Here is a 72,089-nt window from a genome sequence, read left to right as displayed (position 1 = left end):
GTGGATTGCCATTTCCTTCTCCAGGGGATTTTCCCAACCCAGGGATTGAACCCGGGTCTCCCTCATTGTAGACAGATGCTTTACCATCTGAGCCACCAGGGAAGTCCTAAACAGTACTAAACAGTACTAAAGTAACAGGAAGTACTAAACAGTAGCTGCATCAAATTTAATGAAGCAATGATACACTATGGCTGCTTCCTTTTTTAATTTTTGCTAAACAGCAATGTTAAATAATGTAATGTACATCCCTGAGATAGAAGTTTTTTCCATATTTTATTTCTTTAGGATCTACAGCTCCAGGAATGAGAATATTGAAGCTAAGGATATGAACATTTTTGTGGCTCCAAATACATATTCCTAAATTACATTGCTAAAGAGTTGTGCCAATGCCTAGTGCTACCAGTAATGCATAAGAAAGCTGTGATCATAAAATACTTATCTACATTAAATGTTATCACTTGCAACTTTTTTTTTTGCTAATTTAACAGGTGGCATGCTCCTCACTTTTATTAATTTGCTTTTTTTTAATTACTATTACTGTTTCTATATTTTACTGTATCTTTGTTTACTAGTTGTACTTGCTGCTCAGTTTCTGACTTTATACTGAATCAGTGGCCAGTCCCTAAAACTGCTGCTGAAATTGACTCTTGGAGGAATCTCACCGAAAACAATTGAGCATCATGGTGATAAGACAGTAATTTCAAAGGAAAGAGGCTAATGAATTTCAAGTCAAGGGTTTATGGTCTTAACATCTACTTTTCTGGGAAGTTTATTATTTAACTCTATTGGATTACAAGATATATCCACCTCTCCCCTAGTACCCTTCTTGCCCCTTGTTTCACCACTTAAACGAATTTTTGCAAAACTAAATTCAGTCTGAATGACTGCAGTAGCCAATCATGTTACTTTCTGTTCTTTATTGGCAATATGATAATCCAGCATCCATCCCAGGAGATACTGGCCTTGACAGACTGATTCTGAGATATATATGGGTCTATTATGGCATAGACCATATTATTATCATCATCATCAATCATCTTCTTCTCTCTTTCCTTATTTCACAGGTTATTTGAAGAAGAATCTTCATTGACCCACCAGAATCCAGGGCAGTGAAGGGGTTCTTATTATATCAGAGATTCTCAAAAATTAGAAGAATCACCTATGACAGATTACTAAAATCACGACCCTTGCACTTCATTGTTGGAAATTCAGATTCAATAGATTTGAGGTGACCCCAGGAATCTACACTTTTTTTAATGATTGAGAAGGAGAGGAGTCTAATGACCAAAAAACACTGGCATAAATCCTTGAGATAGGAAGTAAATTTATATTGAAAATATTCAATATAGATGCAGAAAAGAGGCTAGCAGTGGGGAGATTGGGGAGCATAGTCCATTAAGAGCTCCCTCTGGGCCCGTTCTCCAAAAGTGTCAATGTGGAGGAAACTGCAAATAAGGCCAGAATTGGGTGGAGAAGGTTGTCAAAGTACACCCAGAGCAACTTTCAAAATTGCAGGATTGTTTAAGATTTCTTCTAGGTTATATTCATGAAATGTCAGTGGTGGACAAAGATACCAGCTAACCACACTGTAGAGGTGCAGAAGCAAAGAAACAGCCAAATCTGGTGTCTTTTCCAACAGCACAGCAACTAGCAAATACATTTGGGGCGGGGCGGGGGGGCGCGGGGACCTGTCTCCTGCTCCTGGCCCAAGGCTGCCATCTTGTGGCCATCTAAGGAATGGCGATGCAAGCTCATAGATTTTAAGAAGTTTTGTTTTAGGGGAGGATGTGAATACATTGGTCCCCTGGAAGAAGCCTTTACATTTTCTTCTCACGTCTTCTGTAAAATTTTAGCTTGGATAAAATCTACTTTGAATAATTCTGAAAGTAGAAAAAAACCTACTCAGATAAGCAGAGAAATTTAGAATAGAAAAGATTTTAGAAATCACCTTATGAAGAAATAGCCTTGCTTTTTGTAAAACTAGTTCACCAAAATGCCAACACCTTGATGTGTCTATCACTCTGCAAAAATTGCTGAAGACCACATTATACATTTTTCACACAGTAACTGTGCATCGTGAAATTCCTCTTTATCCTGAAATGAAATCACTTCTAAGGAAAGATTTCATTTGATACTCATTGCAGAAACCAACCTCCTGTGTTTGAAGTGCTCTCCCTGGCTCGTTTTTCTTTAGGGCTTCAACTATACATGCATATCTACAGTTCTGATGTCTTCCCTTGAGCAAAGGAAAAATCCTTGTTTCCAAACCCTTGTTAAACACCTCCAGTACCGTGTCACTTTCTTGTTTCCTCTCTGAAACTACTTGTAAGGCTTTACTCTCATCATTGAAAAGCACAAAACATCAAGCACACATATATACAAAAATCTACCCTGAGCAAGCACTTCACTTGTCCTCAGCACAGCTTTGGGCACTGTACCAAACGCACAAATAGTGTCAGAGCTCAGTGAGGAAGCCACCGCGGGGAGGGGGACTCTCAGAGACTGACTGCCAAATAGAAAATGGAAGAGCAGTCCCTGGCAGCTCTCACAGTAAAGAGTTAAACAGTTACATGCACACAGGTTTCTTTTCTTCTAGCTCTCTGAAAGAAAATTTTTACCATAGATTTGTACAGGATTATCATAAATACAGTGTTATTGTAACAGACTACTTTTTGTTGATCCGCTGTGTGTGACGTCAGGGGCTCAACAAGATCTGGTGGTGAACAAGACAGTCCCTGCTTCAAGGAGCTCCCAGTCTTATGGCAGCCATACGCAATAACCAAGAACAAGCAAGTGACTGATACGCGCTACAGCAGGTGCAGATTGGTTCAGATGCTGTTCAGTGCAGGGCAAGCAAGGGAAGCTTCCTGGTATAACCCAACTCCCTCACTTTACTGAGGAGAAAAATATTCAGTTGACCAAAAAGTTCATTCATATTTTTCCATCACATTTTATGAAAACCCAAACAAATTCTTTGGCCAACTCACTAAATCATCTGTATATAATGGTTTGCCCAATGTTTCTGAGTTAGTAAATGGCAGCTCCAAGACCAAAAGCCACGTCCGTGATTCCCAAGAAGGAACTAACAATGGCCCAGAAGCTTGGCTTGTTCAGGAAATTCAACGCTGTCTCATAAGGCTGTGTTGATTGGTAAGGCAGCATATGCATTTGTCTAGATTTCTAATCCCACCTTCCTTCCCTCCACCTCAACCTCTCCCTCTTGTTTAGAATGACAGTTCTCTGTCATTCTCCTTATTCAGAAGATCGTTCCCAAGATGAACATATACTGAAGATGTTTAGATTATGTTGTGGTAGAAAAAAGAAGCAAAGACAAAAAAGAAGAGTTTAAGTTAAAGATTTACTCTTTTGACTTTTTAGTATGGAATGCATTCGCTTCCCAGAGATGCCAAAACAAAGAACCAGAGAGTAGATAACTTGAGCCAACAAAAACATTTATTGTCCCGTGGTCCTGGAGGCCAGAAATCAAGGTGTTATTAGGATCATGCTCCCTCTGATGAGTCATCAGATGAGAATCCTTCCTTGCCTCTGTCTAGTCTGGGGATAGCCGTCAATCCTTGGTGTTTCTTGGTTTGCAGTTGTACCACTCTGGTCTCTGCCTCTGCCAGTCACATGGCATTTCCCCTAAGTGTCTCCATCCAAATTCCCCTTTTCCTTTTTTTTCCAAGCTTTACTGAATATAACTGAGGTATAACACTGTGAAAGTTTAAAGTGTACAAAGAGTTGACTGGATACATTTATACACTGCAAAATGATTACCATCATTTTGCATTAGCTTATGGCAGAAAGTAAAGAGGAACTCAAAAGCCTCTTGATGAAAGTGAAAGTGGGGAGGAGTGAAAAAGTTGGCTTTAAAGCTCAACATTCAGAAAACGAAGATCATGGCATCCGGTCCCATCACTTCATGGGAAATAGATGGGGAAACAGTGGAAACAGTGTCAGACTTTATTTTGGGGGGCTCCAAAATCACTGCAGATGGTGACTGCAGCCATGAAATTAAAAAACGCTTACTGCTTGGAAGGAAAGTTATGACCAACCTAGATAGCATATTCAAAAGCAGAGACATTACTTTGCCAACAAAGGTTCATCTAGTCAAGGCTATGGTTTTTCCTGTGGTCATGTATGGATGTGAGAGTTGGACTGTGAAGAAGGCTGAGCGCCGAAGAATTGATGCTTTTGAACTGTGGTGTTGGAGAAGACTCTTGAGAGTCCCTTGGACTGCAAGGAGGTCCAACCAGTCCATTCTGAAGGAGATCAGCCCTGGGATTTCTTTGGAAGGAATGATGCTCAAGCTGAAACTCCAGTTATCTCATTGGAAGAGTTGACTCATTGGAAAAGACTCTGATGCTGGGAGGGATTGGGGGCAGGAGGAGAAGGGGACAACAGAGGATGAGATGGCTGGATGGCATCACTGACTCTATGGACGTGAGTCTGGGTGAACTCCGGGAGTTGGTGATGGACAGGGAGGCCTGGCATGCTGCGATTCATGGGGTCGCAAAGAGTTGGACACGACTGAGCGACTGAACTGAACTGAACTGAACTGATACCTCCACCAACTCACACAACTGCCAGTTCTACTCTCCAATTCTACATTAGAGAGTAGATCCAATGTAGGATCTACTCTCATATACTTTCAAGTATATAATACAGTATTATTAACTATAATCACCATACTATACTTGGATCCTCAGAACTGAATTCATCTTTTTTAATATTAATTTTTATTTATTTATTTGGCTGCACCAGGTCTTAGTCGAGGTACACACAGGACCTTCGATCTTTGTTGTGGCATGTGGGACCTTTTAGCTGCAGCATATGGGATCTAGTTCTCTGACTAGGGATTGAACCCAGGCCTTCAGCATAGGAAGTGCAGAGTCTTAGCCAGAGGACCACCACGGAAGCCACTAAACCACCAGGGAAGCAAAACATTTTTTTAATTTTGACTTAAAGTTAATTAAAATGAAATAATATTTCATTGAAATGCAGTTCATCAGTCACACTAGCTATATTTCAAGTGCATAAGAGCCATGCGTGGCTAGTAATCAAAATTTATGAATCACATAAAGTCCAGATGTCTAGATTTTTAAACAAAAATGAAACAATTATCCTAGCCTAGGCTTAGCCTCTTCCACGGCAACATTGGCTGAATCTGAATATGCTTTTCTCAAGTTACCACAGTCCCCAGCACTCCCAACTGGAGTCCTGCCACGGACCTGGAGTATCACTGGCCACTTACCATTGCACTTGTGCTGTTGATTCTCTTATAATTGGCCTGCTTCATTCATTTATGTCACTTGCTTGACTTTTAGAGTCTGTCACCCTTGTCCCAGGTAATCTGCTTCATCTAGATGCTCTGTGGCTACAAAAAATAATAATAATTACATAACAATAATTATTCTAGAGCATCACTGTCCAATAGAACATTCTGAGATGATGGAAATGTTCTATAATCTGCAGTGTCCAATACTGTAATACTGTAACCACTGGCCACATGTGGCTCTTGTACACTTGAAATATGGCTAGTGTGACTGAAGAATTGCATTTCTAATGTTATTTCATTTTAATTAATTTCATTTTAATGGCCAGTGACTACTGTATTAGAGATGCGGTTCTAGGGCAGAGCTGCTTGAGATTTAACTTGCATAGAAATACCCAGGGGAGGGAGGGGGCATCTGGGAGCAAGAAACCTCTGGCGGTCCAGTGGTTAGGACTCTGAGCTCCCACTGCTGAGGGCATAGGTTCAATTTCTGGTCAGGGAACGAAGATCCCACAAGTTGCTTGGTGTGGCCAAAAAAACAAACAAACAAACCTGGAGATCTTGTTAAAACACAGATGATAATTTAGCAGCTCCAGAGTGAAGCCCAAGATTCTGACTATCTATCTAATAAGTTCATAAATGATGCTAATGATTCTGGGGTTTGGTCCACACTTTGGGAAGGAAGATTTTAGAACGGTGCTCCTCAAACTTTAGCATGCACCTGGAGATTCCAGAAAGATTCCAAAACATATTCCTAGGCCCTGCCGCTCATAGTTTCTGACTGAGTAGGTTTGGGGTGAGGTCCAATAGTTTGCATTGGTAACAAGCAACTGGGTGATGCTGGACTACCAAAGGAATGGGATGGTGTTGGCAAAATATCTTTTTAGTCACTTTCTGATTTTCTTCCCCAGTCATTACTATTAATAGTTAATATCTGTGTTTGATATTTATTATCCCATTTTACTGATGAGGAAACTGAGGCACAGGGAGGGTAATGAACTTACCTAAGCTTACTGTGAAGGTAACTGCTCTCTCCAGAATGACCTTCTTAACCACACCTTTCTCACCATGGATGATGCCACCATGGATGTTGCCCCGTGTACTGTCCCTGCCTTGATGTAAAGACTTCATAATTCCTTGAATTTAAACTAGAAGATAAGCATCAAAAGCAGAACAGTCTACTTTGGATTCCCAATTTTCCTGCTTTCCTACCCATCTCATTTTAAGAAAGGAAATGAGTTCAGAGAAGTAAAGGACTTGCCTGAGGCCACACAACTAATCACTTCCCTTTAAGTATGATCTGATAAATAACCTTCATGCAGGCTTTTTTTCTTTCCTTTCCTTCTGTTTTTTCTGCAAAAAGCTTTACAGTTTCCATATGGTCCAAGGCTTGGGAGAGAGCTCCAGAGTGCTTAAAAAGCTACTTAGTGGCTGCAGAGAGGGGCTTCAGGCAGAAGCGCTGTCACCAGAGGGGCTCCTCAAAGGCTGCTGGGCTTCGGAGGCTACTAGTCATGCTGCAGGTGAGCCTTTGGAAGAGATACTCGCCCTGCCCCGCCTGGGAACCAGCCAGCCTGTGAAGGTTGGTCAGGTAGCTGCCCATTTTCTTGATGAGTTTCACCTTCTTGTCTAGGAAGCCGGTCGCCAGGAAGTCACAGAGGTGGGAGTCTGCGCGGACAGACAATCAGAATGGCGGCTTCCACACAGTCCTGGGTTTTACCCAACTCCAGCAAGTGGCTACTGCCGCTGGTTTTGCATTTTCAAGAGAGGTTGACGCTCGTGCTTCTCCTGAGCCAATTTCCATAAAATAGTGTTCCAAGTTCTCAGAGCCGTATCCTTCATGGTAGAAATACAAGCCCAGAGAGAGAGAGGTGTAGGAGGCCCGCAGATCCCTGTTGACCAGGCGGCTGAAGACAACGCCATCTCAGTGGGATAATTCTGAGGTATCTGGGAGCTCACGGTTGATCGGTAATAAAGAGTTAAGCTAAAAAACAAACAAAAAATGGTGTTAGCATGTCCTGGCGGCTGAGGATAGCCAAATAACTGATTCCAAAGCTTGCGACTGGAAAATAGGTTGGAGGGGGTCGAGGCTTGAAGGGGTGTCCCTTGATCTGTTCTGTCCAAACACTGTTGAAGCAAGAGCCATAGACCTCTGAACCCACGGCTCCCCCTGCCGGTCCCTCACCCACTCCTCTCCCGCTGGCAGAGGAAAGGCATTGGGGGTGAGGCCAAGGTGAAAGAGGAGAAGGACGGTCTTGGGAGAGCCAGTTCTGTGCTCCCAGTCAGGCGAGGGCAAGTCTCAGCAGCTGAGGAATTGTTTAAAAGGAGCCTAGAGAGAACAAGCCTCCGGAACAGGCCCCCAGGAGGCCCGTCTTCCCGCCAGCAGGTACTCAACGCGCGGCAGCGGCAGCAGGGGGCGCTCCAAGCAGCCTCCTCGGCTGGAGGTGAAAACCAGAGAGAACCCTGGCGAAGGCAATTGCCTTCGACGGTGACTGCCTCTCAAAGACCTGTTGGGAGCCCAAATGAAGTGCTTCTGGGGCCAGGGGAACCCCAAAAAATGACCAGTGACACGGAAGGGAGGACTCTAATCTCCTGTATGCAGGTAGAGCCATCAAGATGTTAATCATTTCATCTGTAACCTATTTAAGCTATGTGGCCCTCAACACGTGGCACTTTAGTATTACCTGGAGCTGTGAAAACCCAGCGCCCTTGGGATAGACATAGAGGCCAGTTAAGTCAGAGCCTCTGGGTTTGAGACCCAGACATCGAGGGGTGCATATTCCCAAGGCAGATTGCAAGACTGACAAAAATGATTTCACACACACACAAAAAATAATAATTAAATTTAAAAATCTGTTTTCCATTCTATTGTAGTTTTTAGGATATAAAAAAAGTTACAAATTCCTCCAGAAAATGGAATTCATTGTGAGATTTAAACACGATACATGAGAAAATGCCTTGGAAACTGGTAAAGATAAGAGTTATTATTATTGTTGTTATTAGAACCTCCCCTGATAGTCTAGTGGCTGGAAAGTATTTAAATACTTTAATATACTCTGAAAACAAGTCACCATTGTCTTCAGAGATGGGATGCTATCAAGAATGGCACTGAACTCGAATGTAAAAAAATAATTGAGGTGTTTGAGGCTGTGCATATAGATAGATATATTAATACATACTTAATTGTAATCTCTCCTTTTCTATCTCTGCCCTTTTACTTAAATGAACAGTCAGAAAGAAAGAGTTATTAGAAAAAATGACGGAGAAGGAACATTCTCCTCTGCCTTTCCTGTCCTCACTAATCTTTGACTTCCTCTTCTGGACTACACATTCCATATGTTTCCACACTCTCCTGGCCCCCACCAGAGCCCTGGACAGGCCAACTCTGAACCTGGTCCTGAGCCAAGAGTTTATGTTCTATAAAGGGGAGATTCTTAATTCCAGCCTCAGGGAGAAAAAACTGGATCAGAGAATTCAAGTCATTTGCCCTAAATCTCACGATAGGTTAGAACCAGAGAAAGATCTAATTCTCCTTCAACCTAACCTAGATTCCACTGTGAAAACATTTACTCTTGGCTGCTAATTAATACAAAAGTCATCAAAGCAGAAACATTGGAAGACATGAGAGCCGAGGTGGGAGGAGAAAGGGTGAGAATGACCTGCCTGATACAAAATGTTCTCCACCATGAGGGTAAGACGACAGAGGGAGCTGAGAATAATACTAAACACACAGCCACACTGATTCGTATCACAAAACCTCAAATTGAAGGGAATTGAAGCCTTTCTTGTGAGACATTTCATCATTTTCTCAGTAATTGCATCAGTTTTATAATTTCTTCCATCACTGAGTCCCCAGTAGCCCTGGCATCTCCTCGTCTGTGATATGGAGGTGGTAGGTAATGGTGTTTGCCTTCAGGAAATTAAAGACCCCTCTCAATAGCTGCATTAGTCATCCACACTTGCTGCTATGATTGATCTTGTAACCACAATCAGATCTGGACACGGAAAGGATATGAAAATTCATAAGCGGGAAAGCAACCTTATCTTCCCCTGATCTGGCTCTCTCTTTAGGAGAAATATCTGCAAAGTTTTTTTTTCGGGTTTCTAATTTGCTCATCAAAGGGCTTGTTTTTGACAGGCTGGTATATGTCCATGGGCGACTAGGAACTATTGGGGATCATAGGAAATTGTGAATTCTGCCCAAGTTTTCGAGATTTGCTCTGTTGAGTTGCCCTTTACTTAAAAGAGCAAAAATGTTTTAGAATTGTATTTCAACATTTCAGGACACCCAGAAGCCATAACACTGAAAAGAATATCCTGAGCTCATCCTGTCTCTGTGGAAGATACTAGAAGAAAAGTACACTCTGATTTTATTTTTGCTTTATATCTTGGGCAATCCCTGGTACGGTAGGGGGTCAGAGACAGCTGGTAAATTGTTCTATAAGCTTCAAACTGAGGTACTCAACAAAGTCTATCCTAGAGTGGAAAAGACTAAACACAAGAATCCCAATGAACATGAACTATTTTCTGGGTTTTACAGTTCAATGGCCCTAAGATCTGCAACTTACCAAATTGCATCTGTTGTTTGCTGAACTATATGGTAATCTAATTATGTGTGTGTGAAAATCACTAAATCATGTCTTTGCAACCCCATAGACTGTAGCCTACCAGGCTTCTCTGTCCATGGAATTCTCCAGGCCAGAATACTGGAGTGGGTAGCTGTTCCTTCTGTTCTCCAGGGGACCTTCCCAGACCAGGGTCTCCCACATTGCTGGTGGATTTTTTACCATCTGAGCCACCAGGGAAACCCAATCTAATTCTAAATGTACATATACAGTCTTTGATCCATTCCAATAAGAAGTATTTATCTTACAGTATATTTCACATACAAGAAACTGTATGTAAAGCTATTCACTATATTGCTCTTTGTGTTTCAAGGGAAAACTGAAATAACCTGGAAAGGCTCAAGTAGAGCAAATTAAATTATGGTTCACAAAATGAAAACCATGTAGCAGATTAAGAAAAAAAAAAAGGGTAGAATTTACATACTAAACATGGAAAAATCTCCAAGACATAGAAACTGAATAAATGAAAGGTATGACACAGGATGGAGAAGGCAATGGCACCCCACTCCAGTACTCTTGCCTGGAAAATCCCATGGACGGAGGAGCCTGGTAGGCTGCAGTCCATGGGGTCACTAGGAGTTGGACACGACTGAGCGACTTCACTTTTTTTCACTTTTCACTTTCATGCATTGGAGAAGGAAATGGCAACCCACTCCAGTGTTCTTGCCTGGAGAATCCCAGGAACAGGGAAGCCTAGTGGGCTGCCGTCTATGGGGTCGCACAGAGTGGGACACGACTGAAGCGACTTAGCAGCAGCAGCAGCAGCATGCCACAGGATAGTGTTCCCATTTGAGTAAAGAAAAGAACAGAAACACATGTACGTGTGTAATGCACAGGATATCTGGAAGGATATACAAGAAACAGTGCTTCTGAGATGGAGAATTGGAGGAAAGGTAACGAGGAGAGAAAGAGGCCACAATTCTGTTAACTGATTATCAAAAGGTTTAATATGTAAGAATAGTAATAGTACACTTGGTGCTTACTATGTGCCAGGCATGTACTAGTCACATGACATACCTAAACTAATACAGCATGCCCCTTTTAAACTACGAGATAGTCCAGTATCTGTCTTACTTCACTAAATTATCAACTGTGCTCAGTGTGCTAAGTTGTTTCAGTCATGTCTGACTCTGCAAACTCATGGACGATAGCCTTCTAGGTTCCTCTGTCTATGGGATTCTCTAGGCAAGAATACTGGAGTCCGTTGCCATTTCCTTTTCCAGGGGATTTTCCCAACCCAAGGATCAAACCCATGTCTCTTACATCTCCTGTTGGCAGGCGGGTTCTTTATCACTAGCACCACCTTAAATATTTTTATATCCTACACAAAGTGAAAGTTGCTCAGTTGTATCTGACTCTTTGTGACTCCTCTCCAGGCCAGAATACTGGAATGAGTAGCCTATCCCTTCTCCAGCAGATCTTCCCAACCCAGGGATCAAACCAAGGTCTCCTGCATTGCCGGTGGATTCTTTACCAACCGAGCTATCAGGGAAGCCCCAATTGCTAGTACATAACATAATAATTTTCTCAAGAAATATGTGCCTCATTCATTCACTCATTCAATATCAAATATAAGAGAAACTAATTATCTTTACCATTTAGAGATGACTTAAGAGCTTAATCACTTTTATGTAAAATTATCTTTTCATAATCATTTTGCTATGCCATGAATTCAAGCCATAATCCAGTAATAAGTGGCTTTGAAAATGTGCTGTTACACATACATACAATTGTGATTGTGCTGGACACACTGGGGAATTCAAACAAATTACTGAGGAAAGTTGTCCAGTTTTCTTCTTACTTTTTATTCAAAGAGAAACACTCTTTCTTTTGATTGTATTATCAAAGTATAGTCACCTCCCTTTTTAAGTCTTGAGTTCAGGAGAATTCTTAACTGTTTTAATGTGAAAGATCTCCTACTAAGTTAGATGGAATCAAGTAAATAAAGTGCTTAGCACAAGGCTGACCTATCCGAAATCCCTATTCAAGTGGCACTCTTTCTTTAGAGGCTATTTCTTATTTAGAGGCTTCAAACATCATGGGAGAGGAAAGTAAACAAGAGCTAATGCTCAGTCTTATCAACAGTTGGGAAATATGTCTGTGACAAAAGCAGAGCAGACCGGGTGAGTGAGAATGTTTTTCCCTTCCACAAGTCATTAAAAGCTATCAGTGCTGTAAATCAGACAGTCTAGGCGAGAAAAAGAGGAAAAAATTAAAACCCTGATTCTTTAGATTCAAAAATTCAGTTATTCAATCTGGTATTTATTCGAGTGCCTATTTGGGCCAGGCAGGCATTATGACAGGCAACTATACTCCAAAAACTCATTTTATTAATTTAACATGCATCCTCTTTTGAATTTACTTTCTGTTTTTGAAATAAACTTTGTAGATATGTTAACAATGCCAAAATACATTTTACTGAAGTGGTAAATGTTGATAGAAATAATTATTTAAATGGATGGCCCTGATTTTTGGATTTGACAAAACAACAGAACTTCAAATAATATTAAGGGAACCAATACAGGTTTGTATTTGTTTAAAAAAAAAAGTTTTCATCTATGTTAGGTACTGAATTATGTTCCCTTAAAATTCATTTATTGAAGTCCCAACTCCCAGTAGCTCAGAGTGTAACCTTATTTGGAGATGAGCTCTTTAAAGGGATGAAGTTAAAGGATGCTTTTAGGCCTCCTTTCGAATATGGGGTGCTAATCGAATATGACTAATGCTCATAAGAAGAAAGGCCTTTGTGAGGATAAAGCAGCCATCTGCTAGGCAAGGGAGAAGCCTCAAAAGAAACCAAATATGCATACACCTTGACCTTGGACTTCTAACCTCCAGAACCCTGAGAATTATTGTTTAAGCCACCCAGTCTGTCATATTTTGTTATGGCATCCCAACAAACCAATACAATCTACTATGACATTATTTCATAAAAGGAAAGCACATTTTAAATCACAAAGGTAGGAAGGACATAATTTCTAAATTATTTTGCTTTAAAAAAAATCTTCCTAAATTTTTTTTTTCACTTTGCTATAGAACAGTGAAAATTCTGTTTTGAACAAAGAACTCCTGCTCTAAAATCATTTTTCTTCTTAATTTTTCATTCACTTTTTTCCACAATAAAAAGTAACCATCAACTACACTCATGATAAACCTAGTAATTCCAACCTAAAAAGGACATATTACCTCATAGGTCCATTTTCATAGTTAGAATATAGTTTATAAATGTATCACCTGCTGTATAATAAAAGAAATCTTGTAAAAACGTTTTCTCAAATGAATAATGTTTTAAATTTATAATTATTAAACTTGAAGTAGAAATATTTTTTAAATTATTTTCAGAATACAACTGAATTATAAATTCATTATGGGGACTTGCCTGGTGGTTCAGTGATTAACAATCAGCCTTATCCCTGATAGCTGAAACGGTAAAGCGTCTGCCCGCAATGCGGGAGACCCGGGTTCTGATTCCTGGGTTGGGAAGATCCCCTGGAGAAGGAAATGGCAATCCACTCCAGCACTCTTGCCTGGAAAATCCCATGGACAGAGGATCCTGATAGGCTACAGTCCGTGGGGTCACAAAGAGTCGGACACGACTGAGCGACTTCACTTTCACTTTCACTTTACAATGCAGGGGAGGCGAGTTCAATTCCTGGTCAGGGAACTAAGATCTCACATGCCTCAGAGCACTAAGCCCAAGCACCACAACTAGAGAGCCCGTCTGCTGCAACTAGAGAATCTGAATGCTGCAACAAAGATCTCTCATGATGCAACTAAGGCCCAATGTGTGTGCATGATCAGTCACTTCAATCATGTCCAACTCCACAACCCCATGGACTGTAGCCTGCCAGCTTCCTCTGCTCATGGAATTCTCCAACCAAGAATACTGGAGTGAGTTGCCATTCCCTTCTCCAAGGGATAAGGCCTGATCCAGCCAAATAAATAAATTTTTTAAGTAAAAAATTCATTATGAACTTTGGAAAGATTATTTATTTCATTCAATTTACACAAGTAATTTCACATTTCATTTTAAGTTCAGAGTCACAAAACATTTCTTGTATATCCAGCACTAATAAAGATCATGGTACATCAATGAAATATTTAACAACAGGGATTGATTTTTAATAGATCTCTATAAATAACATTAACAGGAAAATACACATAATACAATCTACTCTGGATCTAAGGGCCTTAATTTACTTCAATATTGAAAGAAACTAGTCTGAAGATTTTCTCATTTAAAAAACACATTGAGAGAATGGGTTCAAGGATGGAAGAATGATTTGGTACTCAGCAATTCACAAATATGACATTTTTAAGATCTGAAGAAAGACTGCAAGTTGGCAGCACAAGAAATGATCTCTCTTTCTCTCTCTGTCTCTCCTCTATGGAACACAGATATTTCATATTTCATAGTTTCTGAATTTCCTCAGGAGTTCTGAAGGAGCATCCCCAGACCAGCGGAAACGAAGGTGCCAACAGTTCACATCTGCAAAACCTGTAGAAGAGAGAAGGGGATATTTTAAAATCAAAGGTAGGAAAAGTCAAGCTTATCATAGTAAAGATTTCCTAACAATAAATGAATGTAAGGGTGAGTCTTTGGTATCAGTTTTTAATATCTTACATAAATGGATAAGCAGACTTTTGAATCCTTATGAACAGGAATTGGTTTATATGGATGAGAGGAGTTCACATGTTTAAATGCTTAAGAATAAAAGGATATTTATAGATGCTTCCAATGGTAGGAATTTTGACAATTCACCTGCAAAGAAATTGGAAACTACTTTCAAACAGCTGCCAAAAGTAAAAGGTCAATGGAAAGAATCCCTGGAAATACAAATAATTTATTCTACAACAGTAAGATTTTTTTATTTTAATAAACAACTGTGTTGAAAACTAGAAAAAAGTTATGTTCATTCTCTACTACAGGAAGGGTAAATTGGCAAAATTCTTCTAGCAGGTAATTTGGCAATATTTATCAGACTCATTAAAATGTATAAACCTTTAAACCATAATTCGACTTGTAGAAATTTATCTTAATGAAATAATCATGATGTGCCCAAGAGTTTAACTATAAGGATTTTATTGTGATACCATTTATAAATGTTTCAAAGAAACAATCTAAATCTTTAGTAACAGAAAATTGATTAAAAGGCTTTGATATAGTCATTAACAATTTTTTAATATTTTTCATTATAGAAAAATGTTCATAATATATTGCTAAGTAACTAGTAGTTAGGAAATAATTTTGGAGAAGCCAATGGCACCCCACTCCAGTACTCTTGCCTGGAAAATCCCATGGACGGAGGAGCCTGGTAGGCTGCAGTCCATGGGGTCGCTAAGAGTCGGGCATGACTGAGCAACTTCACTTTCACTTTTCACTTTCATGCATTGGAGAAGGAAATGGCAACCCACTCCAGTGTTCTTGCCTGGAGAATCCCAGGGATGGGGGAGCCTGGTGAGCTGCCGTCTATGGGGTCGCACAGAGTCGGACAGGACTGAATTGACTTAGCAGCAGCAGCAGCAGGAAATAATTTAGACAGCATGATCTCATTCATAAATTCATTATTTACATGGGTATTTATATAAAAGCTTTTTTAAGTCTACAAGGAATTACCCCTAAATGTTGATAGTAGCTATTCCTGAAGAGTTGCAATACATATGATTTTCATTCTTTATACTCTTTTTCTGTTCATCTGTATTTTCTTATTTTTCTACAATGAACAAGTATGCTTTATATTATTTTTTATGTTTAAAATATTTCCAATAAAACAGGTTACAGAATAATACATAAAATACAGAATAATAAATAATACATACTTCACTGATATTTAAAATATTATCTAAATATCTAGCAGGAAAAATATACACAGAATAGTTGGCAGTGATTATCCCAGGAAAATAGGATCTGCACTTTCTTCAGAATTATCAGATAAAAAAATCTGAAGAATTTCCATTTGGGGGAAAAGGCAAAAAGAAAATTGTTTCTGACAACCTGTAATTGGAAGACACACAAAAAATATGTACAGTGATAGTCTTTTCATTTTAGGTATACTGCTGCTGCTGCTGCTGCTGCTGCTGCTGCTGCTAAGTCAATTCAGTCATGTCCGACTCTGTGCGACCCCACAGACGGCAGCCCATCAGGCTCCTCTGTCCCTGGGATTCTCCAGGCAAGAACACTGGAGTGGGTTGCCATTTCCTTCTCCAATGCATGAAAGTGAAAAGTGAAAGTGAAGTCACTCAGTCATGCCCGACTCTTAGCGACCCCATGGACTGCAGCCCACCAGGCTCCTCCATCCATGAGATTTTCCAGGCAAGAGTACTGGAGTGGGGTGCCATTGCCTCCTCAGTTAGGTATACTAACATATCTTAAAAATATACCAAAATAGCAGTAATAAATATTTCCCTAAGTGGTAAGACTGCAAGTTATTTGCTTGACTGTATTTTCCTCATGTTTCTACATTCAATATGTGTTATTTTTAGAGTTTAAAAAAGATGTTTTCACATTTGGGTTACCCTAGAAATAGACCCCAGACAAGAATTTGAATGCAAGTGGCTAATCTGGGAGGTGATCCCAAGAGACTCTGGTAGGGAAGTAGGGAAAGGAGCCACGTCTATAAAAGGTACATTTTCAGGAAGTTACTACTCTGGACAACTAGGGTTTGATCCCCTGGGGAGCCCTGGGAGACAATATTAAAAAAAAAAAAAAAAAACTCCAGAGTTGTTCCACTTGAGGGGTGAAGGTATTGGAGAACTTATCCTCCCACTCACATTCATTATCTGATGGCTACATCCACAGGGTGTTTACTCCCTGGCACTTAACTGCCCGCTCACTTGCTGCCAAACCAGATTCACTGCCAGCGAAAGCCCTCTGGTGGGAGCCGTATGGTTGGCAATGCCTGGGAAGGCAGATGCCCAGAGGATATGTTGGCACATCAACAGCATCTGCTATGTTTGATTTTTTTTTTTAACTCCAGGATGTTATGCAATACTATTTGATTCTAGAACTGTATTTATCAGAAGGCACATTTATTGCATATTTAAATGAAAATAAAGTAAACATTAGATTGTCTCGCATGTGGGTTTTCAGATGCTGTGCTTCTTTTTTTCCTGGTTGCAGTGAAGAGTCGGAAATGATGGGGGCTATTTGATGGATGTTTATGACAGAAGAGGCATCATAAGGCAAACTTCAAAGTAAATACCAAGCACTGCTTAAGGAAATCAACAAAAATGCTGAAAAGTTATGTGGGAAGCCACTTGGGACTTGGTAAAGCTGACATGAATAATATTTCTTAAATGCTGACATTATAAAAATTTTCATTGCCGTCAAATGAAATTACAAATAAGCATGCAACTGTACTTTGGCATATGAAAACCCAACTTTAAGGCACTACTCAGAACAGCCAATAATCTCTTAAATAACATTAAGAAAATACTGGTATATGCAGCCTTCAGCAAAATTTCCTAATTCTTATTCTTCAGTAGTAGCTTTCAGAACAGTGATCCTCTCCCCCTCTCACCCCCTTCACTTCCTTCCTCAACCATAGTATAATATACTTCATGATGTGAGGGTATCAAAACTGGCATCACAACTTGTTTAGAGTCAATTACAATATATCTACACTATGGAATATTTATCAATTGTTAAAACCAGTGAGTTCATCCTAAATATAAGGGTCTAAGGAGAAACCCCATAGTAATAAAAGCTAACACTAAAGAAGCACTGGCCATGTACCAGGTCCAAATAGTTTACTTATATTATTTACTTCTCAAAAAGACCTTATAAGGTAGACACTAATATTTTAACCATTATAGAGAGATAAGAAGATATAAATACAGAGAGGTTAATTTGCTTGCCCAAGGTCACACAACTCAGCAGTGGAAAAAGCCAGGCTCTGGTTACAGAGTCTGTACTCTTAGTTACTGTATAACAGAGAGGAATGTGCACAGTATAACCCTCACAAACGAACATATGCTTATGCATGCCTTTGTTAACATAGAGAACCAGTGTAGAAGGAGACACACCTGGGCATTTGCACTGTTTTTTCAAGAAGTAGAAGCAGAGAAGGATGAGACACTAGGGTAGACACTAAGTTATTGTCTATGTATGATTCTTTGAATTTTTAAAATTTTTTTATTTTTTGGCTGCACTGCTCGAGATGTGGGACCTTAATTCCCAGACCAGGGATCAGACCTGAGCCCCCTGCCCCCTGGAAGTGGGGAGTCTTAACCACTGGACCACCAGGGATGTCCTGATTCTTTGAATTTTCAATGGTAAGCTCATATTACTTTGAGGCTTTTAAATATCTAAATAACTTTTTTTAAAAAAAAGAGAAAATTTTATAGAATCTTATGAAAGGGATTTAAGTGTGGCCTTAGTGTGAGGCTCTGACATAATCAACCCCCTCAAGTCTGGTGAACTCAGAATAGGCCTGAATCTGAAATAAAAAGTCACAGGGAGGGCCTAGAGGTTCAGGAAGCACAAATCTGAATATTCCAAGGATAAATGGGGAAGCAGTCACGTGTTTGCCTGTATATGCAAACTATTGGGGGGCGGGGGGGGTGTTTATATGTGTATGTTTCCCTGAAACACTTCTTGGGACATCTGGCCTTCTGCTTTGATCCGTTTGTTATATTATAACCGTTGCCAGTTATGAGGCTGATGCAATCAACTGCAGGCTCTACGAAAGGATCTCTTGGAAAACCAGCAGAGGCACCTGAATGAAGCACCAAGAATCTTTATTCCCAACAAGAAATTAGCATGTAAAAATTCTCACCAAAGAGAGTTTAGAAGTGACTATTTCTAGAAAGACTATAGTTTACCATAACCTATCTAATTACCTTCTTTTTTATAAGAAGTGTTTGAGGACATTCAGGAAACTTCTACTTAAAGGCTAGGGACTTCCCTGGCAGTCCAGTGACTAAGACTTTGCCTTCCGATGCAGGGGTGTGGGTTCGATCCTTGGTGGGGGAGCTAAGATCCCACATGGCCAAAAATCCAAAGCATAAAACAGAAGCAATATTGTACTTAAAGGCTAAATTCTACTGGGGTGTTGAAGGTAGTTAGAGTGTGGATACATAACACACCTATACAAGATAAACACAGTGGGATGGCCAGATAGACAAAGAAATGATAACCATAGCTAACAATTGCCCAGGGCTTGGTATAGGCAAATCACTGTCATAAGCATTTTGCATGGATCACCTCATTTAATCCTCTTGGTAACTCTATAAGAAGGTACCACTTAGATCTCTGTTTTGTAGATGAGGAAACTAAAGTGTGAAGGAGTTAAATAACTTTCACTTCCCTTCACTTCAGTCACTCAGTCATGTCCGACTCTTTGAGACCCCATGAACCGCAGCACGCTAGGCCTCCCTGTCCATCACCAACTCCCGGAGTTCACCCAAACCCATGTCCATTGAGTCAGTGATGCCATCCAACCATCTCTTCCTCTGTCATCCCCCTCTCCTCCTGCCCTTAATCCTTCCCAGCATCAGGGTCTTTTCCAATGAATCAGCTCTTCGCATCAGGTGGCCGAAGTGTTGGAGTTTCAGCTTCAATATCAGTCCTTCCAATGAACACCCAGGACTGATCTCCTTTAGGATGGACTGGTTAGATCTCCTTGCAGTCCAAGGGACTCTCAAGAGTCTTCTCCAACACCACAGTTCAAAAGCATCAATTCTCCGGTGCTCAGCCTTCTTCACAGTCCAACTCTCACATCCATACAGGACCACTGGAAAAACCATAGCCTTGACTAGACAGATCTTTGTTGACAAAGTGGTGTCTCTACTTTTTAATATGCTGTTTAGGTTGGTTATAACTTTACTTCCAAGGAGTAAGCATCTTTTAATTTCATGGCTGCAATCACCATCTGCAGTGATTTTGGAGCCCAGAAAAATAAAGTCTGACACTGTTTCCACTGTTTCCTCATCTATTTGCCATGAAGTGATGGGACCAGATGCCATGATCTTGGTTTTCTGAATGTTGAGTTTAAGCCAACTTTTTCACTCTCCTCTTTCACTTTCATCAAGAGGCTCTTTAGTTCTTCACTTTCTGCCATAGGGTGGTGTCATCTGCATATCTGAGGTTATCGATAGTTCTCCCAGCAATCTTGATTCCAAGTAATATAAATAATAAATGGTAGAGCTAGAATGTGAGCTGACATGGTCTCCTTCGGTGTCTCTAGCCAAGGACTTTGGGCCTCTGGATGCATGCATGGCTCTGGGCATTTGGACCACCACCTGGCACCCAACTTGGCCCTTGCTGCTTGAGCTCTTTCATGTGCATCTGGATTTTTAGGGGCTTCTCTCATGGCTCAGACAGTATAGAATCTGCCTGCAACGCAGGAGACCTGGGTTTGATCCCTGGGTTGGGAAGATCCCCTGGAGGAGGAAATGGCAACCCGATCCTGTATTCTTGCCTGGAGAATCCCCTGGACAGAGGAGCCTACAGGGCTACAGTCCGTCGGATCACAAAAAGGTGGACAACAACTGAAGCAACTTAGCACAGAATGTGAACCCAGGTGGGTTAGCTTAGGAGCCAAGAGTTTAACCTCTGTAATACCCTGCTTCAGTGGACCTATACGTGGGTCAGATGTCTACAGAGCTACCTACAGATAATGTATCTTCTGAGGATAGTGCAGTGCCTTAGAATGCAGACTCTGCAGTCAAACTGTCTCATCTCAGACCCCTTCCCTGCCACATACAAGCTGGATAACCTTGAGAAAATTATTCAGCCTCCCAAGGCTTCAGTTTTCTCATCTGCAAAATGAGAATAATACTTGTAATGAGGATTAAATAAATTAACTCATGTAAAATTAATATTAAATAAGATGATAGATTTTAAGTAATATACATAAAGAACTGCACACAGTAAATACCCAACACAGGGATTTCCCTGGTGGTCCAGTGGTTAAGACTTTGCCTTCCAATATAGGGGTGTGGGTTCAGTTCCTGGTTGAGGAGCTAATATCCAACATGCCTCAAGGCCACAAAATCAAAACATAAAACAGAAGCAATATTGTAACAAATTCAATAAAGACTTTAAAAATGGTCCCACATCAAAAAATTTTTTAAAAGTTTTAAAATAAATAAATATATACATATATACCCAACACAAGCTAGCTAGTGTTATTTCAGTAAACCAGAAGATGATCCCAGAAATGTCTCAAGTTTTCGCTTGCAAGGAATGTGTTAAGGAATATATCTAGTTTCTGTGTCGATGCTAAGTATCTTTCAAGGTGCCGAAACAACATTTATAGTTGGTACTACTAAGTAATTGGAAAGGTTGAGAATACATACGATATAAAATGGGCCTTTTAATTTCAGACCTTCTCTGTTCTACAATGGAGAAGGCAATGGCACCCTACTCTAGTACTCTTGCCTGGAGAATCCCATGGATGGAGGAGCCTGGTGGGCTGTAGTCCATGGGGTCGCTAAGAGTCGGACACGACTGAGCGACTTCACTTTCACTTTTCACTTTCATGCATTGGAGAAGAAAATGGCAACCCACTCCAGTGTTCTTGCCTGGAGAATCCCAGGGACAGAGGAGCCTCGTGGGCTGCTGTCTATGGGGTCACACAGAGTCAGACATGACTGAAGCAACTTAGCAGCAGTAGCAGCAGCTGTTCTATAAACTACATGACATGACTTACCTGGAGAATCTGGATTTTGTGGGGAGAATGACTTCTCCACAGATTTGGATTCTTTCTGCTCCATTTTCTCTGTGGTTGAACCAAACTCCTCTTTCTTTATCTCTTTTTGCTCATCCTGTTCCTCATTTTCAATTTTGTCAGTAGGAGTCTGGTCAGATTCTTCCAACATCAGATCCTTTTTTCCTCTGACAGCCCAGTGCATTGACTACATTAATTGAAAGCAGATGTATAATATAACATCCATATTATATAGTTTCTATATTTAAAGTTCAATATGTAGTAACAATTAACCTACTATTATAGTGCCGATTAACAAAATGTTAGACTTGACTATTAGCCAGATAGTAATCAACTAATTCAGATATTAATCAATTAATCCTCACTGATTTGGAAAACTAAGACTATGAGAAGAAATTTGTATCCTAGTATAAAGGAAAGGGACCAGCATCAGATAAATTAAAATAATGATGTTTACCCAGAAAATTAGCCATAAAATTACCATATGTCCAAGAAATTCAGTTCCTAGATATAAAGAATTGAAAACAGGTGTTCAAAGAAAAACTTAGACACAAATATTCATAGCAGTCATGGAAATAATCCAAATGTCCATCAATTCATTGGATAAACAAAAATGTGGCACATCCATGCAATGAAATACTATTTGATCATAAGAAAGGAAGAAAATACTACAATATGGATAAACCTTATAAATATTATGCTTAGTAAAAGAAGTCAAACATAAAAAGCCACATTTTATATAATTCCAGAATAGACAAATTCATACAGATAGAAAGCAGATTAGTGGTTACCAGAGGCTGGGTAAGAGGGGAATAGGAAATGATTGCTAACAAGGACAGGGGTTTCCTTTTGGGGTGATGAAAAAGATATCAAACTAGATAGTGATGGTGGGTGAACATCATTGGGAATGTACTTAGTGCCACTGAACTGTACACTTTAAAATGGTTAAATGGTAGGTTTTATGTGTATTTTACTATCAAAAAACAAACAACTGGACTGTGTACCTTGAGCCGTGCCAGAGATTAAACCTACTACTGTTGTGACCTTCCTTCCAGCCATGATCAATGCAGAGCTGGCAAATATTAGAATTCTGGGTTATACATCTTCTCTTTAAGAAAACTCACGGCACAAGCAGTTGTTGTTCAGTCACTCAGTCGTGTCCAACTTTTTGCGACCCCATGGACTGCAGCACGCCAGGTTTCTCTGTCCTTCTCCATCTCCTGGAGCTCACTCGAACTCATGTCCATCGAGTCAGTGATGCCATCCAACCACCTCATCCTCTGTCGTCCCCTCCTCCTCCTGCCTTCAATCTTTCCCAGCATCAGGATCTTTTCTAATGAGTCAGGTCTTCACATCAGTGACCAAAGTATTGGATCTTCAGTATCAGTTCTTCCAATGAATATTCAGGGTTGATTTCCTTTAGGATCAACTGGTTTGATCTCCTTGCAGTCCATGGGACTCTCAAGAGTCCTCTCCAACACCACAGTTCAAAAGCATCAATTCTTCAGTGCTCAGCTTTCTTTATAGTCTAACTCTCACATCCATACATGACTACTGGAAAAAACCATTGGTTTGACCCTATGGACATTTGTTGGCAAAGTAATGTCTCTGCTTTTTAATATGCTGTCTAGGTTTGTCATAGCTTTTCTTCCAAGAAGCAAGCATCTTTTAATTTCATGGCTGCAGTTACCATCTGCAGTGATTTTGGAGCCCAAGAAAATAAATTCTGTCACTGTTTTCATTGTTTCACCATCTATTTGTCATAAGGTGATGGGACTGAATCCATGATCTTAGTTTTTTGAATGTTGAGTTTTAAGTCAGCTTTTTGACTCTCCTCTTTCACCTTCAAGAGGCTCTTGAGTTCCTCTTCACTTTCTGCCATAAGGGTAGTATCATCTACGTATCTGAGGTTATTGATATTTCTCCCTGCAATCTTGATTCCAGTTTGTGCTCCATCCAGCCAGGTATTTCACAATATGTACTCTGCATATAAGTTAAATAAGCCAGGTGACAAATATAGCTTTGACGTACTCCTTTCCCAATTTTGAACCATCCTGTTGTTCCAGGTCTGGTTCTAACTGTTGCTTCTTGACCTGCATACATGTTTTGGAGGAGTTTTCTTTAAGAAAACTCATGGCACAAAGCAGGAAATTAGTCAATATTTATTGTGAAATATCTGTCCTAATTTTAAGAGAATTCACTTCAAGTCCAGTTACCATCAAATAACTAGAACTTTTAAAATATCTTTCCATTTGATTTTTCTAATGATACTGTGGACTTCCCTCAGAGAAGGCGATGGCACCCCACTCCAGTACTCTTGCCTGGAAAATCCCATGGATGGAGAAGCCTGGTAGGCTGCAGTCCATGGGGTCGCAAGGAGTTGGACATGACTGAGTTACTTCACTTTCACTTTTCACTTTCATGCATTGGAGAAGGAAATGGCAACCCACTCCAGTGTTTTTGCCTGGAGAATTCCAGGGATGGGGGAGCCTGGTGGGCTCCCGTCCATGGGGTCACAGAGAGTCGGACACGACTGAAGTGACTTAGCAGCAGCAGCAGCAACATGGACTTCCCTGGTAGCTCAGATGGTAAAGTATCTGCCTACAATGCAGGAGACCCAGGTTCAATCCCTGGGTCGGGAAGATCTCCTGGAGGAAGAAAATGGCAACCCACTCCAGTATTCTTGCCTGGAAAGTCCCATGGATGGAGGAGCCTGGTAGGGCTACAGTCCATGGGGCCGCAAAGAGTCGGACACGACTGAGTGACTGCACTTTCCTCCTATTCATTAATAGAATTATTCTGGAGACTTTTTATGGAATGTGTCTGTATACATTATGGAAGGTTTCTGAAAGAAAACACAAGAAACTACAATGGTGGCTTTCTGGGAGAGGGAAGTAGCACTGAGGTATGAAATAAAGATGGACTCACTTTTTATTACATATCCTATTGTACTAGTTTGTTTTTTAAAAAACAAAAGTGTTTTATTATTTTTTAAGTTACAGTTTCAGAAAAATCAGGGACCATAAATCAAATGTTGGGCATTTCCTCATTGACGTCTATATTAAAACTTTTATATTTTTAGACAAACACAAGATTCAAAACACTTGAAAACTCTCCCCAGATACCTGATATCCTAGAATGGTGTCCAATATACTTGATAGTGGTCCTTTGCCAAATAATTTAACTGTGTAATTTTTCCAACCTAGCTCGGGCTACTGATGGTGATGTCAGGAGTGAGGAAAAAATGAAAAATGGATCTTCCAAATGGAGCAAAGGTAAGAAACCATTACTTTTACCCATGCATACTTTTGGACCCTTTTCACATATGTCCCACATATGTATTTCCTTCTTTTTTTTTTTTTGGCCGAGCTACATGACTTTTGAGATCTTATTTCCTTGGCCAGGGATTGAAGCTGGACCATGGCAGTGAAAGTGTCCAGTCCTAACCTTGGGACTTTCAGGGAACTCTCTGTATTTCCTATTAAGATGCTTAAAACTGGATGGATGAGTAGATAAATTAAAGGCAGAATAGATGAATACAGAGTAAGAAAGAGAGAGAGTTTGCTGTATCAAGAATATTCAAGTAGAATAATTAGCTGTGGCATAAGCAAAACAATAAACATAACTGTTTCTTGAAATCTCATCTGATACTGTGGGATGCTGTTCCTAAAGCACTACTGAACAGTAACCTCTGTTACTCAGAAACCCAAGAAAAACCCAAAAGCCATGTATTGGGGCAAATTAAAACCACAGAATAAATTATTTTCCTAATAATGAGGATATTGTTTTCCTGTGCTAAAAAAAAAAAAAAAAGAATAAAAGCAGAGCAAGAGCACAAAACAAAAACATTGATTTTCTGAAGTCCAAGGCTTAGTGAATAAATTCAGAAGTTGTGACATTTAAAAATTGTGCCAAAACTCACAGAAGGGGCCACTGCCTCTGCTACACACACATCCCATGATGCAAGGGACTTCAGGCTTTTCATCTGCAATGCACTGAAGTCTGAACTCTCTCAAAATACTGCAGCTGCCAACTCCTTCCCAGAGCACCACTTTATTTGCCAGTTTGAACAAAGCAACATGGGGAGGCAGTGGCCCATTACATGTGGACTTGGCCATGTTTGCTTACCCAAGCAACGTGAGGGGGATGGGGCGGGGAAGCAGCAGGGATCATCAGCATCTTACAGAACTTAGAGTGATACCATAATTTCTTACCACTTGTCTCAGGAGCACTAACACTGACCACATAGACAGGAACCAGGAGAAGCACCTCATCAGAAGAAAGGGAAAGTACAAACTGGTAAAATGCTTCCTTGGAATCTTAAATAAATCTGTTCATCATCATTTTTTAAGAGAATTTAGAAATGCTAATAATATGGTGTTTATGAATAGCAGCCAACATGATCACAAATGGGCTTCCCAGATGACGCTAGTGGTAAAGAGCCTGCCTGCCAATGCAGGAGACTTAGGAGGTGCAGGTTCAATCCTCGGGTCAGGAAGATGCTGGGAAGAGGGCATGACAACACACTCCAGGACTCTTGCTGGGGAATCTCATGGACAGAGGAGCCTGGTGGGCTACAATCCATGGGACCACAAAGAGTCAGACATGACTGAAGTGACTGAGCACACACATGATGACAAATGGATGATCTCAACTAAATTAAAAGGTACAAAGATACATTCAAATATAGATAAATAAATATATATGTAGATACACATACATAAAATATACATACTAGAGGGCAATATAGCCTTGTGCACACCCTAAAACCATAACGATATTCAAGCCTTCTGCCTTGATCCAACCAGAGAACTCACTTCTTTCCACATTCAACCTGTCTCTCCTCAACTGCAAAGGAGCATCATCCTAATTCCTCTTCCCCAAAGAAAGAACCAATAAAGCAAAGTCATCATTCAATGTAACTGGCTCTCACACTAACAAATGATGGGCAGAAAACACTGGAAGGAAATGCATCAAAATACTAATGGGGTTATCTTGGCATGGCAGCATTATAAAGTCTTTTTTTTTTTCTTTTTATATTTTGGTGTCTTCTAAATTTTCTCTGACAAGTCTATATATATGTACAACTAGGTTTTAAAAATTTAATTAAGGACTTCCCCAGTGGTGCAGTGGTTAAGACTTCGCACTTCCATTGCAGGAGACACAAATTTGATCCCAGGTTGAGGAATTAAGATATGGCATGCCAAAGGGTGTGGCCAAAAATAAAAAATTAACAAAATAAAAATTAGATGGAGTTATGATTGCCAAAATATATTAAGGAGGGAGTTTCTGGGTACCAGTAATATGTGTGTTGGGGAGAGGAGAGGTTACAAGTATACACTTCACAACTGTTTGCTAAATTATAAATGCAGGTGTTGAGCATTTTTCTGTAGGTTTTATTTCAAAATAAAAGTGTTAATTTTAAAAAGAGGCAATGGCTTCAGCTGGTGTAAAATATAATCTAGTTTTAGTTTGGTTGGGTTGAGTCTGTTGTTATTGTTTTATTTGCTTAGTTTCTTGGGTTTTTTGCATGTGCAAGGAATAGAGGAGGCTGGCCAGTGGCTTTGTCTGTGGAGGGCAAAGGATACTGAGAAACTTAGTGAAAGACTGAGAGTAAGAAATGCAAGCTTTCAGGGCTCAGAGAACTGAAAACGTAAGCTGTATGTGTCACAGGTCAGCTAGGTGGCCTGTATACAATATCTTGACTCTCTGTCTCAGTACTCCTCTCTCAGAATAAAAGCGCCTACAGTCTGCCTTAGATGACAGGGTGAGGATTAATGACTGACCTATAGTAAATACTCTGAAAGCATTTGTAGTAACTGATACAGCATGGGACATTTTTAACAGCTTATGAGAATGTTTTTCTCAGAATTTTATTTTCACTGTGGCTTCTCTGTAACCCTTTCCCCAGAACCATCCTCAAGCCATTTTGGAGGAAGAACCATTCACACCGTGGATTCCTTGGGGTAAAACCATTTAACAAGATAGCAATGATTTCCCTAAGATTCTTTAAGCCGGAAAGGTATCTGTTTTCAAGTTATTCCAAGATCTGAAGGCCACAGTTACTGAAGTCCCCACTTCATATTCCCTTTTTTAAACCAACATTACATATCTAGATTTAAATTTCCCTTTTTTAAACCTATATTACATATCTAGACTTAAATTTCCAACATACTCATTGACCTGATCGAACACTTTTTTAGTTGTATAGTTGCTTTACAATGTTGTGTTCGTTTCTACTGTACAGAAAAATGAAAGAGCCATTCATACCTGTACATCCCCTCCCTCTTGGTGATTGATTTATCAAAAGTTTTACAAATTAAACTATCAGGAGGAGCTTCTAAAAAGGAAAAAGTAAAATCAATAGCTGGTTAAGTGACAAGGACTTGCAGTGGGGGAAAAAAATACAAATTAGAGTTTCATCACCGTTGAATGATAGAAATGTATCATCCCTGAAGCTGTGTGAGGAATTTGCTCTAGGAGATTCTCATGTTAGGAACCTGTGTGATGCTGCAAAAGTGCATTGTGATTTGTCCTTAGGGCAAGGAAACATGCAGATGTGTTTCAGATAAATGTCACCTAAAATTTCAAGTCCTGAATTATAACCATTTTATTGTCAGAATGGCATATGTAGTATATCTAGTCCAAATACCCTAATGATGATATTTATCTACACAATGGTAGTGATCTAATAGGTGGTGAACAAAACTAGGTATGACAATTGTTTTAATTTCTCTAGAGTACTGAGTGTGAAAGGATGGATAAAAAAAATGCACACACACACAAAAAACGACAACTAAAATGTTATAGAGAACCTTACTTCTGCTGTGATGTTTTCACATGCAGAAATCACTATGAGAATTAGAACAGAAAGGAATGAAAGGAAGTTACAGAAAGTCTATCTGGGACTTCCCTAGTGGTGCAGTGGTCAAGAATCCGCCTGCCAAAGCAGAGGACACGAGTTCAATTTCTGGTCCAGAAAGATCGCAGGTGCTACATGGCAACTAAACTTGTGTGCCGCAGTCACTGAGCCCATGTGCCTCAACTACTGAAGCCCGTGTGCCCCAAAGCCCGTGCTCCACAACTAGAGAAAGTCCACACACAGCAACAAAGACCAGTGCAGCCAAAAATAAATAAATAAATAAAAATTTTTTTAAAAAAGAAAGTCTATCCAGTGAGGTACAAAACACATGAAACTTGGTGTAGGGATTTCAAAGTTCACTGAGGAAGAAATACAGAAACAGCATGGTTGAGCCCAAACAAAGAAGACTGTGCAAGGAAAAATATCACTGCTGATTTAAAGTGGAAAGATATGCATTTCATCATTTTTGTACTACTAATAAAAATAAATCCCAGACCAAACGCTAGCCCAGCCTAGTATTTCAACATTGCTGACAAGACCAATAATGCAGCCAGTAAGTTGACTCATTGGAAGACTCTGATGCTAGGAGGGATTGGGGGCAGGAGGAGAAGGGGACGACAGAGGATGAGATGGCTGGATGGCATCACTGACTCGATGGACGTGAGTCTGAGTGAACTCTGGGAGTTGGTGATGGACAGGGAGGCCTGGCATGCTGTGATTCATGGGGTCACGAAGAGTCGGACACGACTGAGCGACTGAACTGAACTGAACTGAACTGAAGATCTGAAATGTTATTATTGTAAGCCCTCAAACAGTTCATAATTAAACTAAATTCTAAGCAGAAATGATGTGTTTGGAGATAGGACATTAGTATTTAATGGAAAGACATCTGCAATATAAATTAGAACAGGGACTTGGAGAAGACTTTTTGAAAAATCCACAACTAACTTGATATTAGCAGTTAAAATTAAGTAATACAGTTCAGTGGATCATCAAGAAAAATGAACTATAAATCGAAAGGCATTAAAATAGCAAGGGTCACTAATTCAGTAGCAGTTACAGTGTGTAATACTCAAGAGAATAGAAATATGGTTATATAGAGGTGGCAGAACAATGTTTAGTCAGAGTTAAGGAATTTTGGATATACACAATGTAGAAGAAAAATCCTATTTTTGAGTATGTGAAGCTAAGTCACTATTTTTTTAAAGATTCTCTCTAGTTATTCTGTATGTATATTCAACAGTCTTATGGTTAGTCCTTCATAAATAATTAACCAACCGTAAACAAATCATATGAATATATACTGCATTCTAAAATGAAATGAAGAAAAGCATTTATATGTTATGTAGAGTGGCTTTAACTATATACTTTGAGAGTTTTGCATTGTTCTTCCCCATTACTTCAAAGATCCTCCCTCACTGGTACAGGTCATATATCAGAGAAAAAATAATTTGATCAAGTATTGTTTAAATAAAAACTATTAAGAAGAAACCTGAAGAACCAGAATTTAAGAGATGTGAATCACTTTATACACTTATTCTAACATGTCCCTGAACACTTCCTTATAAGGTAACTTCTCCATTTTTAAGTTTCATGTTATAGAAAAGTATCCCTGTAGGGAAAAAAATAAAGCAGATTTTAAAAATCCTGTAAATTATGCCTAAGAATGTAGAAACCTTTAAAATTACATTCTCTCTGCAATCTACAATGGTCCATGGAAGAACAAAATAAATATATAACATAAAAATTATAGAGATTATTTTATATTTGGTTTTTTAATGGCATGGAAGAAAATAACAGGATGGTTTTAAAAGTCTCTCTGCATCTATCCAATAATTCTTTTACCAAAATTAATAACAGGAATAATGTACAGATTTCTTTGATTAATCAGGTCCTGTTTTTATTGACTTTATTAAGCTTTGAGAAGAGAACAGGCTCATATGAACTAAAAAGATGGAGCATATGAATATGCATTGGTTCAAAATTCAGCAGTGTTATATGAGCAACTTGAGAAGCACAGTTATCAGAATGTATCAAACAGTAGATGCTAACAGGAAGCATATGTATATACATATACATGTATACATATCTACATATACATATACAAACAGCCAGAGACTGAAAAGCACAGTCGGAGATTCTTCTGACCCTGATGTATTGAATTTCCTTTCACAAGATTTTGTGGATACTGCATTGTATCCAGATTCTACCAGCTTCTTGGTCTTCTCTCTCCTCTTGTCTGTTGATACTTTAAGCTGCTGTGCTGTGTGCTGTGCTTAGTTGCTCAGCCATGTCCAACTCTTTGCGACCCCATGGACTGTAGCCTGCCAGGCTCCTCTGTCTATGGGAATTCTCCAGGCAAGAATATTGGAGTGGGTTGCCATGCCCTCCTCCAGGGGATCTTCCCAACCCAGGGATCGAAACCAGGTGTCCCACATTGCAGGCGGATTCTTTACCATCTGAGCCACCAGGGAAGCCCCTTTAAGCTACTATGTGAGTCTAATCCAGGGCAGCCTGAGCTTCATAAATTCCCTTCATCCCAGAGAGAAACCTACCATTTTCACCGAGTCACTCAAAGTTTCCCACTGCTGGAATGACATTGACATCTGGCTCCTTCGCCAGTGGTCATAGCGGGCTCGACTTGCTTCATTAGTCAAAATGTCCTTTGCCTTCTGCAGTTTCTGAAAAGTCTCCACTGAAAAACAAATCAAAAAATGAGCATGCCCTGGAGGAGTTATTTTAAACGCCCAAACTGATCTCACTGAAATAGGTGTCTGTTATTTACCAGCTATGTAACCTTGGGCCAATTCACTTCATCAAGCTTTCTTTTCCTCATTTATAAAGTGTACTGTAAGGACAAGTGAGATAATGTATGCAAAGTACCTGGCTCACAGTTTATCCACTCCCTTTACTGAGCTCCAGTGATGTGACAGGTGCTATCCCAGGTGCTGATGATGCAGATATGAGCAACAGACATAATTTATCTCATGGGATAGACATTTACAAACATTGGATAAGTTACAGTCTTTTCTGTGTGTGTGTGTGTGTGTGTGTGTGTGTTCAGCCACTCAGTCATCTCTGAATCTTTGTGACCCCCTAGACTGTAGCCAGCCAGGCTCCTCTGTCCATGGAATTTTCCAGGCAAGGATACTGGAAAGCAGTAAAGAATCTGCCTGCAATGCAGGAGATCCAGGTTCAACCCCTGGGTCTGGAACAATTCCCTGGAGGAGGGCATGGCAACCCACTCCAGTACTCTTGCCTAGAGAATCCCATGGACAGAGGAACCTGGCAGGCTGTAGTCCATAGGGTCGCACAGAGTCGGACACGACTAAGTAGCAGCAGCATGGAATCTAGAAAGATGGTACTGAGGAACCTATTTGCAGAGCAGCAATGGAGGTGCAAACATAGAGAACAGACTTATGGACACCCTCAGGGGACAGGGGAAGGAGACGGTGGGATGAATGGAGTGAGTAGCGTGGAAACATACACACTCCCATATGTAAAATAAATAGCCAGTGTGAATTTGCTGTGTGACTTGGAACTCAAACCAGGACTCTGGTGACTACTCTGTGACTACGTAGAGGGGCAGGATGAGTATAGTTTCTTGTTCACAACAACCTTATCAAGTGGATATTATTAATATTAGTATTATTCACATTTTACATGGTCTAAAGCTAAAGGAGGTTAATGTGACTTGTCCTAAGCTACAAGTGATGGAGCCACGATTCAAACCCAAGCCTGCCAGGCTCCCCAGCTGGTGCTCACCAGGCTACACTTGCCTGCCTCCTGCCCCTTCCATTTTCCTACAGTACATGTTACCCTCTAATCCCCACTTTCTCCTTCATCTCTGAGGATAATGAAAATGTCAACATTCATCACTAAGATGCAGGTTGTGCCCTTGAGAAACTTAGAGTCTAGTAAGGAAGCAGACATATACACAAATCATTTCAATACAGTGTGCTAAAGAGAAATACAGAAGTAAGATTGATTGTGCTTGAGGACTCAGGAAATACTTCACTAGTTTCCTCTACACTTGGGGTCATCCTTGATTCTTCTCTTTCTTTCACATCTCATTTCTAATTCATCAAGTCCTGTTGACTCTATCTGTGGAGTCAGTATATCTTTAAACTATCCCCAAGCTTTGACCTCTTGCCCCTACCTCCACGGCCGTCACTCTAGTCCAAGCCACCATCCTCTCTTGGCTGGATGATTATATTAGCTGCTCAACTCCCTGCCTTTGCCTTGCTTTTTCTTCTACACAGCAGTCAGAGTGGTCTTTTCAAAAATAATTTACATAGGGGATTCACTGGTAGTCTGATTATTGGGACTCTACGCTTTCATAGCTGAGGGCCTGGGTTCAACTAAGACTCTGCAAGCCACACAGCATGGCCAAAAAAGAGAGAAAAAAAAAAGGAAGAAGGACTTCACTGGTGGTCTGTGGCTAAAACTCCACATTCCCAATGGAGGAGGCTGGGATCATTCCCTGACCAGGGAACTAGATCCCACATGCCACAACCAAGAGTTCACATGCTGCAACTAAAGATCCTGTGTGCTGCGTCTAACACCCAGCACAGCCAAATAAATAAGTAAAATTAAATATTTTTTTAAATGATCTTAAAGAAAAAAGAAAGTAAAAGAAGTCACATAATATCACTCTTCTACTCAAAATCACTTCCATTTTTACTTTTCATTTTTGTTGGAATTAAACTGAAAATTCTCATCATGGCTATTAGGTCTGGCATGCTCTGCCTGCTCTCTAGCCTTCTCTTCCTTCTCCAACTTCATTTCCTCCTACTTTTCCCATCTCCTTCGCTACAGCCATAGTAGCCGCCCTGATGTTCCTTGAGTACACCAAGCACACTGCAGCCCCAGGACTTGGAACTTGCTGTCATTTCTGCCAAGAATACTTTACCCTAAGCACTCACACAGCTTACTTCTTCCAGATGTCAGCTTGGGTATTGTCTTGTTGATGGAGTTTTCTCCAACCTTCTACATAAAATAGCTGCCCACCCCATCAGCCCCATTCCTTTATCTCCCTCACTCTGCTTTACTTTTCTTCATGGTACCTGAGTGTGTGCTAAGTCACTTCACTCATGTCTGACTTTGTGCAACATTATGGACTATAGCCTGCCAGGCTCCTTTGTCCATGGGATTCTCCAGGCAGGAATACTGGAGTGGGTTGCCATTTCCTCCTCCAGGGGATCTTCCCAACCCAGGGATTGAACCGGCATCTTTTATGTCTAACCTGCAATGGCAGGGGGGGTCCTTTACCTCTAATGCCACCTGGGAAGCCCCCTGGCACCTACCCCCTGACATTATGTACAGTTATTTGTTTATAATCCTCCATGAGCATACAAACTCCATGAGGGCAGAGACTTTTGTTTTCTGCTGCATCCCTTGTACTAAAGCAGTGTAGCAGGTGCTCAAAAAGTATTTGTTCAATGAATGAATGAGTGAATGCTTCCAATTTGAATGTGAATATAAAGATGTTCATGGAATGCTGTTACCTGAGCTCCAAGCACCAAAAAAGTGACATACCCTTAAAACAGTTTGTGAATTAGGCACCTTTTAATAGTGTTAGTGGGAAAAATAATTAAAATTATCCTGACAGTGCTTAAAAATAGCTCATGAGAAGTAGTCAATATCCTCTGAAACAAAAGACATTAGGACAATGTACAGTCAGTACTGATAGTACCACCATCCCAATCGTGAAACTACTGAAATACTTCTGTTCCCCAGTTGGTAAAGGGCTACTGTTCCTGAGCTCTCATCCCCCAAAACCACTACTTCAACTATTCCTTCAGCAACCAGAGATACTGCCCAGCATGGCAGGGTTCCTCCTGGGCCCTGTCCAAAGCTGGGCAGCACAGGTGCTTAATATATCATTAAATATTTGATATCACCGCTGGAGGTAGTAGCAATCGATGGATTAAAAGGAAAATCCTAAAGGTGGGGCTATTGAAAGCGAAGGAAAACAAATACATAAAAAACATCTTGCAATAGCTGCCAGCTCAAGTGAGTAATCCTTCCTGTTGCTGACGACAATGTAAATGTACCAGTGTATAAATGAGATGTCACTTTTTCCAACAGAAATAAAAAGCTCGTTAAATTATTACCATGGATGCACACACCAGTGACTACTAGAGCAGAGGTTGTAAAAATTTACATTTTTATCTACAATTCACCTTCTCTTTGCACATTATTGTTGGCCTCATTTTTCAGAGTTTCCGGAATGAAAGAAATTATTCTTATGTCAATCCCTCAACAGCAGATGATAAGCAGAAAGCAAAAGAGACCTTACCTTTCCTGTTAGGTGGCCTTTTCTTTGTTCCACACCTTCACCACATTTAATAAAAAATGTGCTTGGATTTATATTTGTCCTTTAATATACCAGCTAATCAAATGAATCATACAAGATAAACATGTACCAGTTCTTGGAAGAGAGATTTCATTTTATAAGCTTATACGAGAAAATGATGATGGAATACTTAAGAAACATTCCAATTTAACTCCAGGTCTGCTTTGAAAATACAGAGGTCCTCTTAATTCATATTTCACAATAAAAATTATATTATTATAATAGCCACATTTTAACTGTAGGCCACTTAAAATTACTTGAGAAATAATAATGAGAAGAAGTCAGGACATGCTTTGAAAACAATCTGGAGGAAAATATATCCACTGTTAACAGTGTTTCTCTGGCAAAGAGAGATAAGAGCAGACTTTCACTTTCAACATTATTTAATACTGTATGTTATTTTTATTCTAAGGGGAAAAAAAAGCAATAAAGAGTTTTTAAAGTAGGAAAACATTGAGACATTGAAAGATGTCAATTAGTAAAAGACAAAGAGTTTCCCTTCTTCAAATATTCAGATGTCTCTGAAGCCTGTAAATCAATAACAAAAATACCATTTCACAGGTCCTTAAGTTAGTCTGAAATCTCTTCAGGGTCAAAGGGAAGTTAATAAAGGGTTGACTTGAAACCACTGCTGTCACACATACACACACACACACACACAGGACTGGCATGAGCACCAACCAGCGGCTTTTGATCTCAGTGACTCAATTTCTATAGCACGACCAGTCCTGCCTGCATCACCTACTGCAAAAGGAGGATCTCAAAAAGCCTTAGGTTTAGAATTTTTTAATGAGAGAAATAGCTAATGTTTATTTACAAAAAAATGTCCCACTTTGTTAGATTTTTATCTTGCAGTGCTTCATAGAAAAGAAAAGTACACTGAATCATAATTGCCGACATCCATTGAGTTCTTCCCACATGCCAAATACCTCTAATCCTCACAGCAGATACATGGGCTTCCCAGGTGGTGCAATGGTAAAGAATCTGCCTGTCAAGGCAGGAGATGCAGGAGACTCAGGTTTGATCCCTGGGTCAGGAAGATCCCTTGGAGGAGGGCATGGCAACCCACTCCAGTATTCTTGCCTGAAGAATCCCATGGACAGAGGAGCCTGGCGGGCTACAGGCAATGGGGTCACAAAGAGTTGGACACGACTGAGCAACTGAGCACAAAGAGACAGAAGAGGTGATAATATGCTATCCGTCTCCCATTCTGCCTAGGAGAATGCTGAGGCTCAAAGAGGTTGCCAAAAATCAACTAGTTCATAAATAGGAGCTAGAAGCAATGCAGACAGACAGACCTGTGTTCTTATCTACTACTCCATCATACTACCAAATCAGTCATTTCAATGGCAATGGTTGAGACTACATTTAGCAAGCCAAAAAGGCATATTACACAAGTTTAATTTCTTCTACCTGCAGTTGCTCTACAGGCTTAGCTTTTTACCTTAATGAAATGTGTTTCAAAATCTGTCCAATATATTCTGGATTTCAGTCAAGCTAAAACCAGCATCAGGGTGAATTTTTGTTTCACATTTTAAAGTATTTTTATCAGTAACCTTAACCCTTCTGCAAGTATGTAAAGAACGACTTAAATTTTCAGGAAGTCATGTTCATCCAAATTAAGTAAACAGATGCTTGAACATGTTTGAAAACAATTTCTATCCAAAGGTTGAATCATCTATCTATTGCAAGCCTGACAAAGGAAGATATTAATGTCTGTGTATCTTTTCATTTTAAACAGTATTTACACAGTCCAGTGTTTCTCTGAACAAGAAACCTTCAGACACCCGTACATGAAAACTCCCATCACTATGGCAACTAGAATGGCAATGACTGCACAATGATTCATCATGTATCCTTAATGGAAATCATTTGCCGTGACAGAAAAACAACTCAACGCCATGCTTCACTGGGAGAGAACCCAGTTAAAGAATAATCTGTAGTGGTGATTTTTTTAAGTGTTTATCAAATTTTTACAGTTTTATGCTAGGATATCTATCTTAATATTAATTCTAGAAGGGTAACTAATATATGTCTCCTACAGAAATGTTCATGAATTCATTCTTCCACTCATTCAAGAAAGTTTGTGCACAAAGTAGCTGTCCTCCATGGCAGGTGCTGTTCATACTATTTTGGGTGCAAGGCATACCATTTTGAATGAGATAAGCAAGACCAGCTTCACAGAGCCTCCAGTATAACTAATAAGCAAACAGTTAACAAGCTAACAATATAATATACAGTCGGCCACCTGACATATGTATAGGGGGCTCTGGGTAGCTGGAGCACACATGAATCCCAGAGGAAGTGATGGCCAAGCTGAGACCTGACTTGGGAGCACGACCCAGCCAATCAAAAGCAGGGCAGGGAGGTAAGCAGGCCTCAGGAATGTTCCAGGCAGAAAAAGCAATAAGTATAAAGGTTTAGAGAGTAGACAGCAGGATACATTAAAGAGCCAAGGTAGTTCTTTTTTTTTTTTTTCTTTTAAATAATTCTTTAAATCCTGGGATATTTTAAAATATTTATTTTTGGCTGAGTCGAGTCTTAGTTACAGTACCCAGGCTCTTCACTGTGACACATGGGCTTCCCTTTATTTGTGGTACGCAGGCTCCAGAGCATGTGGGCTCTTTGGTTTGCAGCACACAGACTCTCTAGTTGAGGCACTCGGGCTTAGTTGTTCTGTGGCATGTGGGATCTTAGTTCCCCGACCAGGGATTGAGCCCATGTCCCCTGCATTGGAAATCAGATTCTTTTTTTTTTTTTTTTAATTTTTCAGGAATTTTTTTTTTTTTAACTTTACAATATTGTATTGGTTTTGCCAAATATTGAAATGAATCCGCCACAGGTATACATGTGTTCCCCATCCTGAACCCTCCTCCCTCCTCCCTCCCCATACCATCCCTCTGGGTCATCCCAGTGCACCAGCCCCAAGCATCCAGTATCGTATATCGAACCTGGACTGGCGACTCGTTTCATATATGATATTTTACATGTTTCAATGTCATTCTCCCAAATCTTCCCACCCTCTCCCTCTCCCACAGAGTCCATAAGACTGGAAGTCAGATTATTAACCACTGGACCACCAGGAATGTCCCTAGGAGCCAAAGTAGTGCTGAGTGGCTGAAACATAGGGTTGTAAGCATGGTGGTGAAGAGAAAATGAGACTGGAGATGTGGGGAGGGGCACAACATGAAGGGGCTTATGCCTCAAGGCCCAGCAATGACAAAGAATGAACCACTGTTACATGTACAATCAAGGTGTAAATATTACAGACATAAGGTAAAGCAAAAGAAGCTTCACAAAAGAGTACATACCATATGATTCCACGTATATAAAATTTAAACTAGGCAAAACTAATCCATGATAATAAAGATCCAACAATGGGAAAGGGTGCTGACACTGAAGGGGACATGAAAAGGGACTTTTCCTGGAGTGGTAGAAATGTTCTACGTCTTCATCTGGGCAGTGGTTAAACTGGTTATATGTAGACAAAAATTTATCAAGTTTATACTTATGGTTTTTTCACATTTGCTTTAAGTAAGTTATGTCTTAATAAAAAGGGGAAAAATCAAATGTGCAATGGTAATAGTTAAGTATCTAACAAAAGATGACTCTAAACATTGGAAAATAACCCATTTATACAATCAAAGGGATCAGTGATTTCTAGAGAAAATTAATTAAGAGCTTTAAGATAAGGGAAATTTTTTTTAATGAAAAGGAGTTGAGTTTTACCATTTGTGAAATGTGGAGTTAAAGATAAGTCTTAATGGGCTTTCTTGGTGGCTCCAAGGGTAAAGAATCCGCCTGCTAATGCAGGAGATGCAGGTTCAATCCCTGGGTCAGGAAGATCTCCTGGAGAAGGAAATGGCAATCCACTCCAGTATTCTTGCCTGGGACATCCCATGGGCAGAGGAGCCTGGCAGGCTACACTCCATGGGGTTGCAAAGAGTTGGACACAACTTAGTGACTAAACAGCAGCAGACATGTCTTAATCATATTTTCCTTACAGAAAAATCACATATAGTACTTCCCTGATGGTCCAGTGGTTAAGACTCCACTCTTCACTACAGAGGAGTGAGGGTTCAATCCCTGCCCAGGGAAGATCCCATATGTTCCAAGACACGGCAAAAAAAAAAAATCATAGGTATACACATACTAGACATATACCAATAGTATACACATATATTATAGTAACCATAGTCATCAAGTTTTAGATAGTATTACCTACTCTGAGAATAAAATCAGGGTAGGAATATACAAAAGACTTGAACTGCATTGGTGAAGTTTTAAGCTGGGTGGTACATACATGGACACGACTGAGCGACTGAGCATGCACATAAGAGGTGAGAGAAGGATGAATAATGAGGCCAGTTTTTGACAGAGTGACATTGAAATGTGCTCAAAAGGATATTTTCAAAAAGCAGCAAAGCCACAGTCTGAAACTGAGGAATGAGAACTGAGTTAAGGATAAAATGGGAAGCCATCAACAAATAACTGATGATTGAAAACCACAGACTTCAACAAAATTCTAGAGAAAAAGTGGGGAGTAAGCCCAGAAGAGAGTTTAAAACTTTTTTAAAGATTTTTTATGTGTTCCATTTTTAAAGTCTGTACTAAATGTGTTACAATATTGTTTCTGTTTTACGTTTTGCTTTTTTTGGCTGCAAGGGATATGGGATCTTAGTTCCCCAGTCAGGCCTCAAATCTATACCCCATGCATTGGAAAGCCAAGTCTTAACCACAGGACCACGAGGGAAGTCCTCAGAAGAGATTTTAGAAGGGAACCTTAGGACAGAAGGGAAGACGTCACAAAAGAGACAGAAAGAGCAGCCCAAGAAGTAGGAGGAAAAGCATAAGGGCATATCCTGGTAGCTAAGAAAAAGGAGTGTCAAGAAGATGAGCATGATCAACAGTTTCAAATTCTGATGCGAGCTCAGGGAAGATAAGGACTAAAAGGAGTTGGCAGCCAAGAAGTTCTTGGTGACTATTACAAGAGCCATTTCCTAGAAAGGTGAGGAGGAAGTCAAAATGGGATAAACTGAAAACTGGCTGAAAGGGAAGTAGCGATACCAACTATGACCTTCTTTTTCAGGAAAACTGGCTCTAAAGGGAAGTACAGTGATAGAGAAGAAGCAGGAGGGAGACAGGTTAAGAAAGGATTATTGTTTTGTCTGTATTTATTCAAGCTGAGATACACAAAAGCATTTACGTATAAATTTATGGTCATGACATTTAAAATATGATAAAGAAAAAACAAATGTATGAATATATTATTATATAATATATACAGACCTATTCAGAAGAAAACACAGCAAGGTTCTCATTAAGATAACCACCTAGTTACAAATGGAAGTCACTGTTAACATTTAAAAATTGGTGAAAGGAAGCATAAAACTGGACACACTTTGTTTATTCTTATTGTTATTTTATTTATTTATTTATTTATTTTGGCATGTGGGATCTTAGTTCCCCAACCAGGGATCAAACCCACACCCTCTGCATTGGAAGCATGGAGTCTTAACCACTGGACCATTAGGGAAGTCCCAACTGGACAAACTGTAAACCGTGAAGCAGCACATTATAGCAGAAAGATAAATGAATGTTAAATGACTGCTATTAGAAAAAAGACCCTACCCGGTTTCCTCTTCAGCCTCCATCCAATAGTGCAAAAACACTCTTTGGCATTAAATGAAAGAATAATTTTGAACATAAATAGATAAAAGAAAATGAAGCTACTATTCACTGGCTTTTTAGGTCTATATGCTATACTTTTTCACGAAAAGCAACCATTATTCAATACTTACCAGCTTTGGAATTTTCAGGATGCTTGTCAGGGTGACATTCCAGGGCCCTGACCTTAAATTCTGCAAGGATTTGTTCAACCTAAAACAGAAATTAATGTTTAAAATGAAGAATCCAACTTGAATGCCATAAAGGGAAAAGTAGGGTGTCAGTCCTTCCCAAAAAAAGCCACCATGAACACTTACCTTTTTATTTTGATTCCTATTTGTATTTTGACTTTTTAGTCTAAGAAATTATTTTCTCAATCACAAAATTCAGCAAGTATCCAATAAACATTCCTATTCACATAGTAGTATGTAATGACAATTGAACTTGCTACTGTATTCAGATGATGGCCCAAGACACCTATGAGTTCAGTATATTTAAACATTAAAAGTGGTCATATAGGTTTATCCTAACAATATATAAAAGGTGTGTTTACACACCTGAGTTCTTCAAAGGATGTTTAGCCACCTCTGTTATTCAAGATGATTGTCCAGTTTATAAATTACCCATTATAAAGTTCTTTCTTCTTTTTTTGTCCTTTTCTTTTTTATTAAGAATTTCACACACACACAAAGAATTTCACAATTGGGGATGGAGGGGTTAAATAAAGGTAGTCAAAAGATACAAATTTCCAGTTAAATAAGTATTAGTGATGTAAAAAATGATACATATAATTAACACTACTATGTGTAGTATATGAAGGGTGTTAAAAGAGTAAATCCTAAGAGTTCTCATCACAAGGAAAAATTTTCTATTTTATTTGTTATTTATATCGATGATGGATGTTCAGTAAACTTGTGGTAATCTGCACCTCAAACTTACAGTACTGTATGTCAATTATATCTCCATAAAGTTGGAAAGAAAAAAAATTTTCACAATTTAGAAAAAAAAAAAGGATAAACTTGATCATTATGTTACCAGTAAACAGTTTGGTTAGACATTTTGATTGAAAAAACAGAGATTTCCGCCCAAACTAAATGAGGTTTGAGGGCCATCTATGATTTTATTGGGTTTCACTCACCCATCTAATCCTTATTATCATGAATTATCAAGACTTGGCTTTATTAATTATAATTGTAATGTCAACAGCAGAATGCAAAAGTGGTTACGTGGCTCTTAGTATCTGACTTTTTGTTGTTGTTTAGTCGCTAAGTCATGTCCGACTATCTGATTGCTTTGTTTTAAATCCCAGTTCTGCCCTGTCAGTGTAGGCAAGTTATATAATTTCCATGTGCTTAGATTTCCTCATCTTTACATTTCATGAATAATGTAACTCCAGCACTTAACACAAAGCCTGATCACAGTAGAACTTAATAGCTATTAATTAAGCATCAGTGGTTAAGTTCCTTGATCTCATTTAACTTGTTACTGGAAAAAAAGCTGAGTTTTTTGTTAACTAAGCAATTGGAATTCAAATCCAATAATTCCTTTTGTTTTTCGGCTGGCTGCACAGCTTGTGGGATCTTAGTTCCTCAACCAAGGATCAAACCATGGCCCTCAGAAATGAAAGTGAGGAGTCCTAACCACTGAACTGCCAGGGAAATCCCCAAATCCCATCATCTTAACCACTGTTTTACATGGGCCAGTTCTTCAGGTTTAGGACCTATTAACAAGTTCCACATTTACTATGCACAAATTCATGATAGCAAATTACCTCGTTTGAGAATTAAATTCTCAAGCAGTTCAGTTCAATATTGTCGTAAGAATCATGGGAGAAATATTTTTATCAGCTCTATGTCATCCTTAATCAACTCTCATAAAAAAAAATCTTCACTTTTACAATCAAAGACAGTATTAGATATGAGTATGTTTAAAGCCCAGATTGATATCTCTGTTCTCTTCCTTGTTAAGTATGTTCTGGGAGACCCTTGGAATAACAGGAAGAGATAGATTTCCTAGTAAGAACTAGAGTTATGTTTCCTCTTCCTGGGTGCTCCCTTTACCTGTCACCATAACCTGCTAATAAAACAAAGAAAATTGAGATTTTAAAATTTTTAAATATTAAATATTTTAAAGAATCTAATAGCATTTTTTAATTAACAAGTAATTTATAAGTACTCACAAACTCTCTTTGAAAAGATTTCCATCAATACAGAATATTTTTTAAGAAACCTTTATTCCTGGACTTTCCTGGTGGTGCAATGGATAAGAATCTGCCTGCCAATTCGATATCTGATTGGAGAAGATTCCGCATACCTCAGACCAACTAAGCCGGTGTACCACAGCTTCTGAGCCCATGCCCTAGGGCCTGCGAACCACAACTATTGAGCCTGTGTGCCACAAATACTGAAGCCCACATGCCTAGAGCCTGCGCTTCTCAACAAGAGCAGCCACAGTAATGAGAAGTCCTTGAACCACAACAAAGAGTAGACTCTGCTCACCGCAACTGGAAAAAGACCCCCAAAAGCAACGAAGATCCAGTGCAGCCAAACATAACATAATAAAATTTTAAAAACACTTTTTCTCCTTTTCCCCTAAGATGATAGAATCCTTCAAGACACATTTTTATACACATTACATATTTATGTATCTATCTTGGGGAAATTAATAGCACAAATGGATAAAAACTATACCTATATATCAAAAGTAGAGAGTTTGGGGGGTTTGTTGTTGTTTATTTCATTCCTATCCAATTTTTAAAAGTTAAGAAAAGTGCATATCAGTCTATCATTACTTTTCATATTTTACTACCACAGAATTAATTACAGATCTTCTGTGTAGGGCTGGTTCTGGGAAAACTAACCAATAAAGTGGCTTAGTTTGTCTTGGGCACATTCTATTTATCTCCTGGCATCACCACCCCATGTTCCTGGTGCCAAGTGCAGCTCATGGACAACTGAGGCCCTTCATGTCAAAGTCCACTGAATTTTGCATTTCTGACACAATGTCCAATGATCTGGAAAGCTGTCTATTCTACTGGCCAATAAAATACAATAAATATCAACTTTACTCATAATCAAAAAGTCAAAACATCCGTGAATTATTATAACCAGTGTCACTGAGGGTACAAGGAAATGAACTCACCTGTGCTTTCCTGTGAAGAATTTAAATGTTCTTTTAACATTTTTAGCAAATTTTAGCAAATTTTCTATAAATCAATTGAGATATACATATATAAAGCTATGATAAATGTAGACAGGATATTAAAAAGCAGAGACATCACTTTGCTGACAAAGGTCCATATACTCAAAGCTATGATTTTTCCAGTAGTCATGTACAGATGTGACAGTTGGACCATAAAGCAAGCTGAGCACCAAAGAATGGATGCTTTCAAATTATGGTGCTAGAGAAGATTCTTGAGAGTCCCTTGGACAGCAAGGAGATCAAACCAGTCAATCCTAAAGGAAATCAACCCTAAATATCCATTGGAAGACTGATGCTAAAGCTCCAATACTTTGGCCTCTTGATGCAAAGAGTCAACTCATTGGAAAAAACCCTGATGCTGGGAAAGATTGAAGGCAAAAGGAGAAGGAGGTGGAAAAGGATGAGATGGTTAGTTAGCATCATTTACTCAATAGACATGAGTTTGAGCAAACTCCAGGAGATAGTAAAGGACAGAGGAGCTTAGCGTGCTATACCCCACGGGGTCACAGAGAGTCAGACATGACTTAGCGACTGAACAACAACAACAAAATATATAAATCCTTTAATTTTTTTCATACTTTTCAATCCAACCATTTCAATTATAGGAATTTGGCTAAGAGGATAATTGAAGGTAGGGAATGGATTTAGTTATAAGAAGGTTCAATGAATAAAAAGTTATACATTTTAAACAAAAACCTGGGTGCCTAGTAATAGGATATTGTTAAAGTTAATTGTAATAGGGCTATAGGATGGCATATTTTGCAGTCATTAAAAAAATCTTCTTGTAGTAGATTTTTAATAATCTGAGAAATTTTATATAAAACATCCTATGAGAAAAAGCTAAGCTACACAGCATTGTGTGAGGTATAAAATCTTAATGTTTTACTCAAAAGGAATTATGTAACATATGTGTATATGTGTGTATATGTAAAACAATGAGGAAATTCTCTGGCAGTCCCGTAATTAGGACTCCATGCTTTCACTGCCATGGGCCTGGGTTCAGTCGCTGGTTGGGGAACTAGGATTCTGTGAGCTACACCAAATAAATAAAATAAAATAATTATAACTAATGGCTAAGATTTATTGAGACCTATTGTGTGCCAGGTACTGTTCTAAGTACTTTAAATATAGCATGTCTTTCAATTCCCACAGCAACTCTATGAGGTGGGTACTATCATCATTCCCATTTTGCAGATTAGGGAAACGAAACATAGGAAAGTAATTTTCCCAGTCACAGAGCTAGTAAGTTGTAGAGCCAGGATTTCAACTCAGGCTGTCTGACTCCAGACACAGGACCCCATGGACTATACTAGAGTCCATGGAATTCTCCAGGCCAGAATACTGGAGTGGGTAGCCTTTCCCTTCTCCAGGGGATCTTCCCAACCCAGGGATCAAACCTAGGTCTCCCACATTGCGGGCAAATTCTTACCACCTGAGCCATGGGGAACCCACATATAAAGATAAACATATAAATATGTATACATATGTACATGTACTTATTTATACAAAATTATATATATATATGCATGCATAAAATGGCATGCATATATCATAGTCTCAAACATTAAGCGTTTGGGTTGGCATTTTTCCCTATGCTCTCTTTATACTCCTCATGTCCTTATTGAACATATATAATTTTAGAAATCAAATTTTAAAACTTAAAAGCTTATCTTTTGCATATCCTAATAGCATAGTATTTTGCTCTGCGCCAGGAAATACTCATGTGCAATAGGGACTAATTTGATTCCCACTTGAAAGGCTCTTCTCCAGCTTTCCCCTGGCCACTCAAATGCCCTCTGTGTCTCCCTCCATGCATCTAAATTTTGATGCAGAATCGTTTCACACCCCATCTCTTTTTTTTTTTAATTAAAAATAGTTTTATTTATTTTTTATAAGTCCATTTTTCTCTTTATTTTTGAGCTATTTTATTTTTTTTAATTTTTTTATTTTTTTAAATTTTATTTAATTTTTAAACTTTACATAATTGTATTAGTTTTGCCAAATATCAAAATGAATCCACCACAGGTATACATGTGTTCCCCATCCTGAACCCTCCTCCCTCCTCCCTCCCCATACCATCCCTCTGGGTCGTCCCAGTGCACTAGCCCCAAGTGTCCATCAAACCTGGACTGGCATCTTGTTTCATACATGATATTTTACATGTTTCAATGCCATTCTCCCAAATCTTCCCACCCTCTCCCTCTCCCACAGAGTCCATAAGACTGTTCTATACATCACTGTCTCTTTTGCTGTCTCGTTCACAGGGTTATTGTTACCATCTTTCTAAATTCCATATATATGCGTTAGTATACTGTATTGGTGTTTTTCCTTCTGGCTTACTTCACCCTGTATAATAGGCTCCAGTTTCATCCACCTCATTAGAACTGATTCAAATGTATTCTTTTTAATGGCTGAGTAATACTCCATTGTGTATATGTACCACAGCTTTCTTATCTATTCACCTGCTGATGGGCATCTAGGTTGCTTCCATGTCCTGGCTATTATAAACAGTGCTGCGATGAACACTGGGGTACACGTGTCTCTTTCCCTTCTGGTTTCCTCAGTGTGTATGCCTAGCAGTGGGATTGCTGGATCATAAGGCATTTCTATTTCCAGTTTTTTAAGGAATCTCCACACTGTTCTCCATAGTGGCTGTACTAGTTTGCATTCCCACCAACAGTGTAAGAGGGTTCTCTTTTCTCCACACCTTCTCCAGCATTTATTATTTGTAGACTTTTGGATCGCAGCCATTCTGACTGCATACCCCATCTCTTCTCCAAAGTCTTTTCAGATATTCTTTCCTTAAATTTTGGTAAATGTTTCTGAACAGGGAGTATTTGTTTTCTACTCAACAGCATGGAAATTCTTCCATGGCCTTACTTGTGTCATTTATTAATTTCCAACACAAGCTTTAAAGTGTAAGAACTTTGTATACTAAGCAAAAGAATTATGTGTGTGTCTCAATTGTTTTAAGTAGTATCAAAATATCAAGTTGCTTTGAAATTATAACTGCTAAATTGCTTTTGGATAGAAACAGTTCTGGTTAATTTTTTAGAGTATCAAATCAAGGAATATTTGAAGTAAAGAAAATCCAGACAACACAAATCAAGTAAAGGAAATGTCACAATAATAGTTTAAAAAACCATTACTCATAAGTCACTTCAGTTGTGTCCGACTCTGTGCAACCCCATAGACGGCAGCCCGCCAGGCGCCCCCATCCCTGGGATTCTCCAGGCAAGAACACTGGAGTGGGTCGCCATTTCCTTCTCCAATGCATGAAAGTGAAAAGTGAAAGTGAAGTCGCTCAGTCGTGTCCGACTCCTAGCGATCCCATGGACTCCAACCTACCAGGCTCCTCCGTCCACGGGATTTTCCAGGCAAGAGTACTGGAGTGGGTTGCCATTGCCTTCTCCGAAAAGCATTAAGATGTTTGTAAATGAGAAGGATACATATAAAAAGAGGAGAAAGATAATGTATAAAAGGAATGGATAAAATTGCGACAGGTCATTTCATTTTAGATAAGTGACTGTTATCTACAAATACTATGCAACGACAGAATTAGTAAAATATATCCAGAAGAAGGAATGTCAAGAGCTCTCATTCACCTTTTTTTTTTTTTTGACATATTCTTCTTTTAATATATGCCACAGTATACACAGAGAAGTATGATTATAACTGGTCACGACAAAATGAAATTGTTATAAACATTATAAATAAACAATGGGATCATTTTTTGTAAACTGAAAAGACAATAACATAACTACAAAAGCCTGACTAAAGAGATTTATTTAAGGGATATTACAACCTTTACTTTATAACCTAGCATAACAATATTTTTTAAAAATCCGAATTGTGAAACTTTTCAAATTAAATTATGTTCCTTTGATTTAAATAGTTCCTTCAAAAAATTATTTGGCAAGAGTATAATTCAAAGTATGAATAACACATGATAAGCTTTCTCAATTAATATAAGTAAACCACCCCTAAAGAAAACAAAAGTAACATATTACCCTAAAGAAGAAATACGCAATTAAGAGAATATTATAACCTCTTTTGTGTGTGGGTGTTTAACTACAAGGTACCTAAGCTAACTTCCTCAGGTTGATGAAGATAGAGATTTTAATCTTTGTGTCCAATACTGCATTCTATTTGCCAAACAAAACTAAGTACATTTTATTACTTAACTCCAGCCTTATAAAACAAAGATAAATAGAAAACTAATTTGCTTTAAAGCATTTAATATTAATAGCTATATTTTAGTAATAAAATAAATATTTTAATACTTACATAAATATAAAACAATGTGAATATATTTAATAATGTAATAAAATATATTTCATACTCATCTAAACAATATTTAAAATACTAAAAAAACTGTAAATGAAATGTTTAACAATAAGAGACTAATCAGTTTTGGTACAATAGTAAAATAAAATATTATGCAATCATTAACCCACGTATGAAGAACCTTTAGTAGCATGGAGAAATCCTTATTATAATATTAATTGGTAAAAAGTAAACATGTTCTTCAAAAATACATACATAGGAAAGAGTCTGGAGACTAATTTACCAAACATTAAGAATGTTACCTTTGGGAGGTAAAATTATAAATGAACTTTTCATAATGTGAAAAATTTTTATGACCTTATAATTATCCATAGGGACCTTTAAAACATTGTTCCATTGTAGATCAAATGAACAATTACAGAGTTGTCACATATTTTGTTCCAGAAGCCACAGTTTAAAGAAGTAATTCCTGTTACACAATTTGAATTATTAACCCAAAAGGATGTTTCTTGGTTTAAATAATTTAAGTGTTCATGTAAGACTACATATTTTAATGAAACATTTTTAAATCATTACTAGAAAATTAAATTTCATCTCAATTACAGTGTACATTACATAATAAAGATATAGCTTATGTATATACTATGAAACACTGCCAATAGCAATTACAATAAAATTTCAAATATACATTTTTAGTATATTTGAAAAACAGTCTATGACCATGTGTCAGAATACACATATTCAATCAGAAGTGTCCAGAAAATTGAAAGAGGACACTATTCAAGTAAAGACCCAACACTCTATTTTAAGTCCTTAACTTTCTCTGAGCCAAAAGAGCTTTAAAATAATACATGATTAGGTTTTTAGGCAATGTGACTTAAAGTTCAAAATTTTAAAACCTTAAATAAAACTTGAAATACTGTTGTGAAAAAGAACAGCACTATTCATTGCTTACCGAAGACAGTTCATCACATCCCAGTAATGTGTAGTAATCTTCAGTATCTTCTGACTTGTAATTCAGTATCGCATCCATTGAGATGACTAAACCAGTTTTTCTTCCCTTTGAAACAAGAGGCACAATGAACTGAGAATTAACAGGAAACGCCTTTTGAGATCTGGTTTACAGCAGCGCGTTCCAAACGGCAGTTAACTAGATTTAAGGCTGGCCACAGTCAACACACCAGCTGTCATCCTAGACCTTTGTAAACTCTAGTTTTCATTGGCTGTTTATACAAGAGAAAAGAATAGCCCACATGCGGAACTGTTGCAGTGCCGGCTGGGATCTGTAGTTTGAGTTTATGTAAGTGATGTAAATGAACCATTTCTTTTAGAAGTTGATAAACAATATCCATTTTTACATACTCCTCAAATTGGCCATTTTTTCACCTCTGATATATTTTTACCTCTTTTTTTTTTTTAAGGAATAGAAAAAAATTTGAAGCATTATGGTAAAATCTTAGCATTTGTTAAATATGAGTAGTGAGCACTTTCCTGAGTGTTAAGAATATTTCATAATTTTTAAAACAGCTTAAGAGTAGACAGACTTCCATGGTGGCTCAGACAGTAAAGAATCTGCCTGCAATGCAGGAGATGGGGTTCAATCCTTGAGTCGGGAAGATCCCCTGGAGAAGGAAATAGCAATCCATTCCAGTATTCTTGCCTGGAAAATCCCATGGACAGAGGAGCCTAGAGAGCTACAGTCCATGGAGTCACAAAGAATCAGACACGATTAAGCAATTAACATACACGAGAGTAGAAAGAAATAGACTAAGAGATCATTTGATAATTCATTTGATAATCTATTCATTCAACAAATATTTATTGAGGACCTATTTTGTGCTCAGCATGATTGTAGAAAAAGATGTGGTAAACAGTTCTTAGGGAGCTTACAGTGCAACGGAGAGAGGCAGACAAGACACAAACAGGATTATTTAAAACAGTGACTTGTGGGACTTCCCTGGCAGTCCAGTGGTTAAGACTGCACTTCCAATGCAGGGGAAGAGAGTTTGATCCCTGCTCCAGAAACTAAGATCCCACATACTGCATGGTGGAGCCAAAAAAAAGAATGTGTATAAAGATACAGCAATAATGATAGTTATCATTACCAATTAACAATAATGAAAGTTTTGTAGAAAAATTAACTGTCCAACAATCATTTAAATAATGATCCACATACAGTAGTATATCATGTAGTCATTTTAAAAGATGTAGTTCAGTTGAGTTCAGTTGCACAGTCGTGTCCGACTCTTTGCAACCCGATCAACCGCAGCACACCAGGCCTCCCTGTCCATCACCAACTCTCGGAGTCCACCCAAACCGGTGTCCATTGAGTCGGTGATGCCATCCAAACATCTCATCCTCTGTCGTCCCCTTCTCCTGCCTTCAATCTTTCCCAGCATCAGGGTCTTTTCAAATGTAGAAACATATTTAATACCTGGGAAATGTTCACACATTGTTAGGTGAAAAAAAGGTAACAAGCAATTATGTAAACATTCACTGAGCATTGAGATTTATGCAAATTACTGGGCATAAGTTATATCTCAATTTAAAAAGGAAAAAATACAAATTTTAAGTTTTAGAAGTATGGTATGATTCCTGTTTTATAAATATACAGCTCTTCCTCAATTTAGCATGGGGTTTTGACACCATAAACTAATCCTAAATCAAAAATGCATTTAACCTAACTATCCTACTGAATATCATAATTTAGCCTAGCCTAGCTTAAATGTGCTCAAAACACTTACATTAGCCTACAAGCGGGAAACAGCATCTAACACAAGCCTACTTAATAATGAAGTGTTGAATATTTCATATAATTTATTAAATACCTGAATATCATACCACATGTCCCTGGCCCAGGAAAAGATCCAAACTGAGAATTTAGAGTACCATTTTTATTGTACTATATTTCTTTTGCACTATCATAAAATTGAAAAATCCTAAATTGAACTATTGTATATTAGGGACCATCTGTATATGGTATGTATATTTATGAAACATGCAAAACCATATACACCAGGTTTTGGAGTCACAGGTGATTTTTTATTCTTTTTCCTCATCTACAGTTTCTAAGATAAACATATATTATTCTAGTAATAAGAAGAAAGCAACAAAAAACAAGTCAGTAAAAACTGCAAAATGCCAAGTATCACATAGCTATTATTTACTGATTTAGAAGGGGTGACAATTCAGAGGGCCCTATTCAAGAATTTGTTTTTCAGTTGGTTCGGTTTGTTGCATGCTCTACTGCATGTTGTAAGCCAATTTATTCACTCTTCAAGAGGGCTTCCCTGGTGGCTCAATGGTAATGAATCTACCTGCCAATGCAGGAGACCCAGGTTTGATCCCTGGATCGGGAAGTTTCCCTGGAGAAAGAAATGGCAACTCACTCTAGTATTCTTGTCTGGAAACCCCATGGACAGAGGAGCCTGGTGGGCTACAGTCCATGGGGTCGCAAAAGAGTCAGACACAACCAGAAACTAAAACAACAAGAACAATTCACCCTTGAAGCACCCTACACGGTGCTGCAGTTGGACAAAGAAGGAAATTAATCCGGCCATCAGAGAACTCCCCCCTCATGTGTGTCTTGCTCACTGTAGGTCAACTGTTGTCTTGAGTGATCCTTTCCTATGATCTTGTAGGAGTCACAGGGCAATGAAGACATTGCTGAACCCTGCTCCTTACTCCTTGAATAGAACTATGCTCTAATTACACCTGACATATCAGAAAATTAATTTAGCTGAGAATGCAAGATTAACTCAAACTAAGCTTTAGCATGTTACCTGTGAGGTAAAAGTCACTCAGTCGTGTCCGACTCTTTGCGACCCCATGGACTATACAGCCCATGGAATTCTCCAGACCAGAATACTGGAGTGGGTAGCCTTTCCCTTCTCCAGGGGATCTTCCCAACCCACGGATCGAGCCCAGGTCTCCCACATTGCAAGCGGATTCTTTATCAGTTGAGCCACAAGGAAGCCCAGCATATTACCTAATCAAATGTTAAACTGTACGGTTTAGAGGGAAAATTTAAAAGAAATCCACAGAAGCATTTACAGAATAAATGGAGAGAAGGAGGAAGGAACAAAATGCATAAGCTGTTGTAGGAAAAATATTCAGGGAAAAGTGAAGAAAACAACTTTACAGCAGAGTGTGTTGAAGAAAATAACATTTGAGACCAGTACTGAAGATGAGGGCCAGAACATGGAGAGCCTTGAGGATCAGGCAGAGGACACTGAACAAGTGTGGAGGCAACAGGGAACTGCTGTAGCTTCTTAAGCATGTGACATGTTAAAAATGAAGGTTTAAGATTAATCTGGTGGCTGTGTGCATTTGGAGGAAGGAAAACCGGAAAACATTGACAAATATGACTTAACCATCACTTTGAATTTAAATTTAATTTTAATTAAATTTTATATTTTTAATGGGCACTGCTGTTTGATATTTAGTCTCTAAACTGTGTCCAGCTCTTTTGAGACGCTATGGACTGTAGCCCACCAGGCTCCTCTGTCCATGGGACCTCCCAGGCAAGAATACTGGAGCAGGTTGCTATTTCCTTTCTCCAGGGGATCTTTTTGACCCAGGGATTGAACCCACGTCTTTTGCTTGGCAGGCAGATTCTTTACCACTGAGGCACTTGGGAAGATCTTAATGGGCACTACATGCACATACAACAAAGTTTTAAAGCTATAAAAGGGTAGGCATGAAAGGTAAGTGTCCCTCCCTCCTTGGGTCTTCCAGCCACCAGTTTTATTCCCTGGAGGTAACCAAGATAACCACTGCCAACAATGTCTCGTTTTTGCATTCATTATATGCATTTTGGTAAATATATGTGTGTGTGTGTGTGTGTGTGTGTATGTATATATGTATTTTTTAATCTCAATTCCTTAGTGTCAGACACTTCAAATCTTCAGCTCTAATAAAAAATACTGCACTGAATACTCTTGTTCTTAGATTCTTTCACTCTTGTTTGCACATCTTTTAGAAAAGAAAGCTGACATATATGTAAGTCAGTAGGGATTTACTGAGAGCCTATTGTCTATACACTTATACAGTACCTGTAGTTTTGCGCTTTTTTTTTTCCAAAGAACTCTGATAATTTCTTTTATTCTCCCTACATCCTATAGCTGAGTTTTATCAATATTTTTATTTCATGTAAGCATAATGTATGTGGCAGAATAAAATCAACTAAAGGTTTTCATTCCTTTCTTTAATCACCTAAAATTAAGCAGTTCTACAAATAGAACACCGGAGAAGGCAATGGCACCCCACTCCAGTACTCTTGCCTGGAAAATCCCATGGATGGAGGAGCCTGGTAGGCTGCAGTCCCATGGGGTCACGAAGAGTCGGACACGACTGAGCGACTTCACTTTCATTTTTCACCTTCATGCATTGGAGAAGGAAATGGCAACCCACTCCAGTGTTCTTGCCTGGAGAATCCCAGGAACGGGGGAGCCTGGTGGGCTGCCATCTATGGGGTCTCACAGAGACGGACACGACTGAAGCGACTTAGCAGTAGCAGCAGCACAAATAGAATACATCTGCATCATATTGTGTTATTTATCATATTATTTACTAAACTGTGGCCTACATGTTTGCCACCTTGGCTCTGAATGGTTCCCTCCTTAGTGCCCTCAACTCACAGCACCCCTTAGGATAAAGGTAAGGATTAAAAAGAGCTCATAATTCAATAAGTACCCAGCTGAAGGTGTCCTTTATGTTGTGAGGTTACAGTTTTACATGGCTGTACTGGTTATTTTCCTCATTTTTATATTTCCACATTTATTTTCACTGTCAGAATTCAGTGAAAAGCTCCTTCCCATCTTGTCTTAAGCCTCTGAGGTTTTGTTATTTTTATTAATAATAGTACTGAATGACTTGGTTACAAGATCATATCCCAAAAATAAAAATATTGATTGTAACAACTTTGCATGGCAATAGATGGTAACTAGACTTACTGTGGAGAAGGAAATGGCAACCCACTCCAGTGTTCTTGCCTGGAGAATCCCAGGGATGGCAGAGCCTGGTGGGCTGCCGTCTCTGGGGTCGCACAGAGTCGGACACGACTGAAACGACTTAGCAGCAGCAGCAGCAGCAGACTTACTGTGGTGATTATATAAAAATATTAAATCATGGGAGTTCCCGGGTGGTCTAGCGGTTAGAATTCGGTGCTTTCCCTGCCTTGGCCCAGGTTCAGTCCTGATTGGGGAACTGAGATGCCACAAACCACACAGTATGGTAAAAAAAAAAAAGTCAAATCACTATGTTGTACACTTGAAACTAAATATCACTGCATGTCACAAATAATTTACTGTATATTTAAATATATATTAGTAAAATAACTTAGTTGTATATATTTAAATATATATTAGTATATTTATATGTGTTCTTAGTTGCTTCAGTCGTGTCCAACTGTTGGTGACCCGTGGACTGTAGCCCACCAGGCTCCTTTGTCCATGGAATTCCGCAGGCAAGAATATTGGAGTGGGTTGCCATACACTCCTCCAGGGAATCTTCCTGACCCAGGGATCAAACCCTGGTCTCTTATGTCTCCTGCATTGGCAGAGAGTTTCTTTACCACTAGCGCCACCTATATTCAGTTCAGTTCAGTCCCTCAGTCGTGTCCGACTCTTTGCGACCCCATGAGTCGCAGCACGCCAGGCCTCCCTGTCCATCACCATCTCCCGGAGTTCACCCAGACTCACGTCCATCGAGTCAGTGATGCCATCCAGCCATCTCATCCTCTGGCGTCCCCTTCTCCTCCTGCCCCCAATCCCTCCCAGCATCAGAGTCTTTTCCAATGAGTCAACTCTTCGCATAAGGTGGCCAAAGTACTGGAGTTTCAGCTTTAGCATCATTCCTTCCAAAGAAATCCCAGGGCTGATCTCCTTCAGAATGGACTGGTTGGATCTCCTTGCAGTCCAAGGGACTCTCAAGAGTCTTCTTCAACACCACAGTTCAAAAGCATCAATTCTCCGGCGCTCAGCTTTCTTCACAGTCCAACTCTCACATCCATACACGACCACTGGAAAAACCATAGCCTTGACTAGACGGACCTTTGTTGGTAAAGTAATGTCTTTGCTTTTCAGTATGCTACCTAGGTTGGTCATAACTTTTCTTCCAAGGAGTAGGCGTCTTTTAATTTCATGGCTGCAATCACCATCTGCAGTGATTTTGGAGCCCCAAAAAATAAAAGTCTGACACTCTTTCCACTGTTTCCCCATCTATTTCCCATGAAGTGGTGGGACCAGATGCCATGATCTTCGTTTTCTGAATGTTGAGTTTTAAGCCAACTTTTTCACTCTCCTCTTTCACTAACTTCATCAAGAGGCTTTTTAGTTCCTCATCACTTTCTGCCATAAGGGTGGTGTCATCTGCATATCTGAGGTATTGATATTTCTCCCAGCAATCTTGATTCCAGCTTGTGCTTCTTCCAGCCCAGCATTTCTCATGATGTACTCTGCATATAAGTTAAATAAGCAGGGTGACAATATACAGCCTTGATGTACTCCTTTTCCTATTTTTACATAAAATGTTGAGTTTGATAAGTCTTGATGAAAATGAATACAATGTGATTTTATAATCAGAGAAAAAGAAAATCTTAAAAGGAAGTGCCCAACCATACATCCTCATGTTTTTCTTATTATAAAAATGGGCTTCCCTGGTGGCTCAGTGGTAAACTACCTGCTTGCCAGTGCAGGAGACACGGGTCTGACCTGTGGTCTGGGAAGTTCCCACGTGCCGCAGAGCACTAAACCCATGCACCACAACAATTGAGCCTGTGCTCTAGAGCCTGAGAATCCAACTATTGAGCCCACATGCCTCAGGACATAATATTCTAAGGTTTTAACAGAAAACAGAAGACTTGCCTCGTATCTCCCTCTGCCTAGAGGCAAATATGGTAAAACATTTAGCTATTTCTTCTTGTATTTTTCACCATGTTTTTAAATGATGTTTACACTTCAGAATTTCTTTTAAGTTCAACATATTGCACCACTGTATCCACACTAAAGTCTTGATCAGACAATAGCAAAATGACAAGAATACATTATCCAGGCCTGAATAAAAGCCTAAGTCTCACCAGTGAGACAATCTGCCCCCCCCCAAAAGGTTGACTTTGGGGTCATATTTGTATATATTACATGTGAATGTAGTATATATGGTAGTGGTGGTGGCTTAGTTGCTCAGTTGTGACGGCTCTTTAGACCCCATGAACTGTAGCCCCCCAGGCTCCTCCATCCATGGGATTTCCCAGGCAAGAGTACTATAGTAGGTTGCCATTTCCTTCTCCAATATAGTGTCTACATTTATATAAAATAGTCAAATGCTTACATGTAATACTTAATTTTCATTATTTAGCTATATGTAAAATGATCCAATGACCTATAATATTCAGCTTTTTAAATTTACTTAAACCTATATATTTAAAATACTATATTATGAAAAACTGTATTAAGAATAGTGCTGTTCTCCCTGTATGAGAAACTCTGTAAGGTTACAAGTATAAGGTATCTACATTTTCTTCTAAAGGATGATTTGGGGGAAAAGTTTCCTTTATATTTGAACATACATAACCCTCTCTCAATTGGGGAATTCTACTTCAATCATTCATAATTTTAAAAATCATTTTCATATTTTTTATTTTTCAGGTTGTATAATGATTATAAATCTTCATTACTTTAATAAATATTAAATAAATAATACTTTATATAAATATAGTATAAACATAATAGCAACCTTTTTGGGGTATTGTTTGAAAAAGCAATAATATAAGGTAAGTATGTATTTGGAGAAAAGTAGAGTACCACTTATTTATTTCCACTCTTTTCCCCAAAACTAACCTCTAAACTTGCTGCAGCATCTTATGGTAGGGTATATTTTTCATGTTCACTGGGTTTTTCTCTCTAATGATAAAGGTAATAAAAATCATGTTGGGGCCATTGGCTAGTATTTTGAAAAAATGATGATGGTAGAGCCATTCCTCCGTACACCAAAGTAAGTTACAGATAACCAAATAACCCAGAAGCCATAGGATAAAATTAATAAACATGACTGTACAAAATTTATGCAGATGTGTAGTGGCAAAAAAAAAAAAATACAAATGTAAAATCAGAAGGTAGGTAAATAATGTACAAGGAAAAAAATTTCACAATTCCCATAACAGACAAAAGGCTGAGTTCCCTACTTTACAAAAAGTACCAAAAAATCAGTAAGAAAAAGATTAACAACCCAAGAGAAAACTGGATTAAGGATATGATTACTTTCAGAAATATAAATAGCCATTAAATGGATCAAGAAAAGTGCAGCCTCATTCATAATTATGAAACTGCTAATCATTCAAAGAAGATACATTGTTTACTTCTCAGAGAGGCAAAATTTCTAAAGTTGATAATACCCAGTGCTAGAATAGAAGGGAGGAAGCAAACACCTTCATACATTGCCGGATACTATAAATCGGTGTGTGTGTGCGTGCTCAGTTGTGTCTGACTTTGCAACCCTACAAACTGTAGCCCAACAGGCATCTCTGTCCCTGGGATTTCCCAGGCAAGAATACTGTAGTGGCTTACCATGCCCTCCTCCAGGGAATCTTCCTGACCCAGAGATCGAACTCGTGTCCACTGCATGGCGGACAGGCAGGTGAATTCTTTACCACTGAGCCACCTGGAAATTCCAGTGTAAACTGGTACAGTTTAGCAATTTGGTGATATTTGTAAACTTTTATAAAGCATATATCTCCTTGGCTCGATAATTTTTCTCTACAAATTTATCCTGTGGATTTACACCAAAATATGTTCCAGGCAGTCATTGCAAAATTGTTTTCAACAGAAAAAAGTTGGAAATAATCAAAATGTCCCTCAATGGGATGGTGAAGAAGAGACCAATGGATGAATAAATTATGGTATTTTTGTTATGAAATACCATGCAAGCATTTAAAAAAGAGTAAGATAGCTCTTTTTGTGCAGTATGGAAAGATCTCTAAGATGAATTATCAAATGAAAAAGAAAGTTTAAGAAGAGTATGATGTCATTACCTCTTTTGCACAGTTTTTCATAATTCATATATTTATTGACCAAAAAAAAAAAAAAATTCCCTGTATAAGTGGATCCCTGCATTTCAAAGACCATTTTGTTCAAGGGTCAACTATATGTACATTTGCACCTGATTTTTTTCTTTAAAAATCAAATTACGGATTCCTTTTAAGGGAGGGTGCTGAGCAGGTACAGAAAGCCTTTAATTTCAGTTTACATCTCTCAGAACTGTTAGTGTGAAGTCAATATAGTCATCCTACCACTTTTGTTTTCTGTATGCTTTTTATTCTATTTAATAATTTGTGTCTATCTCCTTGCTGGCCCGGCTTTCGAGATCTTAGTTCCCCCACCAGGAATGGAACCCAGGCCGCCTACAGTGGAAGCAGGGATCCCCACCCGACTGCACCCTCAGGGAATTCCCTTGGGATGCTTTTTAAAAGAACAAATACAATTTAATTTACACAAGCTGATTAAAAAGAAAAAAAATTAACTTAAAAAAAATACATATACCAAATATAGAAATCACACAGAGATTTTTAACTTAGCGAAAGCTCTTCGCATGTGGCCCGTGAGAGGCCCAGCCTCGGAACCAGAAAAACCGCCCAGTCTCCTACAACCCAGGCGGCAATCGCCGTCCCAGGACTACAGCTCCCACAAGACATCGCGGAAATTGGCGTGTAAAAGGAGTGACAAAGGAAAGCCCAGTTACTTCCGGCCTCCCGTAAATGTCCCTCCGGAAGTGCATTAAAAAAAAAAACAAACAGATTTCAGAGGCTTTTAAGTGAGGGAAAAAAAAAAGCTATATAAGAGCTCAAACGGAAAGTCTAGAAAAGTTTCCAAGCCCTAGGAGCTCCGAGCGAGAACAGAAATTAGGGAGCCCATAGAAATTAGGTGGGCTCCACGCGGACAACTCTGAGTCGTTCTCAGACTAGCAGCTTTCCTAGCAGCTACTCCGTTTTCCTTCCAGTCTAGCGCCAAGTTCTGCTATGCAGAATGAAATCGGCACCTTGCCCTTGCGGTCTTTCCGACCCCGAACTTCCAAGACGCCAAAGCCCAAGTTCCAGAAAGAGCCTGCAATCATTCGTTCTGATTTCCCACAACACGGGCCCCTGCTCCCTTCTCAAGCTGGGGTTTGGACATCAGCTGAGCGCTCTGATTAAAAACGTAATCTCATTTTTTATCTAGCTCCTACCTCTCAATGTCTTTTCTTCAGAATCTGCTGCTCCGTTCCAGCGTAATAATATTCAGTGGAAAGAAAACGGAACCTGCCAAGACCTTAACCTCGCTCTTTCAGGCCTGGTTGCCAGAGCAAAAGAACATTCTGAGACAGGAACAGGATATGTTTTTTTTTAAAAAAAGAAAAGAAAAAGTATTTCTGTTAAATCAGACATAAAATAGAATCTGTAAATGATTCGTTTAAGGCTGTTGAAACATTGCTTTGAAGCTTCAGTCAAGTGCAAAGTGCAGTGACAAATGCTAGTAATCCTCTTGTTAATGTGTGCAGATATCGATAGTGAGGGACAGAGGATAAAAGGGAACTCTGCTTAATTTGGCTGTGAACCTAAAACTGCTCTTCAAAGTTACTTATTAATTTTAAAAATAAAATAACAGTAACAACAGGAAGAATAATCACCATTATTGAGCTCCTACTGTATGCCATGAATAAAGCTAGCAATTGAACTGTGCTGTGTCCGACTCTAAAGCTCTTAGTGAACATAATGCATAAAAGTACTGCATCAGATTATTTGGCCAGAATTTCAGCATTTCAGAAAATGCACTTGACAAGGCTGTTAGGAAACCTGATTTCTAGTATCAGCTCTCCACTGGCTCCTTGTTGAGCCACACCACCTCGATTTGTGAAGGAGAATTCAAGACCAGAGCAATGATTCTCAAACTTAAAAGTGCACATGAATCACGTGGATTTGGTGAAGATGCAACTTCTGCTTCAGGATGTCTGGGAGAGGTCTGAGATTCTGCATTTCTGACACGCCCCCAGCTGAAGTCCCTGTTAATCCAGGAGTAGCAAAGGACAGGATGACCTCTGAGATTCTTTTAAATTCTAACACTCAGCATGGATCATTCTTTCCCACTCTAATCTTAGCACCTTTGCTCTTAAGGAAATATGGAAAGATATGTTTAAAAGGAGAATGACTGAAGTACAGATTCCTATCTGAAGCCAAAATGTGAAAATTAAAAATAACTGTAGACTATAGTGTCTCTGGAAAGATACACAAGAAACCCATAAGAGTACTTACCTTCAGGGAAGCAGACTTGATGATCCAAATACAGGAATGGAAGGTAAACGTTATACTTCTATAACTTTCGTAATTTCACTATGTGTGTGCTTTCTCTTTTTAAAAAATAATTCATTTTTAATTATTGAAAAATGGCTTAACATGTCACTTGTTAGTGAGGCAGAAATCACCAGGTTTTTAGTTTAGACCTCCTGTTATTATCACAGATTTCTTTTAAACAGAAAGAAATTCCATGAACAATCACTCAATTATGTTTGGGAAACAAGCACTAAAATATCTCCCTGAGGTTTCAGCTTTTTCCTCCTCTTCTCAAATAGAACTACAGACAAATATATTGGTAAAGTGAAAGTGTTAGTCTCTTAGTTGTGTCCAACTCTTGCAACCCCATGGACTTATAGCCTGCCAGTCTCTATGTACATGGAATTCTCCAGGTAAGAATACTGGAGTGGGCAACCATTCCCTTCTCCAGAGGATCTTCCTGACCCAGGGATGGAACCAAGGTCTCCTGCATTGCAGGCAGATTCTTTACTGTCTGAGCCACAAGGGAAGCCATATTAGCAGTATAGTAGTCAAATAAGATATAACGGCAATTTTAGGAAAATAGTGACTTAAGGGCATGAAACTGGGACAAATAACTCATGAGATAACTTCTGGCAGTAAGATCAAGATTATCTGGTCTTATGAGTTCTGATTCCCAGATACCAGACCAGTGACCCTCTCTAGTCTGGCTGCACATTAAAATCACTTGGTGGGGAAGTTCCTGGTGATCCAGTGGTTAGGATTCTGGGCTTCCACTGCAGGGGGCCCGGGTTCAATCCCATAAGCCATGTGACCTGGCCAAAAATAATCACTTGGTGAATATATATATATATATATACACACACACACATTTATACACATATGTGTATATACATTTACATACACAACAGTGCCAAGACCCTTCTTTAGAGCAATTAAAATGGACTTCCTGGGGTTGAGGCATGGGTATTTTTTTTTAAGGCTATCACCAGAGATTAAAATGTGCATCAAGGTATGACCTAGACCAAGGATATCAATCTGATACCAGGATTATTCCAAGTACAAATGGAATAAAAACAAGAAACTTCTAATGAATACTTCGTGTCATAGGCCCTATCATCCTCTTTAGTAAATTCAAAGAATCCATTGGCTCTGATAAATTCACAGTACAGTGTATGTTTGCCAAAAGGAACTGAAATCTAAATATAGAATAATACTCATGAACAGTTTCAAAGCTCAGCAAAAATCTTTTGAGTATTTGGCTGGTGCCTACCACTGTGAGAGACAGAAAAGAAATCTGCTTTTGCAGTTTCTCACAAGGAACTTGCACTGCAATTAAAGAGACAAGAATGAACTTGTCACCCACTGATCAAATCAGTTCTGCCAAACCATGTTCTTAAAATGTTGTGAATTCATTGCCAACATTTTAAAATTGGGAGATTTTGCATAAAACTCCAGGGTCCTATCTTCTCTTAAAAAATCAGAAGATCTGATGACTTGGGATTCACTTGTGTCCCTGGTAGCTCAACTAGTTAAGAATCCACCTGCAAAGCAGGAGACCCCAGTTCAATTCCTGGATCAGAAGATCTGCTGGAGAAGGGATAGGCTACCCACTCCAGTATTCTTGGGCTTCCCTCATAGCTCAGATGGTAAAGAATCTGCCTGCAATGCGGGAGACCTGGGTTTGATCTCTGGGTTGAGAAGATTCCCTGGAGAAGGGAAAAGCTACCCACTCTAGGCTGGAGAATTCCATGGACTATGTAGTCCATGGGGTCACAAAGAGTCAGACACAACTGAGTGACTTTCACCTCACTTGCCACTCCCAATGGCAGCATTTTTCTGAAGCTGAGCTGGGAATAAATACCTCCTTTATGTGAGATCCATGCTGCTGAGTTTGCCACAGTCTCCATACTCTCTGTTGCTTTCTGATACTGAAGTTAATAATCAGTTGCCAGGCGTTATCGCATATTTTTATCATAAAGTTAAGAGGAAAGTGAAATATTTTTGATCCCCATTTTTCAAATGTAGAGCAACAAAAAATAGAGCAAGAAGGCCCCGTATTTCACATCCTGGTCCCTATACATATCTGAGTTTATGCCTCATGATCTACACTGATTATATGTTCGGTATCCAAGTAAATAACTATATTCAGGTATATTCAAGTACTAGCTAAATGTTTGTGGTCTCGAGTCAGACAGGGATTCATTTCCAAGCTACCATTTACCAGCCATACGTAGGCGTATGGCCCAATGCCTCAGGTCTACCTTCTCCATCTGTACAAGGGAATCGCTCATAGCACCACCTCCCAGGGTTGATTTGAGGGTTGAACAGGGTAACATTAATTAACATGGTATCTGGTACCCAGTGACAACTCCCTAAACATCAGTTATTTTTATGTTAGGAAATGCCAAGGGATGAGTTAAAGATGGGGCACAGAAGGAAATGGCAACCCACTTTACTACTCTTGCCTGGAAAATCCCACGGACAGACAAGCTTGGCAGGCTATAGTCCACGGGGTCACAAATTCAGACACGACTAAGCAACTAACACACACACAAGGTGAGTTGTCGGGGAACCTTTGTAGAAGTATGAGCTGACCAAGATGGGTGGAAGATATAGATTGTTCACATGGAGAACAGACAAAGCAAGATAGGCCTGAGCAGAGGCTCGGAAGAGATGGTGATCAGGGCCTGAATATTTAAGCCACACCCATTGTAAGACTGCTGCACTGGAGCGTTTTCCTCATGGTTTACTTTTGAACGCTAAAGACTACTTGTCCATTGCTTTATGATATACAGTAGATGACTATAACAATCACTGTAGAGATTTTGGGATCTTTCCCACTCATCCTTTGGCAAGGCTTTCAAGAATTCAAACGTCTGAGTGTTTCAGAGTTCTGTTAAAGATACGTTAGCTGAAAATGGAATGTTTGTGCTTGTATCAGTCACCAGGACTGCCCCATGCTTGCCGCTAGAGGGACTAGAACCAAAGGAATCATCAAGCTTCTGGGTACAATTTTCACCTTCCTAGATTCTTACTCAATACTCTGTTAACATTTTTTTCCCTTGAAACATATTCTTTTTTTGCACTTTAAAATACTTTTAAAAATCCAGGTTCTCCTGTATTATCTCTTCTACTTTGTTCTCTGTAAAAGGGGGTAAATTAAAAAGCTAGAATACCATCTCCCCCTTAAAAAAATCCAGATCCTGCTGTGGTATAGAAAATTAGAATCCTACTAACCATTATCCCCACAAAATAGCCACTTAATAATGTTAATAAGATTTTGTGTCTCTTTCCAGATGTTTTCAGTTTGTATACAAACATATGTATTATTCTTTTATTTAAACCCATGATTTGTCCCCTGACTAGCACTTTGATTTCACCCCCTACCATGCTCTGCCTGCTGTACAGACAATATTCTAGATCTTCAAACTTGCCAATCTGCTCCAGGACCTTTGCACTCACTACATTATCATTTTGAACCGCTTACTTCTCCCAGGTTATCCTCACTCAGGACTCAGTTCATATGTCATTTCCTCAGAGAGGTCTTGAAAGGTTGTTGTTGAATCACGCGAAGACACCGGGATTCTTGGCCCCCGGAGGAGAAGAATTCAATCCGGGGCCAGAGACGAGGCTTGATGGCTCAGAGCTTTTGTGTAATAAAGTTTTATTAAAGTATAAAGGAGATAGAGAAAGCTTCTCACATAGGCATCAGAAGGGGGCAGAAAGAGTACCCACTTGCTAGTGTTAGCAATGAAGTTATATACTCTCCGATGAATCCAAAGAATGTCTGGAGGTTGTAAAGACCTCATCAGACCTACTCCCATAATTTACATTTTTTTTAATTTAATTTTATTTTTAAACTTTACAAATTGTATTAGTTTTGCCAAATATCAAAATGAATCCACCACACTGTCTTCAGGCAGGATACATCCTTGTAAAGACCAGGTCTACTCCCATAATTTACATTTTAAGATAACAGAAGGTTGAATCCAAAGACTGTCCTTAAGCAGGATACATTATTGTTATATAATCCTAAGGAATGTGGAGAAAGAAAAAAAGTTTGTCCTTTCTTCCTCCTTGAGAATTCCAGACCCCTCTCTCCTTGGGGACCCCTAGACTCCTTATCAACCTGCCTAGGAAATGACTCTCAGTCTTTGTGATACCCATCAAGTAACTATTCCCCAGCCCATGTCACTCTCTGTCAACATTAGTTTTACTTTCTGCTTCTATCACTGTTTGAAATTAACCTTGTTTATTTAAATGTTTGCCTACTGTATTGTTGTTTAGTTACTCAGGCATGTCAGACTCTTTGTGACCCCATGGACTGTAGCCCACCAGGCTTCTCAGTCCATAGGATTTCCCAGGTAAGAATACTGGAGTGGACTGCCATTTCCTTCTCCAGGGGATCTTCCAGACCCAGGGGTCACACCCGTCTCCTGCATTGGCAGGTGGATTCTTCAGAATTGAGCCATCTGTGAGGGTCTATGCACTACTAAAATGTAACCTCCATGATAACAGGAACTTTGGCTGCCTGATGTACTTCCATATCACTAGTATCTAGAACATAAGTTAGGGACCCAAAAGTATTTGTTAATTAAATAAATAAATGAAAAGAGTGTTGTACATATTATTCTGCGACTTTTTTGTCACTTAACATATCTTGTACAAGTTGTAATTTACTTGTTGTAGATAAGCCTTATTCTTTTATTTCAGTCACAGTCTTAATGTTTAATTCAATTTCTTTTAAGTTAGATATTCAAAAACCTCAAAAGTAGAACAGTGTAGAAAGGTAGTCAATGAAAAATATCACATGCGCTTCTATCTACCATGTACTTAGTCCCCAGTCAACCAGGTAAACATTTATATTAGTTTATTGTGTATCCTTCTTTATGTCAAACACACATATGTGTATTTTTTATTCTTATTTTCTTCCCTTTTTTGTATAAAACAGAAGCATAATATATATGTATAAGGTTCTACACTTTTATTCTTCTAATGCTTCATGGTATTCATAATTTATATGGATCTATAATTTATTTTGCTTAGTTCTTTATTAATTTACTTTTGGTTGTTTCTTAATTTTATTATTGTAATTGATGTTTCAGTAATCATTTTTATACTTGATAACTGTACAGAGGAATAGATTCCTGGGAGTGGAATGACTAAATCAAAAGATCTATATATATATTAAATCATGAAAGATCTTACCAGATTTCCTTCCAAGAAGGTTGCCTCAATTTCTACTCCCACCACAGTACAAGAGCACAGCTTCTCCACACCCTCACCGAGTCCTAAATATTATAGGCTTGAAAATATTTGCAAATCTGATGGATGAAAAATGGTTGCTACTGTTGTTTTTAACTTTCATTTCTCTACGTATGAGTGAAGTTGAATATCTTTTCATATTTTTAAAATAGGTTTATTGATATGTAGTTCACATTCCATATAATTCACTCATTCAAAGTGTACAGTTGGATTTTTTTATTATACTCACAAGTATCGATGCAGTTGCACAGAGGTGCAAACATCATCAAGGTCAATTTTAGCACATTTGCATCACTTCAAAAAGAAGCCCATATTCTGTCATTGAAAAAGCAAGAGAGTTCCAGAAAAAACATCTACTTCAGCTTTATTGACTATGCCAAAGCCTTTGACTGTGTGGATCACAAAAACTGTGGAAAATTCTTCAAGAGATGGGAATACCAGACTACCTGACCTGACTCCTGAGAAATCTGTATGCAGGTCAAGAAGCAACAGTTAGAACTGGACATGGAACAACAGACCGGTTCCAAATTGGGAAAGGAGTACATCAAGGCTGTATACTGTCACCCTGCTTATTTAACTTACATGAAGAGTATATCATGCAAAATGTCAGGCTGGATAAAGCACAAGCTGGAATCAAGATTGCCAGGAGAAACATCAATAACCTCAGATATGCAGATGACACCACCCTTACAGCAAAGAGCCTCTTGATGAAAGTGAAAGAGGAAAGTGAAAAAGTTGGCTTAAAACTCAACATTCAGAAAACTAAGATCGTGGCATCCGGTCCCATCACTTCATGGTATTTGCCATGGCAAATGGGGAAACAATGGAAACAGTGAGAGACTTTATTTTTCAGTTTAGTCAGTTCAGTTCAGACCAGTCGGTCAGGCATGTCCGACTCTTTGCGACCCCATGGACTGCAGCATGCCAGGCTTCCCTGTCCATCACCCACTCCTGGAGACTACTCACTCATGTCCTTCCCATCGCTGATGCCATCCAACCATCTCATCTTCTGTTGTCCCCTTCTCCTCCCGCCTTTAATCTTTCCCAGCGTCGGAATCTTTTCCAGTGAGTCCGTTCTTCACCTCAGGGGGCCAAAGTATTGGCGTTTCAGCTTCAGCATCAGTCCTTCCAATGAATATTCAGGACTGATTGCCTTTAGGATGGACAGGTTGGATCTCCTTGCTGTCCAAGGGACTCTCAAGAGTCTTATCCAGCACCACAGTTCAAAAGCATCAATTCTTTGGTGCTCAGCTTTCTTTATAGTCCAACTGTCACATCCATACATGACTACTGGAAAAACCATAGCTTTGACTAGATGGACCTTTGTTGGTGAAATAATGTCTCTGCTTTTTAACATGCTGTCTAGGTTGGTCATTGCTTTTCTTCCCAGGAGCAAGCATCTTTTAATTTCTTTTAATTTTCTTTGCACAGCCCCAATTCTTTGTAATCTAACAAAATAAGAGCTTGCTTTGACAAGCAATATTTCTTCTTGTGATGATGAGCTTATTGTCAGGAAAAACAGTTTGCCTCACAAAATAGTTTGAATCACAAGCAAGTCTCCCATTCAACTAATGAGAAAAGTCTACATGTAAGTAATGCTTCAACAACATTCTTTTCAGAGTTATGGCTACACTCTATTTTTATGGATAAAAATAAACCTCTTAATTGTCTGTAGTCAGTAGATAAACTGAAAAAAAGTGATTATCTTTAAACGGATACTAAATCAAGTTAGTTTGAAAGGCAACTCTAATGCAAAACTTGCATAAGAAACGAAAGTAAATTGGTTTTTCCATTCAAATCGAAGCCCCCAGGACTTCCCTGGCGGTCCAGTGGCTAAGACTCCGTGCTCCAGTGGGGGCCAAGGTTTGATCCCTGGTCAGGGAACTAGATCCCACATGGCACAACTAAGACCCAGTGCAGCCAAACATATAATTAAAAATAAGTAAATACTGAGAAAATTGAAGCCACTTCCCCCCACCCCCTCCCCAATCAGAATGGGAGAAAGTGCAAAGCATGTATCTACTCAGAAAATTGTATCTAGAATATGTAAACCCTTATGGCTAAATAGTATGTAGGCAAATACCTAACTAAAACACTGGCAACCAGTTTGAATACACATTTCTCCAAAGACATAAAAATGACCAACAAGGAAATAAATGATGTTCAATGAAAAGATGTTCATTGAAAAAATGTTCAACATCATTAATCATTAGGGAAACACAAATCAAAACCACTTCATTCCTTCTGGGGTGGCTCAGACCATAGGGACAAGAAGACAAGTGGAGGCAAAGATATGCAGAAATTGGAACACTCATACTGTGTCGATGGGAAGTAATGATGGTAAGGCTGCTGTAGGAAACAGCCTGGCAGTCGTTCATCAGGTAATTGAAACATGATCTACCACAAGGTTCAGCAATTCCACTCCAACATATATGGGCAACAGAACTAAAAAACATAGGTTCACACATAAATCTGTACATGAATGTTTATACCAGCATTATTCCCAATTGTCCAAATGTGGAAACAACCCTAATGTCCATCAACTAGTGAAGCGATCAACAAAGTGTGGTGCATCCATACAATAAAATATTATCTTGAAAACATTATGCTAAATACAAGAAGCTATTCACTAAAAAACACATATTGAATGATTGTATTTATATGGAATATCCAGAGCAGCCAAATCTGTACAAATAAAGAAAAGACGCTTGCTCCTTGGAAGAAAAGTTATGATCAATCTAGACAGCATATTAAAAAGAAGAGACATTACTTTACCAACAAAGGTCCATCTAGTCAAAGCTATGGTTTTTCAAGTAGTCATGTATGGATGTGAGAGTTGGAGTATAAAGAAAGCTGAGCACTGAAGAAAGAGGCTTTGGAATTGTGGTGTTGGAGAAGACTCTTGAGAGTCCTTTGGACAGCAAGGAGATCCAACCTGTCCATCCTAAAGGAAATCAGTCCTGAATATTCATTGGAAGGAGTGATGCTGATGCAGAAGCTCCAATACTTTGGCCACCCGATGCAAAGAACGGACTCATTGGAAACAACCCTGATGCTGGGAGGGATTGGGGGCAGGAGGAGAAGGGGGTGACAGAGGATGAGATGGTTGGATGGCATCACTGACTCTATGGACATGAGTTTGAGCAAGCTCTGGGAGTTAGTGATGGACAGGGAAGCCTGGCATGCTGCAGTCCATGGGGTCACAAAGAGTTGGACACAACTGAGCGACTGAACTGAACTGAAGCTGGAGGCTGGGTGAGGAGAAGGAGTGACTACTGACGGGCCCTGTTCAATTTTAGGGACAACTGCAGTGTTCTAACATAGATTGTGGTTATCACTTCAGCATCAAACCCCCACATTTTTTAATAGTAGAAAAGAAAACCCTTGACTCATATGTATACATTAAAAGGATGAATTCTATCTCACCTTCATTCTTAAGAAGCATAACTGAGAAAATAACTTCACACTGCATCTGGTTTCCTAGGGCAGCAGCAGTGATAATAATGTGCAAAAGACTGGCAGTGAGAGGCAAGGATGGAGGCGGGGGTTAGAGGGGGAAGGAGACAGGACGCAGCTGAGGTCTCTCCTGAGATGGGTTGGGAGGAAATCGGGAGGCCACTTCAGTGAGCAATTAGGTAAGACTTGTCAATGCTACAAGGTACATGTTCTGTTAGGCAGTGCTTCTACTTCTTAAAATTAATCCTATATATTCAGACTCTGGCTGATGCATCGCTGTAGAAAGAGAATTTCATGGTGGCATCATAGAGGAAGACTAGAAATGGCCCAAATGTTCTTCAACAGCAGACTGGCTAAATAAATTCTGGCTTAGCCAATTAATAGAATACTGCACACCTAAGAACAATTACATTCACATGTGCAGATGGAAGAAATGCACAACTATACGGTTAAGTTTAAAAAGACAAATATAAAAAATGTAAATGGTATCCCCATATTTTAGGAAAGTAAAAACAGATAAACAATCATGTATGTTAAAAGTACAGTGGGGACTTTCCTGGTGGTCCACTGGCTAAGACTCCACACTCCCAATGCTGGGGGCCTAGTTCCATTCCTCATCTGGGAACTAGATCCTGCATGCTGCAACTGAGACCTGGTGCAGCCAAGTAAATAAAAACAAATATATCTAGGTATGGCGGAGCAAGATGGCAGAGTAGAAAGACATGCGCTCATCTTCTCCTGAGAGAACGCCAAAATTACAGCTCACTGCTGAACAGCCATCAACAGGAAAATGTTGGATCCCACAAAAAAGATACCCCACGTCCAAGGGCAAAGGAGAAGCCCCAGAAAGATGGTAGGAGGGTCAAAATCACATTTAGAATCAAACCCCATACCCACCAGAGACACTCGGAGGGCCCAAACAAACCTTGTGCACACCAGAACCCAGCGACCCCACAGAGACTGAGCCAGAACTATGTTTGAGTGTCTCCTGTTGAGGTACGGGTCAGCAGTGGCCTGCTACAGGGGCAAGGGCTCTGGGTGCAGCAGACCTGGGTATGGCATGAGCCCTCTTGGAGGAGGTCACCATTAACCCCACCATAGAACCGCCAGAACTTACACAAGACTGGGGAAGCAGACTCTTGGAGGGCACAAACAAAACTTTGTGTCACTGGGACCCAGGAGAAAGGAGCAGTGACCCCAAAAAAGGCTGACCTGGACTTGCCCCTGAGTGTCCAGGAGTCTGTGGCAGAGGTGTGGGTCCTGGCTTGCTGCAGGGTGGGGCACTCAGTGCAGCAGTGTATACATGGAACCTTTTCAAGGAGATTGCCATTATTTCATTACCTCCACCATAGTTTGGCCTCAGATCAAACAACAGGGAGGGAACACAGACCCACCCATCAACAGAAAATTGGATTAAAGATTTACTGAGCATGGCCCTGCCCATCAGAACAAGACCCAGTTTCCCCCTCAGTCAGTCTCTCCCATCAGGAAGCTTCCATAAGCTTCGTAACCTTATCCATCAGAGGGCCAACAGAATGAAAACCACAAGAAGAAAATGATACAAATGGACTTTTTACACAACAGAAATAGCATCACAGACATAGAAAACAAACATTGTTACAAAAGTGGGGCGGAAGGGGATAAATTAGCCTGGGATTAAAATATCTACACAACTGTCTATAAAATAGATAATCAACAAGGACCTACTGTATATCACATGGAACTATACTCAATATTTTATAATGAGGGGTAATGAAAAAGAATCTAGAAAATAATATATCTGTGTGTGTGTAAATATATATATATATAGCAAAGTGATTCATTTATATATACATACATATATCAGTTCAGTTTAGTCGCTCAGTCATGTCTGACTCTTTGCGATCCCATGGACTGCAGCACACCAGGCCTCCCTGTCCATCACCAACTCCCAGAGTCCACCCAAACCCATGTCTACTGAGTCAGTGATGCCATCCAACCATCTCATCCTCTGTTGTCCCCTTCTCCGCCTGCCCTCAATCTTTCCCAGCATCAAGGTCTTTTCAAATGAGTCAACTCTTCGCATCAGGTGGCCAAAGTATTGGAGTTTCAGCTTCAACATCAGTCCTTAAAATGAACACCCAAGACTGATCTGCTTTAGGATGGACTGGTTGGATCTCCTTGCAGTCCAAGGGACTCTCAAGAGTCTTCTGTTCAAAAGCCTCAATTCTTCAGTGCTCAGCTTTCTTTACAGTCCAACTCTCACATCCATACGTGTCCACTGGAAAAACCATAGTCTTGACTAGACAGACCTTTGTTGACAAAGTAATGTCTCTGTTTTTTAATATGCTGTCTAGGTTGGTCATAACTTTCCTTCCAAGGAGTAAGCATCTTTTAATTTCATGGCTGCAGTCACCATCTGCAGTGATTTAGGAGCCCCAAAAAATAAAGTCAGCCACTGTTTCCATTGTTTCCCCATCTATTTCCCATGAAGTGATGGGACCAGATGCCATGATCTTTGTTTTCTGAATGTTGAGCTTTTTGGTTTGGTTTTTTTTTTTCATTTGTTTTTTTTTCTCTCTCTTTTTTTTTTTTTTTTTGAATGTTGAGCTTTAAGCCAACTTTTTCACTTTCCTCTTTCACTTTCATCAAGAGGCTTTTTAGTTCCTCTTCACTTCCTGCCATAAGGATGGTGTCATCTGTATATCTGAGGTTATTGATATTTCTCCCAGCAATCTTGATTCCAGCTTTGCTTCATCCAGCCCAGCGTTTCTCATGATGTACTCTGCATATAAGTTAAATAAGCAGGGTGACAATATACAGCCTTGACATACTCCTTTCTGGATTTGGAACCAGTCTGTTATTCCATGTCCAGTTCTAACTGTTGCTTTCTGACCTGTATATAGATTTTTCAAGAGGCAGGTCAGGTAGTCTGGCATTCCCTTCTCTTTCAGAATTTTCCACAGTTTATTGTGTTCCACGCAGTCAAAGGCTTTGGGATAGTCAATAAAGCAGAAATAGATGTTTTTCTGGAACTCTCTAGCTTTTTCCATGATCCAGCAGATGTTGGCAATTTGATCTCTGGTTCCTCTGCCTTTTCTAAAACCAGCTTGAACAACTGGAAGTTCACGGTTCACGTATTGC

The 72,089-nt window shown here is 39.3% G+C and overlaps 1 protein-coding gene and 1 long non-coding RNA gene across 10 annotated transcripts; both read right to left on the bottom strand.

Moving 5' to 3' along the window:
- Window positions 1-4,935: 4,935 nt before the first annotated feature.
- LOC147343026 (uncharacterized) lies at window positions 4,936-7,432 on the bottom strand. The gene is made up of 2 exons (XR_015156687.1): window positions 6,280-7,432; window positions 4,936-5,377 (listed from the first exon to the last, which is right to left on the bottom strand). It is a non-coding gene; the product is annotated as an uncharacterized LOC147343026 (long non-coding RNA).
- A 6,435-nt stretch (window positions 7,433-13,867) lies between these two features.
- On the bottom strand, window positions 13,868-59,471 carry DNAJC12 (DnaJ heat shock protein family (Hsp40) member C12). 9 transcript variants are annotated; one of them, XM_086381625.1, is made up of 7 exons: window positions 59,162-59,297; window positions 50,121-50,378; window positions 48,900-49,004; window positions 40,591-40,669; window positions 30,987-31,126; window positions 21,552-21,756; window positions 13,868-14,395 (listed from the first exon to the last, which is right to left on the bottom strand). In XM_086381625.1, the coding sequence occupies exons 3-7, from the start codon at window positions 48,975-48,977 to the stop codon at window positions 14,301-14,303; spliced, it is 597 nt and encodes a 198-aa protein (XP_086237751.1). In that variant the 5' UTR covers window positions 48,978-49,004; window positions 50,121-50,378; window positions 59,162-59,297; the 3' UTR covers window positions 13,868-14,300. The 9 variants fall into 9 exon arrangements, with proteins under 9 accessions (XP_086237751.1, XP_086237750.1, XP_086237758.1 ...); XM_086381624.1 differs by lacking the exon at window positions 50,121-50,378 and having other exon boundaries at window positions 59,162-59,471; XM_086381632.1 differs by lacking the exons at window positions 21,552-21,756; window positions 50,121-50,378 and having other exon boundaries at window positions 59,162-59,303.
- Window positions 59,472-72,089: the final 12,618 nt, after the last annotated feature.

Source organism: Bos grunniens, chromosome 28 (genome assembly GCF_055505025.1).
Source record: "Bos grunniens cultivar Pamir isolate PY7600 chromosome 28, Bosgru_T2T1.0, whole genome shotgun sequence".
NCBI lineage: Eukaryota > Metazoa > Chordata > Mammalia > Artiodactyla > Bovidae > Bos > Bos grunniens.
Note: the sequence above shows the minus strand (reverse complement) of the source record. Positions and strands in the feature narration are given on the sequence as shown.

What these genes read in the sequence shown, in the direction of transcription:
- DNAJC12 (XM_086381624.1), bottom strand. Translation starts at nt 48,977, where the DNA reads ATGGATGCGATACTGAATTACAAGTCAGAAGATACTGAAGATTACTAC. An exon ending in GATGTGATGAACTGTCTTCG is followed by an intron (nt 40,670 to 48,899) that starts GTAAGCAATGAA and finishes TTTCTGTTTTAG; the next exon opens with GTTGAACAAATCCTTGCAGA. An exon ending in ACAAAATCCAGATTCTCCAG is followed by an intron (nt 14,396 to 21,551) that starts GTAAGTCATGTC and finishes TCTCTTCTACAG; the next exon opens with GTTTTGCAGATGTGAACTGT.